Source organism: Mangifera indica, unplaced genomic scaffold (assembly GCF_011075055.1).
Source record: "Mangifera indica cultivar Alphonso unplaced genomic scaffold, CATAS_Mindica_2.1 Un_0027, whole genome shotgun sequence".
NCBI classification, from domain to species: domain Eukaryota; kingdom Viridiplantae; phylum Streptophyta; class Magnoliopsida; order Sapindales; family Anacardiaceae; genus Mangifera; species Mangifera indica.
This window is the reverse complement of record NW_025401119.1, coordinates 31,006-103,094: the sequence shown is the minus strand read 5'-3', so window position 1 is coordinate 103,094 and position 72,089 is coordinate 31,006. Positions and strand designations below refer to the sequence as shown.

At 31.0% G+C, this 72,089-nt stretch overlaps 4 protein-coding genes and 1 long non-coding RNA gene across 9 annotated transcripts; 3 read left to right on the top strand and 2 right to left on the bottom strand.

Moving 5' to 3' along the window:
• Positions 1 to 10,098: 10,098 nt before the first annotated feature.
• Positions 10,099 to 14,043, bottom strand: LOC123206202 (leucine-rich repeat receptor-like serine/threonine-protein kinase BAM1). Of its 5 annotated transcripts, none has more exons than XM_044623346.1 (3): positions 11,445 to 14,043; positions 10,512 to 11,026; positions 10,099 to 10,302 (listed from the first exon to the last, which is right to left on the bottom strand). In XM_044623346.1, the coding sequence occupies exons 1-2, from the start codon at positions 14,017 to 14,019 to the stop codon at positions 10,560 to 10,562; spliced, it is 3,042 nt and encodes a 1,013-aa protein (XP_044479281.1). In that variant the 5' UTR covers positions 14,020 to 14,043; the 3' UTR covers positions 10,099 to 10,302; positions 10,512 to 10,559. The 5 variants fall into 5 exon arrangements, with proteins under 5 accessions (XP_044479281.1, XP_044479283.1, XP_044479280.1 ...); XM_044623348.1 differs by having other exon boundaries at positions 10,099 to 10,279; XM_044623345.1 differs by having other exon boundaries at positions 10,538 to 11,026.
• Positions 14,044 to 39,182: 25,139 nt separating this feature from the next.
• LOC123206184 lies at positions 39,183 to 40,414 on the top strand. Its single transcript, XR_006499954.1, has 3 exons — positions 39,183 to 39,288; positions 39,393 to 39,428; positions 39,744 to 40,414. It is a non-coding gene; the product is annotated as an uncharacterized LOC123206184 (long non-coding RNA).
• A 152-nt stretch (positions 40,415 to 40,566) lies between these two features.
• Positions 40,567 to 41,448, top strand: LOC123206185 (neutral ceramidase 3-like). The gene is made up of 3 exons (XM_044623321.1): positions 40,567 to 40,747; positions 40,836 to 40,961; positions 41,257 to 41,448. The coding sequence occupies exons 1-3, from the start codon at positions 40,595 to 40,597 to the stop codon at positions 41,383 to 41,385; spliced, it is 408 nt and encodes a 135-aa protein (XP_044479256.1). The 5' UTR covers positions 40,567 to 40,594; the 3' UTR covers positions 41,386 to 41,448.
• A 3,502-nt stretch (positions 41,449 to 44,950) lies between these two features.
• LOC123206194 (probable hexokinase-like 2 protein) lies at positions 44,951 to 47,533 on the bottom strand. Its single transcript, XM_044623332.1, has 9 exons — positions 47,259 to 47,533; positions 47,033 to 47,183; positions 46,766 to 46,942; positions 46,463 to 46,537; positions 46,175 to 46,330; positions 45,824 to 45,922; positions 45,612 to 45,742; positions 45,378 to 45,459; positions 44,951 to 45,259 (listed from the first exon to the last, which is right to left on the bottom strand). Exons 1-9 carry the CDS (start codon positions 47,531 to 47,533, stop codon positions 44,951 to 44,953), a joined length of 1,455 nt encoding a protein of 484 aa, XP_044479267.1.
• An 8,861-nt stretch (positions 47,534 to 56,394) lies between these two features.
• LOC123206182 (transcription factor NAI1-like) lies at positions 56,395 to 57,676 on the top strand. The gene is made up of 3 exons (XM_044623318.1): positions 56,395 to 56,792; positions 56,941 to 57,315; positions 57,407 to 57,676. Exons 1-3 carry the CDS (start codon positions 56,400 to 56,402, stop codon positions 57,497 to 57,499), a joined length of 861 nt encoding a protein of 286 aa, XP_044479253.1. The 5' UTR covers positions 56,395 to 56,399; the 3' UTR covers positions 57,500 to 57,676.
• Positions 57,677 to 72,089: the final 14,413 nt, after the last annotated feature.

The following is a 72,089-nucleotide window of genomic DNA, read 5'->3' as shown; positions in this document are numbered from 1 at the left end:
ATCAAATTCAGTTCAAGGGAAATAAATCGATCTTATTTTGAGGCAGTAGCATCTATTGTCTCAAACATCTCGAAGTGATAAATCTTCAAATCACTTAGGGGGCGTTTGGTTTGGGTAATGTTTTATTATCAAAATAAAAATATTATCTTGAAAGATAGATTACTTAAAAGATTATCAGGTATAAAATAATTATTATGTTTGATAAAATTTGGTAGATATAAATAATTATTGTGTTTGGTTAAAAGTAATAAAAGATCACTAGTAAATTATTTTACTTAAATACCCTTAAATATAATTATTTTTAAATATTTTTTATATTATTTATCATATTAATTAATAATAAATTTATTTTTATTTTAAAAAATTAATAAATAATAATATAATTATAATAAAGTCAAGATTATCTTGATAATCTTTAAATACCTAAGGTGAATGTGGTAATCAGATTATCACCTATATTACTTGTCACGTCAGCATTGGTAATAAAAGATTAGAATAAAAGATGGATTATTAAGGTAATATTTAAATACGGAACCAAATGCCTCTTAATGTCTTTAATTAGATAAATACAAAGATTGAAATCAGAATATTTGGACGGGAGGGCCTTGTCAGGTAATACATAGGGATCGTATAGAACTAATATATTACAAAATGTTTTCTCTTATGGCCCTTAATTTGAACTTGATCACGGTCTCGCGGTACTTACAATTTTTTATTGGGCCTTGCTGATCCAACCACTTTATTCAGAATTTCTATTAACATGTTTAAAACAAGGTCGGAAGACTTATTCTCACTTAAGGTTAGATTCAAATTGAATTTTTTTGAACTTGGTTAGAATGAATTCAAAGCAAGTTATATATAAACAAGTTTGACCTTGAGCCGAGCAAAGCCGAGGCAGGGTGTTAGCAAGCAAACGAAAATTTTAAACTTGGGCGCCAAACAAGTTGAACCTATGATCTTCTTTTTAAGGTCTTAGGGCTTCCTTGGCAGCTTCTTAGTAGCTGGGAAAGAGATAGAAATTTGATAACTTTTTGCAGGTATGTTTTGTAGCTTACTATATAATATTTAGCTCAAGTTCAGTTGATACTTGAGATAGTTAATTAGCCACTTGCCATTATAACTTGATTTGATCCACGCTGTTTCAATATACAAGTTAGGTTTATTTTAAAAACCGGGTGTTTGAGTTAATTAAAATATTTGAATTTAAACTTATTTAAATTAAATTCAAAATTAAATTATTTTTAAATTGAAATTGAGTCTTAATTCCTTGATCTTGAACTAAGTTTTTAATTTCAAACTAAACCTTTTGTCGGCTTCTTTTGGACAATCTCAATTGGTAGATACAAAATTTATTGAAAAATTTGAATATGAATAAAGCAAGTCATGGGATTTTACAAATAAATTTGCATTGGTGGCTTAGATGCCAAAAGACAGTATTCTTTTTCTGGCTATTTCTTAAAGTACTTTTTAAAGAATACTATTCATCTTTGTTTGTTGTATTTAATAGAATTGAAGTTTATTATTTATATAGTGTTATTGTTAATTTGTTACATATTGATTTTTTAGTTTATAAGATTTCTTTTCATAATAGAATTAAGTAACTTTGCCCTTAATTATATAAATTTCATATTTTGAATGATGAGGAATTCTATACTTTTTGTTGTTTTATTTTTTTTGGTTGCTTAATGAATTTGGATTGAAATAATAATATTTATGTAGTTTGATTTTATTAGATGAGTTATTATAATTCAATTTAGTTTCAGATTATTAAAAAGAAAGCAGAAACATATGGGCTTTGAACAAGCTCCTTTTGAGCTTGTCGAGCTTAGCTCATGATCAGGCTCGTTGAGCCTACTTGAGTCAAGCTCGCGAGCAGCTCGACTTGTGAGCGAGCCAAATTCGAGTAATGAATTTTTTGGCTCGTCGAGCTTGAGCTCGGCTAGACTTGAATCCAACCCTAATCCCACCCAAGGGTCATTGAATCTTTAAAGAAATATTTGTTAAATATTGAAAATTCAAATTCTCACTCATAGATTGTTAAAATTAACATAATCAATTAGTTTCAGGGATAAAATCATTATTTAACTAATAACATATTAACAATAATAGAACTTATCTCATTTCTTCTTTTGGGTTAGAAAATTGACAATTTCTTCTCATAATTAAATTTTAAAAAGTTACATTTCCCCCTCTGCTAAATTTTCATTTCTCTAGTTTTTCTCTAGCACTCTCTCCCTCCGGCGACCGTCTCCCCCTTCTCCTTCTCCTTCTCCTTCTCCTTCTCCTTCTCTAGCGTCATCATCTTTGGAGGGATGAAGCTCATCTCTAGCACGAAGGGATCACTGGACGAATCTCGTCTTTGGAGCATCGATTCAACTAGATGAAGGTACAAAACAATTGACAAGACGAGTCCCTTCGTCCAAACAAAGGCGTTCATTATAAATACCTAGAACACATCTTCATTATTCTTTCATGCCAGAGACGAGATTCGTCTAGTTGATTCAAAATGAATTGATGAAGATGAATCTCATCTTCGTCAATTCTAGATTTGGACTAATTGTGTTGGAGTGAGTGTCCAAAGCAATGTTAGAGAGAGAAAGACATCATCTAGAGGGAGAGAGAGTGTTTGAGTAGTCGATTGTTCGTTGAAAAATTGTTCTTGAAAAATTAAAACCCTAAGAGAAAAATATAACTTTTTAGAACTTAATTCTAGGAATAAATTGTTAATTTTCTAAACTAAAAGGGAAAATAAAATAAGTTTTATTATTTGTAATATGTTATTAGTTAAATGATAATTTTGCTCTTAAAATTAATTAATAGCTTATGGGTTGACGTTTGAATTTTTAATACTTAGTATATACCAATTTAAGGATTCAACAAACCTTAGGCCGCAACAACTCTTTTGGCCTTAAAACAAATCAATTTCTTACTGAACTTTAATGGGACTTCATTCTTTGGGAAGTGATACTCAGCCTTATTCAATGTATAATTATTCACATTAGGCAGAACACAATTTCCGAATGATAATTAAAATAGACACTAATTTTTTTACCTAAACTTTTTTAGGTAAATTTATAGTGATTTTATTTTTCTAAGTAAATTTAATTTTGTTTTCAATAATACCTCTCTTGGCTAATTACGTTAGATTCGGTATAATTTTTTTTTTACTACCTTTGAGCATACTATATTTGGTAAGTTATGATTTGAAGATTCAAAAACTTATTCAAACACTAATAATTTTTTGTTTTAATACAGATCGAAATGAAAACGGAATGAAAAGATAAATAAAATTGCAAAGAATGGTACGAGTGCAAGCGGGTGTGCATGGGTGTGTACGGATACTTCTTCACACCTGCACACACTCATTATATTATATTATATTATATATATATAATGAGTGCTTGTGGGTGCGCGCACTTCTTGGCACCCACACGCAATCGTACCCATTCTTTGTACTTATGTTTATTTTTTTGTTTCGATCTGTATTACACCAAAAATTGATTTGTTTTTGAATAAGTTTTTGAATCTTCAAATCATAACTTATAAAACATAGAGTATACTCTAAAAGAAAAGGTTGTTGAAAAAATATATGTCGAATCTAACATGATTAGTCGAGAAGGGTATTATTGAAAACAAAATTAAATTTACTTAGAAAAGTAAAATCACTCAAAGTTTACCTAACAAAGTTTAGACAAAAACTTTTGTGTCTATTTTAATTAATATCCTTAAAATTTCCCACCTAAGGTTTATATTGTTGGTACATTTCCACTTAAGTTCCAAACAAAATTTGTTTCCCTTGTTTAATTTTAAAATATCATAGAATATTTTTGTTATTTTGTAGAATATATATTATAATAATAAATAGATTATGATATGATACTGTATATATTATATAATATGATATATATTATTGATTGAATAATATTATATTAAAAATTTTAAATTTTTAAAAATATATAATATTTTTAAAATTGATGATATATTAGTTATAATTTTTTATAATTTTATTTTTTTAAAAATATTTTATAAAACGATATGTAATAAATAATATAAAAAATTATAAACTCAATATACGAAATATGTGATTCAATTGCAATGTTTGAACCCGCGTAGCCTTTGAGTCAGTCCTGAAACAAAGGTGAGCCCTGTATCAATAACAAGGCCATTATTATGGGCTGATTTGTTGCTTTCAGATTCATCGTTTTGACTTGCACGCCGTTGCTGAAGAAAGTGCAGTTGCGTTGAAGGAAGGAAGCCCCAAATTAATAGCTCTTGTTATTCTGGGTAGATGTGTAGTAGCCTTCTTAATACGTAAAGTATAAAATGCTGAGTGAGTATTCGAACACCACCTTCAATTTTTTGCGGTTTCACTCATCAATGAAGATGAACAATCATGGCCTTTAATGGGTACTTTGAGTGGTAATGAATGACTTTCATACAGAAGAGAAAACGGAGTTCAAATCTTTTTCACGGATATTTTAAAATTAAACACTTAACTTATCTAATACAATAGTTACGAGATTGGGCATTATATATAATGGTTTATTCGACCCTAAGAGATAGTCAGATTGGGATGAGGTTTTGAAACTTCAAATTATTATGGAAGCTGCCCCCCATCTTCATTTCACAACCCACTCACCTTGCCTACCCTTTCTTTTCGAAGACCCCACTCCCTTCTTTTTCATGTTTCTTCCGCAATAATTCATTTATTTTAGCTCTCCTGATAAGCCACGCAAACTTCCATTTCGCTTAAAATTATGATAATACTAATAATAATAATAAGAAGCGTGGAAGATTATTGTGGATATGCTATAGCGTGTTTTCTTTTCACCCCATTACATCAACTTGTATATTGGCAATGCAATGGAAATTTTTGCGAGTAAAAATATTGGCAAGGACTTATTCCCACCTAAGGTTTAGTGCTTTCCCAAAGTGATAATTGTTAATTTTCAAAAACCTAAATATTCATCCCCTTATTCAACTTCTATTAATTCTTCAGTTAGTTTTACCCCCAATGGTGGCACATCCTCTACGGTGACCAACTTCTTTCATCTTCAGCTATCTTTTTTATTTGAGACTAAGTCGACATCAATCCCGTTTTCTCTTCAACGATTGGGCTCAGTCTCCAACCAAAGATGTGACGCAACGAATCTGTTGTTTTGTAGTGACTTTTCAAGATCCATTTCGTAGGGTTGATGCAAGCTAAGGAGATGCTGAAAACGTGTGGGAGAAAGGCTGAAGACACGAACAACAAAGAGAGATGCGAAGATGATGACGAAAAGACATCCTTGTCGCGGTGTAAAACGGATGACGAAGAGAGGCTTAATGACAACAAAACGACATCTCTTTTACATCTCGAATTGTGTCGAAGACAAAGCCCAATCATCAAAGAGAAAGAGGGATGGATGTTTGCTAGATCTCGGGCAGAGAGGGTTGGTTGCCAAAAGAGAATGTGCCACCGTTGGGAGTGAAACAAAATTTTCAAAAAATTTGGGGGTGGCACAAAAATAGAAAACTAAAATATATAAAACCCTATAGTATGGAGGAAAAAATCATTTTTTAAAACTAGAAAATATGAGGTTAAAAGGAAAATTGTTTGTTTTTAAAATTAATATAGAAAAAAAGGATAAAATTTTATTTTTTTTATATTATTAGTTAAATAACATTTGTTCTATTGTAATTAGCTAAAAATTTTAATAGAAATTGGATGATGAATGAATATTTATGTTTTTAAAAGTTAATAGATATTATTTTAAGGAATAAAGTAGACCTTGGGTGGGAATCAGTCCTTTGGCCTAAAAATATTTTGGAATTATCCTGCCTCTCTTGCTTTACTATCTTTTGCCAGCAGTTTACCTCTACAAACATTGTGAAGGTTACATCATACCATGAGTTGGATCCAACTTAAGTTAAAAAAAAAAAAAGCAGCTAAGGGACCACCAAGAAAACAAAAACTATGATAATAAACAGAAAAAGATAAAAAAAAAATAATTAATTTTCTCTATTATTTTAATGTGTGAATGTGATATATTTTTTAATGTTTTCTGAAATAAAATCTTGGAAGTACTTTTAGGTGTTAAAAAAAGGCTGATTGCTTAGAAAAAAACAGTTTTTTCCTCTCTTAGTCTCCATTGTTTGTTTTATGCATTTTCCCTGTAAAGTTGTTTGTCATTTATCTCTTTTTATTTATTTTCTACATAAAATATTCTCAACTTTATTTTTACCCAATTATTTTTTTCTGTTTTTATTCCTAATTTTTGCCCTTCCCATTTGGTGTTGTCTTGAGTTCTCACATCTCAACTTCCATTCAACCAATTGTGCCATGATCCATATATAACTTCAAGGTTTTACTTGCATAGAATTCAGATTTAGTCTTAATTTTGCATCAAATAATGTCTACTTTTGAACTACCAAAAGACTTATTCCCACCCAAGGTTTAATCTATTCTCAAATTTTCACTCATAAAATTTCAAAAATTCAAATACTTATTCGTTATTCAACTTCTATTAAAACTCTCTGTTAATGATAAATGTAAAACTATTATTTAATTAGTAATATTAAAAAAATAAAATTTTATTTCATTTTCACCTCTTAGTTTTTAAAAAATAACAATTTCTTCTAAAATCTAAGTTTTGAAAAATTATCATTTCTCTCTGTTAAGGTTAACTCAAAAACCAACCCATATTTTAGTAATAAAATCCACGTCAACTATCTTCTTTGAGACCAGTGACCTTTTTCTGGTGCTCTTTGTTACTCCTGACGATAGAAGGACTGACGAAATTTATTGACTTCTTAGCCAAATCTCAACAAATTTCATTCGTCTTTGACAAACACAAACAACCAACTTCTTAACCAAATCTCATTCATCATCAACTCTTAAAATGAAATGTTCGTTGTCATTAGCTCTTGAAATAAAATGAGTGACGAACACAAACAGCTAATAGAGACAAATCTTAGCTGATTTTCAGCAGATCGAATTGGTAATGATAGAACTTGAAAGAGATGTCAATTTAGAGGGAGAGAGAGCATCGAGAGAAAGAGATGAAGCCGATCATCGCTCAAGCAACAAAGATGCCAACAGATTCCAATCGGCAACAAAGGTGAAGAAATAAAGAAAACCCTAATAAGGGAAATGATAACTTTTCAAAACTTAGGTTTTTGGATATCTAAATTGACAATAGATTTCAATCGGCAACATAGGACTTATTCCCATCTGAGGTTTAGTATAAATTCAAATTCATACCTATTAATTTTAGAATATTTAAATACCTACTTATCTATTAAATTTTGTTGTTATAATTAAAGGTAAAATTATCATTTAATAAAAATATTTAAAAAAACTATAAATTCATCACATTCTCTCCTTAAGTTTAAAAACTAACAATTTTCCTTCATCTAAAGTTTAAAAAATGACTATTTCTTTTAGGGTTTACATTTTTTCTCTTGTCGCTCCCTCGATGACTAGAGCTGCCAACCTAAATTGTTAACCAACTAGAGGTGGGCGACAATTCTTCGACACACCAAATGAATATGTTCAATGCATAAAACTATTTGATTGATCTATGCGTTGCACTGATACGTACCGACTAATTGTCGGCCAATCAAATCGTCCTTGTTTGGGGGATGGGAGGGAGAAGGTTAGCTACTTTTGATTGTTGAAAAAACGACAAGAGGGAAAATACAAAACTTTAAAGAAAAATAATAATTTTTAAAGCTTTGGGTGAGAGAATATTATTAATTTTTAAACTTAAGATGAGAATGTGATAAATTTATAATTTTTTAAATATTTTTATTAAATAATAATTTTATCTATAATAGTAATAATAAAATTTAATAAATAAATAAATATTTAAATTTTTTTAAAATTAAGGAGGATAAATTTGGGTTTGCACTGAATCTTGCGTGGGAATAAGTCTCTTTGCCTTTGTGCAACTATACAAAAGAAATACAAAACAGAAAAGTGAAAGCAGATATTCTTTTCCCATTTTGGTCTCATCCATCCATCAATCTGTGCGAAGCCAAAAATGCCACCCTAATCCCAACAATCTGCCGTGATGAGATGGAACAAGGGCATGTTGTTCTTTTTAAAATAATGTCCCATCCAAAACGCAATCGAATTTGACTCCACCTTAACAAAAAACATCAGCTTTTCAAAAATTTCACCCACACAATCCAACCAAAGACACCAAACAGGATAAAGGTTTTTTTTTTTTTTTTTTAAATAAAATTATATATAATTTTATATATAAATAATAATATATTATTATATGAGTATATTTTTAATTTTTAATTTTTAATTATCAAATTGTATGATAATAATATATTATTATAGAAACGCCCTCTTAGTCTACATTATGATCACTAATCCAACCTCATAGAACAAAAATCATTTTTCATATTGATTGACCAAACTAACCTTGCTGACTATCATAAATATTCAAGTAATAAATTCCATAATTAAGTTTGCATGAGGAAAAGGGCAATCTCATGGTCCTCAAATCATGTGCATGGCATATGGCAAACACCATAAATGGGGTCCAAAAAATTGAACCTCAAGGTGGAACTGCCAGTGATGCAGTCATAGTTATGGCGGGCATAAGGTTAGATTTTGGAAAATTTTTGAGGACACTGAATCATTAATTCTTTATACTATAAAATTATACGGAAAAAAAATTATAATTTTATATATAAATAATAATATATTATCAAGTAATTAAATATTATTTTATTTTTAATTTAAAATTATTCAATTATATAATAAAATATTATTATTTATTCATAAAACTGTACACATTGTCTATGCATAATAGTGAAATTGAGTGTTATATTGTATATTGAAAATTTAATTTTTTGTATTATGTTTTGAGTGTCATATTGTATTCTATAATACGATTTTTAAATAATAAAATAATAAAAAAATTTAATTAACACGTCATAAAAATTTGAAATTTTTTATATGCATTTTTATGATATCATTATTTTTTCTAAAAAAGTGAATTAATCCATACAAAATATATATATATATATATATATATATATATATATATATATATATATATATATATATATATATATAAAATACATCTATTATCTCATATTAATTTGATTCATTTTATAATATGTATTATTTTTTTATATATCATATCATAAAATATGTATCATGTATCATAAAATATTGATAACTATGAAAGAAACAAGCACACTCATTTGATTCATCCTATAGTTCAATTTTTTTTTATACGGATGAAACCTTATTTATAATAAACCATCTCATTAAAACTACCCCGATTAGATCAAACATATGAAACTTCGATTCTAATAATTTAGCTATAACCACTATATTAGTAAATTAAAAATTGATTTTTTTTTATAACAAAAAACAACATCTAAATTAGACTGTTATATCACATTAAAATCAATTATATTAAATAAAATAAAGCTCAAATTTAATGATGTACAGCAATATTGCATCTTTGATGTATTAAAAAGGAGGCTTAAATTTATTCTAACTCCCCGTCCCTTTCTTTTATCACTTACCAATATAGGTAGATACAAATCGAATCAAACTCAAACAAGATTAAACTCATTTTTGATTTGTTTTCAATAAACCCAAGCTCAAGCTCGGGTTCGAGTTCACTGAGCTTGCTAAACATATATTCGTGTTCGATTCGTTTCATAATTTTAGTTTTCAGACTTGGCTTGCACTTAAGTCAAGTTCGCTTTAAACTCATAGTTTAGGCTCGTATTTCGAAGAACAAACAATATTATTTGTTCAAAGTTAAATAGTTTTTCATTTGAATAAACGGCTCAAGAGCTAAACTCAGCTCGCTTAACCGATATTCAAATTCAGACTTGTCTTCATTTTTTACTTAAAATTTAGGCTAGCATTCAAACAAAACTCATTTCAAATCTAAACAAACTCATTTTGAATTCAATCCTACTCACCAATAGCTAGGCCGAAGACGCTGCGGTTCAACTTATTGCTGAAGAGGGACCCTCCTAGTAGCTGAGCGCCACGTAGTTTTCACTCTCTCCAAACAAATGAACCCTGTCTCGGAAATTGAGAAGTACTTCCGATAACTCTCTGCCCACCCCAAAGGACCACAACAATAATTAATAAATATATGTTTATAAACTTAATAACACATTTTTCAATGGACAAGTGTAACTCAAAAAAAACCCTTCTGTGAAATCCAGTGACATAAATACATCTTTTCCCTTGATGTTTACACAATTACGCCAGAGCTTGAGTTTGGCAGAGCTTTTACAGAGCCACCTTCTGTGCCATAAACAGATTGCGAACCGTAAAACAGCAAGGCATAACTGAGTATTACTACATAAATAAGAAGAGAGGTTTTTTTTTTTTTGTTCCTTAAAGAAAATATCCCCACCAATCCTACTGTACATAAGTTCTTACGTTCAAACTTTTGACACCTTAATGTTAGCAAACACCCTCCACCCCACTAGGTAAAAAATAAAGAACAGAAAAGAAAACATAGATAAAAGCCAACCTCTTGAACTAGAGAACAGACACTACCTTCCCACTCTACTGAAACACTTCAAATGCTAAGAAGATCTGTTGGTGGTAACTGAGGTGGTGCTGGCTGTTGATCTTTTGAGTCCTTGATTGATGCATTAGGAGACTCGAGACTGGCAGTGGCTACTTGTGGTGAGAGCTCAGTGAAAGTTGAGTTTCCCTGTTTTGTGGTTGGTGGCTTTGGAAGCTCCGTTAGAATTTGAACCACTTCTCGCATAGTTAGGCGTTCAACAGCCTGTTCTTCAACACAGAGCATTGCAACATAGAATACATGCATCACCTCATGGAGAGGAACTGAAGTAAGTCTTGGATCCAGAATTTTAAGAACTCCTTCCTTGTTAGAGTCTGTCAATTTTCGAACCCACTGAACTATGTCCACACCATCACCAAATTCCCCAACTGGTTTCCTTCCAATAATTAGTTCTAACAGGACTACACCAAAGCTATAGACATCACTCTTCTCATCCACCTTTAAAGTGTAGGCATATTCTGCATACATGTGAAATTAATCAGATTTAATAAAAGAGTAGAAATAGACCATATAAAACAAGAATTTAAAAAATGAATCAACTTTTTGATTCTCTCATGGTTATGTAATGTAAAACCTCACTTAATTGCCAAACAAACAATCAAACCATTGATGTACTATAAAAGATGCCTAACATTGGAATGCAAAAGTGTGAGACTGATTAAACCAGAGAATTAACATTGCCAAACCGCATATTATGTTTATGGGAATTTCTTTGTCAAACTATACCTAAACACAGAAAAGTATGGTAGGCATTAATGCAACATATCAACCAAAACAAATATTCGTCAAAGATAGGTTTGATTGGTATTCATTGATAAAATCTGTGCAGAGAAACAAATTAATTACAATTAAATAATCATTAAGATCCAATAATACCAGGAGCAATGTATCCATAAGAACCAGCAATGGCAGACATGCATTCTGATGTGCCAGAATTTTGCAAGAACTTGGCAAGCCCAAAATCAGAAATATGAGCTTCAAGGTTGGAATCAAGAAGGATGTTGTTTGACTTCACATCACGATGAACAATTAAGGGTGAACAATCATGATGAAGATAGCAAAGTCCCTTAGCAGCTTCCACGGCAATCTTATACCTTGTATCCCAGAGCAAATGTCCCCCTTTCTTGCCATGAAGGACCTCCCCCAAGCTCCCATTAGGCATGTACTCATAAACCAGAAGGTTAGTCTCATGATTTGAACAGAATCCCAATAATCTAACAATGTTTCTATGCCTAATCCTTCCCAAAGTTTGTATCTCAGCTTTAAATCCATGATCGTGGGAAGAACCCCGGCTCATTGCAGAGAGTCTCTTCACAGCAACCTGATCACCATTAGGCATAACCCCCTTGTAAACAATGCCAGCACCTCCTTTTCCAATTATGTTATCCTCCTTCAAGCTATCGAGAACATCATCACAAGTGAAGTCCAGGTGCTGGAAGGCAGTCAATTTCCAAGCACGAGAATCACTGGCCTTCTTCAAATACCTGACCTTGATGATAGCAGCAAGTGCAAACGCAATGGAGCACACAAGCAATCCAACCACCAAAAACAATTTAACAGAAGCAGATAGTGGACCTTTAACATGAGGCTGGTGAGCACCATTGGCAACACTGCCATTACAAGGTCCCAAATAAGGACCACAAAGTCCAGGATTACCCAAAAACGAAGTATAGTTGAAGTAACTAAACTGACCAGTTCCAGGAACCAAACCAGAAAGATTGTTATACGAAAAATCAACACTAGTTAAGCTCTGCATGGTAGAGATAGAAGCTGGAATGTTACCAAAAAGGTGATTTCTTGACAAATTAAGATAATTCAAGATTCTCATACCAGTAATCTCATTAGGAATCTCCCCAGAAAGTTCATTTCTACTCAGATCAACAAAAGTCAGAAGCTTACACTGGCTAATCTCCGGCGCAATCCGACCAGAAAATTGATTGTCGCTAAAATCCATCTTCGAGAGCTGTTGTAACCTCCCAATCTCGGGCGGAATTTGACCCGAGAACTTGTTACCATCAAGTAGAAGCTTCTGAACTCCAGTAAAGTTGCCAAGAGTAGCGGGTAAAGAACCAGAAAGCTGGTTATTAGATAAACTAATTTGACCAAGATTGATCGAGATGATATCGGACTCTGGGAACTCCCCGGTTAAATGATTATCTTGCAATTCAACCTGACTAAGATTCGGTAACCCAAACAGACCTTTCGGTATAGATCCGTTTAGAAAATTCTCCCCCATTCGCAGCCGGGTCAACGAGTCACATTTCCCCAACGATTCTGGAAGAGGACCAGACAAGAAATTCCCGAGAGTGATTAAAGTTTGCAGGGAGTTACCGGAACAAATGTCAGGAGGCAACGTTCCCGTTAGCTTATTGGACGAAAGATCAAGATTCCGTAATTTACCGTTGGAGCCCAATGTTTGAGGAATGCTTCCGGTAAAGTTGTTTTCCCACAGCTGTAACACCTCAAGCTGCGGTAACCCACCGATAAACTCCGGGATTGCGCCGTGAAGTTTGTTTCTGAAAAGATTTAACAGCGTCAAGTTGTTCAACTCGGCAAATGAGTCCGGTATCTCGCCGGCGAACATGTTATTGGATAAGTCCATCGACTTCAAGCTCTTTAAAGCACCTAACTCCCTCGTTAATGGTCCTGAAAGACTGTTAACTTGAAGAAACAGACTGTCCAAATTCTGCAAACGTCCTATCTCAGCTGGTATTTCACCTGACAGTCCACAGTTAGCAGCGTCAAACCGAACTAACGCCGATAAGTTTCCGATTTCTGGAGGCAAACCGCCGGTATAACCATTATAGTAACCAATGTAAAGCTCTCGTAGCTTGATTAAGTTACCGATTTCTCTCGGTATTTTTCCAATCAGCTCGTTGCCAGAAACCGCCAGATACTCGAGAAATTCCCAGCTGCCATACTCAGCGGGTATCTGACCGCCGAAATAGTTGCCTCCCAGATGCAAGTGGCGTAAGTTTCGGAGCTTCGTAACTGCAAGCGGCAAGTCACCAGTCAAGTTGTTGTTATACAAGTCAAGGACTTGTAACTTAACAAGCTGGGACAACTCATTAGGGAAGGAACCGTTAAACGCATTGTTGGAGAGGTTCAAGAAGCGGAGAGTGGAAACCACCGAGATCTCGGGCGGTATGGGGCCAGAGAACTGGTTGGTGGCCACAGAGAGGTTCTGGAGGAAGCGGAGGTGAGCCAGGTCTGGAGAGAGAGTACCGGAGAGGTTGAGACCGGAAAGGTCTATGGAAGTCACATGACGTCCAGTGTCGCAGGTTATGCCGCTCCATGTACAGTGGCTGGTGGTGTCGTTCCAAGAAGAAAGTGAGGAGTGCGGGTCGTCGGTTATGGCGGATTTCACAGAAAGAAGAGCTTCGTATTCAGGGAGGCTACTGGCGTCAGAAATGTGAAGGAGTGAGAGGATGAGGAGAGAGAGGAGTGTCATTTTTTTTGTTTATGTTTACTTCGTTTTTTTGCTTGTGTTGTGATTTCAAATTTATGTTTTTATTTTCAGAATTTATTTTTTTTACAAACATAATTTCTGAAAATGTTTTTGTCAATTTTATCTTTTACAAATAATAATTATGTCTTGAAAATTAATAACTTCGAAGAAAAAGGGATTTGGTTCTTGGTATATTTAAATAATCTTAATTTTGTTATTATTATATATTTATATTAATTTTTTAAAAATATTTTATTTTAAATTAATATAATAAAAATATGATTAAGTAAAATAATATATAAATATTTTTAATTTTAATTAAATATAATAATTATTTATATTTATTATTTTTTAAAATTTTATTAAATATAATAATAATTTATATATAATAATTTTATAAAAATAATATTTTATTTTTAATAATAAAATATTATCCGATGCTATCCTATCTGAAGGGATAAAAGTTAAGGTAAACAACAATAAAGGTATAGCTAAAGAACAATTTCCCGAACTAGAATTAGAAACCTTGTCTCTATCAGCAATGCCAGTCGACATCAAATTAATTGAAATATTAGACCCACTTTAGCCTTTAATTCTAATATAATAATAAATTACTGTATTTAATTATTTATATTATATATATAATTTTATTGTTAAATATTTAACATCACTTCAAATGTATCTAAAATAATATTGAGATAAGATCAATAATTACTTATTTTTTATAGGCTAGAGGATTATCTAAGTTTAACGTAATTTTAAGAGCACGTTCTTGATAAATAAAAAATGAAAATATTTATTTATAGTGTAACTTTGTTATAGTTAGAAGTAAAACCGTTATTTTATTAATATTATTAAAAAGATATATAATTAATTATATTTTTCCTTTTAAGTTTTAAAAACCAATAACCTTATTTTTATCTAAAGTCTTCGAACTTTGAAAAATTATATTTTTTCCTCTAAACCAAAGGTTTTTTTACCTTCCCCTCTTCGGCCACTGATAATGACACTATCAACCAGGGCTGAATTTGAACGAGCTCGAAACGAGTTAATCCTATAACAGTTTGGTAGAACTCGAGTTACTTGTCAAATATTTCAATTAATAATTTTGATACAAAAAGATATCGTAGATAAAACTTTGACCACTATCTTGAGTACAAACTTCATCGATGAAGATATGTTGATTCATTTGAATCGACGAAAAGGAGCATCTTTGTTGATGGCTGAAGTTTTGTCTAAGATTTAGAGTTGATAGCATGGTCGCTGGTAGTTAAAAAGGGGAAGAAAAAACTGTACTTTTGGAGTGAGAGGAAAATATTACTTTTTAAAGTTTAAAAACTTTAGATAAAAGTAAAATTATTAGTTTTTAAAATCTAAAAGAAAATATAATAAATTATATATATTTTTAATTTATTAAAATAACAATTTTACTCTCATATATAATTAAAAATTTTAACAGAACTTAATGTATAAATAGATATTTTAGTTTTTTATTTATTATAAATATATTTTTAAGATTAGAATAAATTTTGTACGAAACATAGTTCTTTAGCCTTCTTTCTATCAGTATCCTTGGATGCTCCCATGAAATAATAAATAAAAATTTAATCAGTTCTATAAATCATTGATGTCTATTATAGTTTTTTTTTTTTCTCCCCTGTGTAAGCAATGTCTCTTAATTCTAAATATCATTTCATCTGTCTCTTTAATCTTATAATTTATATAATAAATACACTTATTGACAGAGGGTGTCTTGATTTTGTGCATTAACCCATAAAATATATCTAGTTTATCGGGAAACTCATATTAAAATTATGGCAAAAACACCATTACCACCCAAAGTTTAGTTGCATTTCTGAAGTCATATCTATGAGATTCGAAAAACTCAAATTTCCACATGTTAACCAATCAGGGTTAAAATTTTTTTTAGAGACAAAGATAAAATCATTATATTACTGATAATATTAAAAAAATATAAAATTCATTAAATTATTTCTCTTAAGTTTTAAAAACTAATATTTTCTCATACCTAAAGTTTTCTAATTTTGAAAAGTAATATTTTCCTCTCAAACCTTTGAGTTTTTTTTTTCTCCCCTCTGACCATCATATCCGGTGCTGACAACCTCTCATCTCTGCCCTAAACCATTGTCGATGCACGAGAAGCAACTTAGAACATATCTCTTCATTGGAAATGAAGAGACTTGATGATAAAGAGATCTAGAGATATCTTCATCATCGAATCTCTTCCTCTTCAACAAAGAAATCCATTTGAGATTGCTTCCCATACATTGACCAACAGTTTTGGATGGAGAAGGGAGGTCGTCGACGCCAGAGATGGTGGCCGGAGGGGTGAAGAAAAAATTTAGGAGGAAAATGTGACTTTTTAAAGTTAGAAAACTTTAAACAAAAATGAAATTATTAGATTTTAAAACTTAAGAGAAACTAAATGAGTTTTATAGTTTTTTAATATTATTACTAAAATGATAATTTTACCCTTGTTTCCACCAAAAAAATTTAACAATAATTATATTATAGGTGAAACTTTAGATTTTTCAAACTTTATTGATGTTACTTTGAGAACACAACTAAACTTGGATAGGAAATAGTCCTTTCCCTAATATTATCTAGAAGCTAAATTGTACAGTCCCATGTATTGGCTGGATCCCTATTGGAAAAAGAAAACGAAAATATCCTTTATAAATGGTCTTTTTCTTTGCTCCTTTGGTACAGCTGTAAATTCTAATAATCCAGTTATGATCTTTGAAAACTAAAACAGAAACAGGAGATATGTGGGTTTGGGTTGGTAGGAAATGTACTACTGAGAAGAAGATCTACCACTCTATCAAATACCAAAGTGTGGTATTTCCCTTTACTTTTTCACCAAACTAAAGGAAAAGGCGAATTGGAAGCAAGAACAAATGAGATTTTCCTAAATCTTTATATTGAAGAAATGGATATAAATTTCGGTTCAATAATCACTTGGATCAACTTAAACTTAATGAGAACTTTAACAATTTCAATTATTTGAGAACTAAAGTAACTAGAGCAAGATGGAATTCAGAGAGTGGAACAATCACAACATCAGATGAATAAAGGCAAAAGACCTTACGAGTAATTTTCTCTGCATGTGTTTGTATTTGTGTAACTCTAAGCAAATCTTTTAGCGTCGTACTTTTAAAGACAACCTTATGTTACTCATTCATCAAGTATGAAAAGTTTCAAAAACATTCAAATTCTTCTATTTTCAAGTTTAAAATTTATTTATTTAAAGAGAAATTCTTACCCCATCATGCCAAATTTATAGAAAAAAAAATTGCCAAATTATACATAGAAAAGTTATAAGTCATACCTACACTTTGTGACATTCTTTATTTATAATGTTTTGAATAGATAAAAACACTTAAAATAATAGAATTCTAATGAAGAGATCAATACATGCCAACTGATTATGAAGACATTATAATTACATAAGGTGGTTATTTTAGAATTATTCGTAGTTTTGATATTACCTAAATTCGGGTATAAGTAATATAGTTAGGACTATCATAATGTTAAATGCTCTTACCAAAAAATGGTGTTTAATCTCACATATCAAAGTTGTTCATACAATTGGGGGTGGGTTAGTTTTTGTACAATAAAACTCCTTTTTGAGCAAACCCACATAACAATACCTAATAAAATGATAGACTACAAGTTTATTGCTAGGCACATCCTTAATGGAGCTTGACATGTAGGTAGAAGTCTCTCGTTTAAAGATAATGACTTTTTAAATTACATTACATCCTTATCTTGCATTCCTAGTTAGTAAAAACGCGTATTATTCACGTTTTAAATATGTCATTTTGAATTTTTGAACTAAAAAAATATAAAACGTGCATTTTATGTCTTTTCCATATTAAAAGCATATTTTTGTCCTTTTTTACTTTTTTCATTTTTTATGAATTTTTGGAGAATTTCAAAACGATATTGTTTTAATGGCAAATCTAAAGTACAAAAATGTCTTTGACATTTTCAGTTAATTATTATAATGCCACGACTATATAAAACAGAAAACTCCAATTTTTATTTTACTCAAATCTCTAATCTCTTCTCTTCTACTGTATTTGGCGGTGTTGTTTTTTACATTTCATAGCAATAACAACCTAGCAGCGATAACTAGGTTTGAGCTTGCAATCTGAATATCAATTTGAAGGTGGCATATGTTGATGATTGAAAAAACAATTTTTTTTCTCTTTTCTCTAAACATTGATATTGTTTTTTAGTGTTACAAATGTGGAGGCTCAAAATTACTATCTTCAAACTTGCATTTGAATTATTATATTAAGTTTTATAGTAAATTTGATACTTTACATTTGAATTATTATATGAATTTTAATTCAGAAATCTATGAGAAATGTTAAAATTATGATTAATATTGTCGTAATTTATAAACATATTATTGATGATATGTCGTACTAAACTCGTATATATATGTTTTGCATCTTTACTGTATTAGAATTTTATGTCCATTTTTTACGAACTTATTTTTCACTATTTACCATATTATACCTGTATAATTTTCATACCATATTTTTCTCATTCTTGTATTTACTACCTAGGCTTGTGTTTATGTAGGAAAGCAATAATTTCTTACAAAATCAAAATTGAATAATTATTCTATCTCCATATGAAACAAAATAGGAGATTGATTTTGAATAGATCAGTCAAGCACTAACCTTGCTTGTTCCTCCTATAAATAAAGAATTAAACAAAGGTGAAGAGGGGAATCTAGGTTATCACTAGAGATCCAAGGCGTTCTTAGTAAATCAAGCTCTGAAACCTTATTGGAGATCGTTCAAGTTAAGTTTATAGGAGATTTTCATTTACAAACACTATTAACACTTTATCAAAATATTTTCCCAACGATAAATGCAATAACAATAAATTTAGACTTCTGAGTAGCAAACTAAACCATGTTAAAAATCCTTTCATATCTAATCCATTTATCTTATTCTCGTTTGATACACACAACTCATGCTAACCCATATGGACAAATATAATATAAAATATTCTATGTATATTTCAGTATATCACATACAACTCATACATTTGCCATATCTGATACTCATCAAATCCAACCATATGTAACCTTTGTGCATACTATTTATCCAAGAAGCAAATATTAATAAAATAAAATTGCAACCCCAGTATTGTTTCCATTGTTTCATCGTTCACCTATATCTATTGCAACAATGATTCCATTCTAAAATATATGTAGTTGGCTAAAAAAATCTTCGATTAGCTATGTGCGCTTCATTATCCCATCGATAACAAAGATTTTGTTGATGTAATCCCCTTAGGCCTTGGACTAGCATATCTCTCATTTGTTCAAAGTATCAAATCACACCTTATTGTTGTGTCCTTCAATTATCTCTATAGTTTGTAGTTGAGTGAAGAATCTGAATTAGCGTAAGACTCATATTGCTCATTTGTTCAAAGTATCAAATCACACCTTATTGTTGTGTCCTTCAATTATCTTTATAGCTTGTTACTGAGTGAAGAATTTGAATTAGTGTAAGAGACTCTACACTTTGAAGTCATCATCCCTTTAGCACATTACAATGCCCGCTATTCGTACAATAGGGTTAGAGACTGTGGATGCAATATACAAGGATAATTGGGTTGTTTCTCTTCTGGATCACCTTCCAGTGGTAATGCTTCCCTTGATTCTCTGCTCACTTGCTTCAACTGTCATAGTGTTAACCATGTTTCAAAATAGTGTCCTTCTCCCCGGATGCAAGATAGTCAAGCCATTAATATATCTCAAATTCCAGTTCAGCCCTGCAGCGATCTAGCTTCCTCTTCCAACACTTCCAAACCTTGGGTTATTAATTTCGGCACCACTCATCACTTAATCAATGACATGGAAAACTTAGCTATTCATTCTGAATATACTAGACCAGAAGAGCTTGTTATTAGTGATGGTAAGACACTTCCCATTACTCAAATTGGTTTGAATACATTCTATCTTAATTCCAAGACATATTTTTTAAAAGATCCAATGGGGGAAATTAGATAATCTAAAACAATCTTTAACAAATTAAAGAATTAAACCAATTTATTCAATTTAACGAATGTTGACTATTTTTAATGCAATTTATGAGAATGACAAAATATTTTTCAATAATCAACACAATCAAAATAACATAACACAAAATATAAGTTTAAGGGATAAAAAAATCAAATACGCAATTTGTCGTGATTCGACATAACTCGAGCTACGTCTGCTCCTTTAAGTTATCTCATTTGGAGTATTTCACTAATCCTTAGTTGACAAAATCTCAACCAAACTTTTCTTTACAACAAAAATAGCTTCCAAGGTGCTATTAACCTTTACAAGTGATAGAACTTAATTTTTATCGTTAAAAATTTTCTAATCTCTTCAAAAGTAAACCTTACTATTTTGTAATGCAAATTTTTGTATGAATTCAAAACATAATCTCTCTCAAAGAGTGTGTATGAGAATTTAAGCCTATTACAACCCAATACAAATGAAATCAAAAAGTATATAAGGAAGAGTTTTAAATAAAGAAAAGAATTTGTAAGTGAATAGTTTAAAATTGATTTACTCTCAAAATATATGAAAGTTCTTGGTGGCAAAAGTCCATTCAAAGTGAATTTGATTGAGTTTATATAAGGAAAATGAGGAAAGTTACTGTTGTGCACAAAACTAGCCATTTTAATTTTTCAAAAAACATAAAATTCGATCAATCGGATGTGACATGATACTTCCGTGTGTCTATGTGGTACTAATCGTTAGAAAATTCATAACACAATTTGGTCAATCAAAAGAAATTTGATCAACCAAATTTTTTAAAGCCAAAATACATAACTTCTGGATAATTTGAAAGTTACCATTGAAAAATTTGACTTTTTAAATTTAGTCAACCAAATTTTATTATTTTTTACCACTGAATTTTTAAAAATTTGTAATTTTTTGTTGAAACTTTGAAAAGTGACAATTTAACCCATTTTGGAAAACTCTTTCAACAATAACTTTGAGATATAAAATTTTAGTCCATAAAACTTCATAATTTCAAATGAGTTATTGAAATTTGATAAAAATTTGGCTTAACTCAATAAGTTTGAAATAATGACATTTTAACCCAAAATTATGAAAGATATGAAAAATATCAATTTAACCTATTTTTAGAAAACTTATTCAAACCCTAAATTGAAATATGACATTTTAGTTTACAAAACTTCATAATTTCAAGTAGGGTATTGGAATTTAATAAAAAATGGTTTAACTCATTAAGTTTGAAAAATGACACTTTAACCCCAAGGTATGAAAGATATGAAACAAATTTTTGTGAGAGTTTTCACATAAAAATAAATATTCTAATAAAAACAAATGCTTTAAGATTAGAAACATATCTACCTAAACTTAAGTTTTTCTTCAAATCTTCAAAAATTATTCATTTAAGTCTTGTCTTTGATTTCTACTTTGATTTCCTTCAAATAAATTTTATGAATTCTAGTAATCTAAACTCACATTCAAGTAAAGTTACTAGTCAGTTTGATTTAGGATATATTAGTTTGTCATCATTAAAATAAGAGTATAATGACTCTTTGAGTTAACATTTTTTCAAGATATTTTACATGTTTCATTTGCTTGTCATAATTTGTTTTTTGTCAATTCCTTTACTTGCACAAATAATGTTTCTCTTGAATTTTTTTTTTTTTGACTATTCTTTTCAAGGTATTGACAACTCGAGCGATCCTGTACAAATATCTTAGTGACAAAAGATTATATTCTCTTTTATTAGAGCCCTCTCAATCCTTGTCTAGTGGTTACACAACTTTATCGTCTGTATTGTTAATCTGACATATGCGCCTTGGGCATGCTTTCATACCAACTATTAAACATGTCTTGCTATAATTTAATATTAATTTTGTTAATGACATTAGTACTCATTGTCATGCTTGTAGCGTCAATAAATGTTCTAAGTTACCTTTTCCATCCTCTAATTTTAATGCTTCAGCTCTATTATAATTAGTTTGTTCAAATATTTGGGGGCTTGCCCTGGTTTCTTCAATGATGTTAGATATTATGTTCTTTTTTATGATCACTTTAGCAAATATTCTTGGTTATTTTTTCTTAAGTACAAGTGAGAGTTTCTTAATTATTTTATTAAATTTTGTTGCATTGTGGAAAAATATTTTGGTCATCTTATTAAGAGTTTTCAATCTGATTGGCATGGTGAGTTTCAAGCCATACAAACTTATCTTGCAAAAAATGGTATTTCTCAGTGATGTTCCTATCTCTATACAACCGAACAAAATAGCTGTGTTGAAATAAAGCATCACCATATTGTTGAAACCGGACTTGCCTTATTAAACCATGCTAACTTGCCAATAAATTTTTGGGAACATGCCTTGTTGCTACTATTTACACTATAAATTGTTTTCCCACTCTACATCTTGATCAATTTTCTAAATGCCAAAAACTATTTCTTGAAACAAAAACTATGCATATATAAAAATCTTAGGTTTTGCTTGCTACTTTGGCTGCATCCATATGCCAAAACTGAATTATCTCCTCATTCCAAACAATGTGTTTTCCTTGGTTATAGTAAGTTCATAAGGGTTATTTTTGCTTTGACAATTCTGATAACAAAATCTATTACTCACGACATGTTCTCTTTGATGAGTAGGTATTTCCTTTCAGAGGTTCGAATGTGAGTGGCAATAGAATCAACAACTTAGTGCCTACCCGTTACATCAGTTCACCTGTATTTAGTCCTTTTATCTCGCCTCTAGCACCCATAGATGCTCCTATCGATAAGTCATTTCAGTCTACTTTGTCGATGGCTTTACAACCCTTACCCTCTGACAACAGTAATCTAGGCCCCTTGGATTGAATTTAGTTGTGGATCTCCTCACTTTTGGCCTTAACCAATGCCCACCTCATCTCTAACTCCTCTGTCGTCTGAGCAGAACATTCATTCTATGATGATGAGGTGAAATTAGGGCATTTGAAGCTTAAGTCATTCAACACTGGTTTGGTTATACTTTAATCACCTACTTCTTTTATTGAAACATTCAACCACAAAGTGTGACGTGATGCCATGAGTAAATAAATTGATGCACTCTTATCACAAGGCACATGAGACTTGGTCCCTTGAGAGGAAACATCTTATATTGTTGGTAATAAGTAGGTGTTTCAAGATAAGAAAAATCTTGATGGTATTATCAACTGTTATAAGGCTTACCTTGTTACAAAAGGGTTTTATCAACGTCTGAGTATCGATTTGAAACCTTTAGTTTGGTAATTAAACCACTCACAATCAGGTGTATTCTCTCTCTTGACATGTCCTTTAGTTGGAAAAAAAAATAGTCTGATGTCTTTAATGCCTTCTTTCATGGCCACTTTAATGAAGCTGTATATATGGTGTAGCCATAAGGCTATGTCAATCCATTTAAACTTGATCATGTTTGTCGTCTTTGGAAGTCCTTATATAGGGCACCCCAGGCTTAGTTCTCTCATCTCACCAATCTCTTACGTCAACTAGTCTTTATTGGCTCTAAGTTCGACATCTCCTTCTAGTACTACAGAAATGGGCGCACTATAGCATATTGTTTGATTTATGTTGATGATCTTATCCTCACAAGAAGCGATTTTACTTTTTTGTCTAATGTCATACAACAGCTTCAACAAGACATAACTTTTAAGGAACTCGGCTCACTACACGACTTTCTTGGCGTAGAGGCTTATTGGTTAACCATTGTTATTTTATTAGGCTAAACGACTATTTCCCACCCAAGGTATGCTGTAATGACAAGTTTCCATTATTTAACTATGGAAACACCAAATACCCACCCATGACCAGTTAAAAATAACGGTAGTAAGGGTAAAATAGTTATTTTCTCTATAATATTAAAAAATAAACTAAAATGTAATCTATTTTTACCCTCTTAAACTTTGAAAACTAAAAATTTTTTCCAGCCTAAGTTTTAAAAAATGACAGTTTCACCCTAGGGTTTGGTTTTGAAATCTCTGATGATATTGTTAACGACCTCTCCCTCCCGAGACATCCTCTCCTTCCAATGATCTCTTTCCTCCCATTTGGAGGGTCAATCGACGTTAAAGACACTTTGAGAGATGAAAAACTTTGTCGAAAAAGACGGTCGTCTTCCCAGAGGTCTTCTTTTAGGAAGACGATCATCTTTTCAAACGAAGACGACGACTTCGTCTTTGTCTGGGAAGACAAAGTTCGTCTTCCCCGATGAAGTTCTTCGTCTCTCAAGGTGTCTCTGATGTCGATCAACCCTTCAAATGGGAGGAAACAGATCGTCGAAAGGAGAGGATGCTTCGGGAGGGAGAAACCATCGACAATGGAGCTAGAGAGGTTGCCAGAGATTTCAAAACCAAACCCTAAGGTGAAATTGCCATTTTTTAAAACTTAGGATGAGGGAAAATTTTAGTTTTTAAAGTTTAAGGAGGCAAAAAGAGATAAAATTTTCAAGCGTTAGGGTTCTATTAAATTTAACCGGTCATGGGTGGGTATTTGGTGTTAGGGCTGGACTTGAGTCGAGCCGAGCTCAGGCTCGGCTCGGTTTATTTATGGATGGCTTGAGTTCAGCTCGAGCTCGACTCGAGCCAAACTCAGCTCGACTCGAGTTTGGCTTGACTCTTTTTTGGCTCTGCTCGACTCATTTTTCATATCAAAACGACATCGTTTTGTATATATATGGATCAAAACGACGTCATTTTGTATAAAAAATTTTAAAAAAATCTACCGAGCCAACCTAAGCCAGCTCGAGCTCGACTCGAGCTCAATCGAGCTAAGCAGAGCTCGACCCATTTCAAGCCCGAATCGAGCCAAGCCGAGCTCGAGCTCGAGCTGGCTCAGCTCGAGTCCAGCCCTATTTGGTGTTTCCATAGTTAAAGGGTGAAAACTTGTCATTACAGCATACCTTGGGTAGGAAATAGTCGTTTGGCCATTTTATTATCACAGTAGAAATTCATTACAAATCTTCTTCGAAAAACTAACATGACTAATGCCAAGTCAGTTTCCACTCCCTCGTGTCCTACCATTAAATTCGCCTATAAAGATTCTGAAGCATTTGATGATCCCACACTATATTGACAAATCGTTAGGAGCTTGCAATTCTTGTGTATCACTAGATCGAAAATTGCCCTTTTTGTTAATCAAGTGGCTCAATACATGCATTAGCCTTGTAAAACTCATTAGAAAGGTATAAAACAGATTCTTCATCATCTTCATGGTACTCTTGGTCATGGCTTGCTTTTGTGGAAATCAAGCTCTTTGGAGCTTGTCGGTTACTATGAAGTCAATTGGGGTGACAGTCTAGATGACAAGAAAAAACCATGAGCTTGCAATTTTCTTCAGCTCTAATATAATTTCTTGGAGTTCTTAGAAACAATGGATAGTAGCTCGTTCCTCCACTGTAGCTGAGTATAGGGCGATTCCTACGTGTGCCTCGGAACTTATGTGGCTTAAATCTTTGCTCTGTGAACTCAACTTTCCTCTTTCATCGCCCCTTAATATTTGGTGTGATAATTTATGGGCCACCTACCTCACTATGAATCTTATTTTTCATTCACGGTCTAAACACTTGGAGATTGATTTCCATTTTGCTCGTGATCAAGTTAAACAAGAACTCCTCAACGTTCGTTATGGACAAATATAACAAAAAATATTTTGTATATATTTCACTACTTCACATACAACTCATACTTTTGACCATATATGATATTGTATCAAATCCAACCATATATAGCCTTTGTATGCACTATTCAACCCAAAAAAATATTAATAAAAGAAGTATTGCAACCCCAATACTGTTTCCATCATTTCATTGTTCACCTATATCAATAATTAATATAGTAGATTATGGAGTTATCTTGCAATTCTAGCATCGTTATCACAATATTTCTTGTGCAATGCTTGATATTGAAATTGAACTTTTGATAATAATGGTGCTCAATGGTGGTTATACAACAAAATGCTAAGCTCAAAGCACTTCTGACCCAGAAAACACATTGTATCAAACACTCATATTTGTCTTAAATACTGCTCCTTTTGTCCCCTCTTCCTTTCCTCGCTTAACAATCATTCAAGACAATGATCCTTTTCATTAATCTTTTGGCTTTGTCTGGTCTTCTACATTGATTATTAGAATCAAACTGTACAAAATTAATATTCATTTTTAACTTTATATAACTGCGATGCATTCATTCATTTGTTTAACATCTCAATTTCAATTGCGCCTTTCATTCTTATTCTTACTAAAATAAATTAAAGCATATTCTGTCACATAAATTGATTGGTCCATATATTTCATAAATATAATATAGGTATTCACTTTAAATATATAAATAAGTATATATAATTAAGTGATTAATAATATTAAACACTTAATAAAATAACATATAATTATATAATAAAATATTATAAATATATATTTATTTATGTATTTAAAATAGATAAACATAATATTATTCATATTTTATTCATACTTTCTTCATTCAAAATTCTTAACATAATTTACAAAAATTGTTTCATAACTGAGTTAGACCGAGGAATTTGACCATTTTTATGCATATTAATTAGGGCAAAGTTGGCCTTAATTAATCACAAATCTCATCAAGTAAAATATTTGTGCTTCTTCATGACTGTCACACTCACACATTTTTAGCTACTTATTATTGTTTTTGTAAATATATAACAAATGGGAAAATCATCAATAAGACTAATTCTTTTTGCATCTTAATTTTTTCATTTTGAGTGAGGTCTTCACTTCTTTAACATTAACGTGGATAATGAAATCATAAAAAAAAAAAAAAAAATCCATTCACACCTTTCAACATTTATAAAATTAAAAATTACAAAACCCCTTAAAATGAGTTTTCATTTTACCACCCACTTTCAAATGGAAACCTACATGCTTGCATCCACATAAAATACCAGAAAATAATAATAATAATAATAATAATAATAATAATAATAATAATAATAATAATTATCCTTCTCATTTATTGTAAACATGTTTCATAGTTTTCTTTTTTTGTCCACATAAAATTAAAAAATAATAATTATAATTTCCTTCTCATTTATTGAAACATGTTTATGGTTGACATGATTTAATTTTAATTATAATTTCCTTCTCAAGTAAGCATGAATGTGAGCCTAGGTTTTAAGCAAAAAATAATCACGAATCCAAACTCAAATACAGGCTAAGCGAGCCTTGGCTTGCTTAAATGAAAAAAATAAATTAAGCAAATTGCATATGATACAGATAATTATATATTTGAATGATCCATAATTTGAAATGAGCCTGAAATATGAGCTTAAAGTCGGGCTTGATAATTGAGTCGAGACGAATATCTCATGTGAATGCAAGCTATGCATATGAACCCGAATAAATACGAGTTGATCATAAATAATAAATTTATCAAGTGAGTCAAACATAAACATCTGATTGAGCGACCCTAAACCTCAACTAATCTAAAAGGGGCTGAGCTCCTCTTTGGACTCATCTTAACTCGTTTCTAGCCCTTCGGTGGGATATGCCCTAGACACTCTACTATGCCAGAAGCTTTAAAGTAGCGTGTGACTTCAGAATAAATCAATACATATAAAAAAGTTACCATGAAAGAGCAACTAAGTAGTAACTGCAGATGACTTGACCTTTGCCTGACTTTACGTTGTAGGCTCCAGAATTTGTACTCCCTACAATCTACTCTGCGTTAGCTAGGGCTGCTATACAATTCATTGTTATGTGTCCTAGCTGTCTTAACTGGAAGCAGACTCCTTTTAGGCACTCTCCCATGTGCTAGACCCATCTTTTGACTTTTCCTCTTAACCAATGCCTCGTCCTCAAGACTTTGCTCAATGCCTTACTATACTTGGGAATCATCACTTGATTGAGTGTTTTTACCACTCCCAAATCACTCATCCATGTTAATTTGGTTATTCACAATTGTTTTTATGGACAATCTTATGTCAATAAAATATATTAGTAATGCTTTGGTCCATGATTAATATTATGTTTAATGGATTGCTGATTGTAATATTACATATCTTTGGACTACCTCACTTTATGAATATATTGGCCAATTTAATGTTAAAATGTTGGTTATCCAACAATCAAAATTGTTTTATTTTTCTTAAAATAAAAAAAAATTGATATTGCTCAAATGAGAATATGTTAGTAGTTTTTCTGATGATAGTTAATATTAATTATTTCAATAAATTGAGTAATTAAATAGTTTAATTAATAATTTATGAATGAGTTTAAAATAATCAATAAAGATAAACTCAATAAACTTTATAGTTTATGATTTGAGTATGCAATTTAGTGTGAACTTTTATATTATTAAATCTTTAATAAGAGTCTATTAATCTCTTATAAATTTGTTAACTCTTCTTTTTAAAATCCTAAAATAACAATTTTATTCATTAAAAATCTTTGTTCAAAAAAGTTTTAATAGAGGAAGACCAATCATTGCACATATGCAATTTTCAGGGTTCTACAAATTTAGAAACACAACTCATTCATGTTTTCTATAACCCCATTTTAATTATGTATTCAAATTAATCAATAATTCAATATTTTATACTCTATGCATGATTATAGTTTACTCTAGTTTAAGCATTACATCCTGCTGAAAATTAAAAAAAAAAATCAATTCTTCTCAATGATTTTGAGTTACAAAAAACCTAATCTTATATTATATACATATATTTTTTAGTATATATTTGATATATAAATAACGTATTATTATTTCATTAAATAATTTTAAATTAATAATTAATTAATATTCAATCATATAATAATATATTAATTATATTTTCAATTATATTTTCAAAAATAGACACAAAATATTATCACAGAATAACCCAGTTGTATATAAAAAATAGGTCCCCCTAATATTGCATAATTCTGATTTGTACGGTGAGATTGCCCAATGCAAATATTAAGTTGTAATGAGATAGGTTAGGCATTACATGTGCTCTGGTAACGAATCTACGAATAATAATTCTCAATATGACAAAGTAACTCTGAATTGAATCATCAACAAACTTTTATTTATGCCGAAAGATCAAAATAACTCTATTTATACTACATAAAAAAAAATGAAAGAAGGAATTATAAAATAATAAAATATTAATTAAAACGAATCTTCATAATTAAAATGAAAAAATAAATAAGAAAATGAAATTATAATTAAGGAAAATTTGTCCAACAACATAATCTATATACCTGAGGATGATGCACAAAGTTGCTTTCAAGGGTGTCAAGAGAATAAGAGATTATTTCAATAATTTATCTTTTATAAAGTACTAAAATATTACAGTAATATTATTAATTTGACATGATGAATAATATATTAAATATTTTGATTACCATATATACTTTATGTATTAAAAAATTGTCAAAATAATTTTAATTTCATTATAAATTTTTATTTTTAACATATTAGAGACATTTAAGTAAAATTATATCTCAACATTAATTTATCACTAGCTACTCACATGTTAATAATTATTTATAAATACCAATTTTTTTACCAAACAAGTGCAATCTATATAGTTATGATATTTAAGCATTACAATGGTTAAATAGATTAATCGTCCAGACAAAGATGATTTGTTTGGATGATTTGTTTGTTGTCTAAACAAATGATTTAACGCTAGATGAATCGTTCTTCTGGCAAGAAAGGCCGACATCGGGAGAGATGGGTGGCAAGGGTTGATTGTTGATCGGAATGGAGGTGGTCGGAGAAGAGTAAAAACCCTATGAGAGAAATGACCACTTTTCAAACTTTGAGTAGAGAAAAATTGTTAGATTTTTAAACTTAGGGAAGAAATGTGATAAATTTTTAGTTTTTTCTAATAGTTTTAGTAAAATGACATTTTTATCATTAACTCTAACAGTGAATTTAATAGAAGAATGAATATTTAAGTTTTTGAAAGTTAACAAATATACGTTTGAGATTTCACCAAATCTTAGACAAGAATAAATCTTTTGACCTAAATATAATGAAACAATAAAGAAAAATTTAGTAAGTATTAAATCCTCCACGTCTATCATAATATAACATTATTATTTTTTAATGTATAAATAATATTTCTTAATTCTAAAAGTTCATTCGACACTGTCTCTTTAATCTTATAATTTTGATAATAAATATACTCATTGAAGAAGGATGTCTTGATTTTGTGCATTAAACCATAAAATAGTTTTAGTTTATAGAGAAGGCCATATTAAAATGAGAAACCACAAATATTGAATGAGGGGAATTCTACTGACCTTAATTTTGATTATTTATTTTTTTATCTTATTTAAAAATTATCCAATTAAATATAATTATATCATATTATAATACTCTATATATATATATATATATATATATATATATATATATATATATATATATATATATATATATGTATGTATGTATGTATGTATAGTATTACTTGAATGTTAAAGATCTTGTTACCAATTTTCAGAAGTCTATGATTAGTTTAAATGTGAATAATTATCCAGAAACCATCGAAATTGTACAATCCCATGCACTGGTTGGATGGATATTTATTGGAAAGAAAAAAAAAAAGGAAAATATCTTTTTTAAATGCACTGGTCCCTCCATCATTGAGTACCATGCTAGTTAATCACCTATTATATTATATATCAAAAATATAATTTTTTATATTATATATCATATTATATTATTTAATATCTTTTTAAAAAAATAAAATAATAAAAAATTTTAATTAACATATTATCATTTTAAAAAATATTATAAATACCTTTGAAAATTTAACATTTCTTATATATATATTTATTATTTTATTATTTTTTTTAAAAAGTGTATCGATAATATGTCTTATATTATATGATATATTCACTATATTATATTAGTTTAATGTATTTTATGATATATATTATTTTTTACTTATGTCATATTATAATGTAGAATTCTGATAACTATTTTAAGTAGAATTGTAAATTCCAATAATTCAATTGTGACCTTTGAAAACTAAAACACAAATAAGAGATGTGGGTTTGCGTTGTGTTGGTGGGTCAGTTCCACAATCAAATTTCAAATGTACAATTGAGCTACTACTTTCTAGACACAAAAAAGATCTACTACTCTATTAAATACCAAATTGTGATAGTTTCTTTTACTTTTTCACTGAACTTTAGGAAAAAACAAGTCGGACGCAAGAACAAACGAGATTTTCTTAAATCTTTATATTAAAGAAATGAAAAAAAGAAATGATGCTTGAAGGAATCTTAGTTTAACATAATATCCAAGTTTAGAGGTGTTATTGTTAAAACTTATGATAAACTTTAGTTTAAGGATCATTTGGATCTTGAATGGTAGGACCTATAAAAGGAGTGTTACAATTTGGTATTAGTGTAAGATTTTGGGAGTCTAACATGTCTAAGTGATTGTGTGTACTCAGATAGAAGTTGAGTCTCTCATGTTATGTTGACGACCCTTGCATGACAATCACTGTAAGTGATTTTTAATACCTACAACAATAGATTGATTATGACATGATTGAACCATGAGTTTTACAATATTGAGATAAGGTGATCCAAAAGATTAATTAGGAATGCTTCAATAGTAGACCCACCTAAGGCATAGGATGTAGGGACCTCGACCCTATCATCATAAAATGGATTGAATGCCATTAACATAAAAAATTTAATGAAAGAGGTGTTAAAGGAGTAGTGTGGTGTTTTAGGTAGTTTGAGTAAGCTAATAGTGGCATCACCAGTAAAGGTGATTCCAAAAGTCAAATGAAGCTACATTTACTATATAGGTTGTTGAGCATGCAACAACCCTTTAGGTTCTCATGTACTAATGATCTCGTAGTGGCAGAGGAGTGCCTCGAAATAGTGGAAAGTGTTATGCCCCTCTTTGTGACGTCAGATGCAAATTGTTATAGTGTAATAACCTATTCCTCATTTTTTAATCTAAACCCCATAATATAATCAATTTTAGTATCTCTGCCATCTTTAGCAATATCCAAAGAGCTATAAAATTCATCTTTTAGCTTAGATGGTCTCTCAGTCTCACCCTGGGTTGGTGGTGCCTGAACTGACTTACTCTCATATCTAGAACATCTCTTTGCTACCTCAACACTTTACAAAAATTATTTTGGATTTCCTTAGCACTTAGCACTTATCATGGCCATGGTTGTCCTTGAATTTTGTGTCTTAGGTGGGTTACTCTCGAGAAGGTATTTAGTAACTCTTTTGATCCTTAGTTTTTAAACTCAATCTATGAAACCCATAACACAATAATCATTTAATATCAATCTACTTTACAAGAATATAAAATCTTTCTTACAATGACAAGTCAACAAGGGCAATCAGTGTGGTATATGAGACTCATTTTTATTTCTAAAACACAAACAATCATATTCTGAATACTTGGGTTACCAAATTCTACCGCTCTGATACTGATTGTAACACCCCAATTCGAAAGTCTTGTCTTACAAGGTAAAGTGCTATTGAATCTAGGTCATGTATATTAAAATTTTACAAATTAACTTATGCACAAGTATCAAATATATGAAAAACCTCACTTTATTAATCATAATAAATATATCTAACATCTATCGCAAGCATCAAAATATAATTGAATATCAACAAGTATTTATGAAATAAAAATCCATAACAATATCTCCAATCATATCATAATTATAAAATAAATAGAAATTCTATGAGTCTATTCGTCGCATGCCACTTCATCATTGACCAACCGTCTCATTGTCGTTACCTCTATGTTTCTCGCTTGCAAAATCAAAAGGAATGAAGTGAGTTAAACACACTCAGTAAGTAGGAATGATCTATTATAAAACCAATCAATAAAAAATTATCCTTCGAGCTATTATGGTAGGATATACCCTAATTTCTCTACTATGCCACAAGCTTTAAAATAGTGTGGCTTCATAATAAATCAAGACACATATAAAGGATTATCATGAAAGGGCAACTGACTAGTAACTATGGATGAGCGGACCTTATGCTATAGTATAGACTTTAGAATTTGTACTTCTTACTATCTGCACTACTTTAGCCCGGGTTGATATACAATTTATTGTTATTTGTCCTAGCTATATAAACTTGAAACATTCTCCTTTTACACGCTTTCCCCTATGTTAGACCCATTTTTGACTGATCATCTTAACAAATACCTTGAACCTCAAGATTCTGCTCAATGCCTTACTATATGCTAAACCTATCACTTGATTGAGTGTTTTTGCCATACTCCCAATCCCAAATCACTTATCTATGTTAATTTGGTTATTTGTAATTATGATCATAAGTAATCTTATGTCAATAGCAGACATTAGTAATATTTTGGTTTGTTATTAGTATCATGTTAATTAGATTGGTAATTGTAATATTACATATTTTTGGACTACTTTATTTCATGAAAAAATAAGCCAATTTAATGTCAAAATGTTGGTTATTCAATAGTCAAAATTGTTTTGTTTTTCTTAAAATAAAAAAAAAATTAATATTGCCCAAGTGAGAGTATGTTTGCAAATTTTCTGATGTGAGTTAATATTAATTATTTTAATAAAATCAGATAATTAAATGATTTAATAACAATTTAAGAATGAGTTTAAAATGATCAATAAAGATTAATCTAATAAACTTCACAATTTATGATTTGGATATACTGTTTAGTATGCGCTTTTGTACTATTAGACCTTTGACAAGGGATCCAATAATCTCTTATAAATTTGTTAAGTTTTCTTTGAAACTCGAATACAGTAATTTTATTCGTTAAAAATCATAATTCAAAGAAGGTTTAGAAAAAGAAGACCAATTATTATATATATACAATTTTCAGGTGATTTTCAAGGGTTCTACGAATTTAGAGACACGGCTTATTCATGTTTTTCTATATCTCTATTTTAATTATGTTTTCAAGTCAATCAACAATTCAATATTCCATACTCTATGCGTGATTATGGTTAACTATAGTTTAAGTATTACATCCTGCTGGAAAAAAATAACAATTCTTCTCAATGATTTTGAGTTTTAAAAAACTTATGTGTGCATGGTATTGCATAAAATATCTTCATAATTTAATTAGAATCTCAAAACAACTAAATTTTAATATGAAAAATCCTGATTAAAATTAAAAAAATAAATGAGAAAATAAAATAATAATTAAGGAAAATCTGTCAAACATCATAATGTGCATACCTAAGGATGGTGCACAAAGTTGTTTTGAAAGGTGTTGGTAGAATAAAAGATTACTTCAATAATATGTTCTAAAAGATTGTAGTAATATTATTGATCTAATCATCTAAAATAATAAGTAATATATGAAATATTTTAATTATCATATATATTTTAGGTATTAAAAAAATTAATAAACTAATATTAATTTTGTTATAAATTTATTCTTAATAAATTTTGTTTAATATATAAGAGATATTTAAATAAAATTATATCTCAACATTTATTTATTACCAATTTATTATTAATTAAACATAATAATTATTTATATAAACTAATTTTTAGAACAAACCAACTGCAATTTAAATGGTAACAATGTTTAAGCGTTGCAGTGGTTCACTAGACGCCCTTAAAAATTATGAGGACCATAGATAGAGTTATGATAAAGAACCTGGAATGTTACCGCGAAGGTGGTTTCTTGACAAATTCAGATAAGTCAAGAATGTCAAACCTATAAACTCATAAGGAATCTCCCCAGAAAGTTCATTTCCACTTAGATCAAGATCACTTAAAAGTTTACACTGGCTAATCTCGGGAGGGATTTGACCAGAGAACTTGTTCCCATCAAGTAGAAGCTTCTTAAGTCCAACGAAGTTACCAATGGTAGCGGGTAAAGAACCAGAAAGCTTGTTGTTAGATAATCTAATTAGACCAAGATTGATCGAGATGGAATCGGACTCTGGGAACTCCTCGGTTAAATAATTATTTTCCAACTCAACCTCAGTAAGATTCGGTAACCCAAACAGACCTTTCGATATAGATCCGTTTAGAAAATTCTCTCCCATTACCACCCGGGTCAGCGATTTACGTTTCCCCAACGATTTTGGAATGGGACCTGACAAGACATTCTCGAAAGTGATTAAAATTTGCAAGGAGTTACCGGAACACATGTCAGGAGGCAACGAACCCGTTAGGTTATTCGAGGAAAGATCTAGAAGCTTAAATTTGCCGTTGGAGCCCAATTTTTTAGGAATGCTTCCGGTAAAGTTGTTTTCCCACAGCTGTTACACCTCGAGCTGCGGTAACTCGCCGATAAACTCCGGGATTGCACCGCGAAGTTCGTTTCTGTAAAGATTTAACAGCCCCAAGTTGTTCAATTCAGCAAATGAGTCCGGTATTTCGCCGGTCAACAGGTTGCTGGATAAGTCCATCAACTTCAAGCTCTTTAAGGTACCTAACTCCGCGGTTAACGGTCCTGAAAGACTGTTTACTTGAAGAAACATAGTGTCCAAATTCTGCAAACGTCCTATCTCAGCTGGTATTTCACCTGACAGTCCACAGTTAGCAGCATCAAACTGAACTAATGCCGATAAGTTTCCGATTTCTGGAGGCAATCCACCGGTATAATTATTAAAGTAACCAACGTATAGATATCTTAACTTGGCTCCGCTTTCGGGCATGCTTTCTGTGATAAATGTCACTAATTGTTTCTTGAGTTAAACCGATGAATTTGATCATTTTTACGGTTATTAATTAGCTAGGCCAAAGTTGATCTTAATTAATTTAATAAAATTATATATATATCTATTGTATATATATATATTTGATGTGTGTTAATATATTATTAAATAATTTTGAATTAAGAATAAAGTAATACTTAATCATAGGGTAATATATATAAACATGTATTATTTTTTATACTTAAAGTAGATATATATAATATTACTCTAATTAATTACTAATGCCATTGAATGAAATATTTGTGTTTCTCCATAACTGTCATACTCAACGCATGCTTAGCTACTTATTATGCGTTTTTGCAAATATATAACAAATGGAAAAATCATCAATAAGACTAATTCTTTTTATTTTTGTATGATACGACTTGTATCTTAATTTTTTCATTTTGAGTGAGGTCTTCACTTATTTAACATTAGCATGAATAATGAAATCATGCAAAAAAAAAAAAAAAAAAAAAAAAAAAAGAAAATAAAAGAAAATCCATTCACACCTTTTAAAATTAATAAAATTACAAACGCCTTGAAGAGAGTTTTCGTACTCGAAATATTCAATTAGTTGATTTACAATCCTCCACATTAATTCTTCATTTTACCACTCACTTTCAAAAGGAAACCTACTTGCATGCAACCACATAAAATACCAAAAAAATAAAATGAAACAATAATAATAATCCTTCTCATTTATTGTAAACATGTTTCATAGTTTTTTCGTCCACATAAAATTGCAAAATAATAATTATAATTTCCCTCTCATTTATTGAAACATGTTTGTTGGTTGACATGATTTAATTTTATTCATTAAAGAAATTCTTGCGTAAGGATTACATAGAGGAAATACATTTAATCCATGTTAGATAATCAAGCCATTTTAAATATGTCTTAATTGTGAGGACCCAATATATATTAAATGGTCATTTTAGACACGTCTGTACTCAGTATTATAGTGATCAAGAACACAAATAATACAATAAAATTACATAGTGTTAAACAATTTTATTGAAAGATAGTGACAAATCTCATATGTCATGGTTATTTGGTAACAACCTAATGCAACACATGTATGCATTTTCATTATACTAACTTGCTAGAGAAACTCATATAGATGATAACTCCGGTATCTATAGAAAAAAGTCTTTTAATAAACCGTGGTGCATGTGATTTTTAGATTTCATATCATTGGAGCACTTTTTACACTAATCAGCTTAGGTTGACATTGGCCTAATGTAGTCTTTTTATCAAAGCTATCAATATGGCAGTTGTGAACTATGTCAAAAAGTGTATTAAGGTTATGAGTAATCGTCATTATCACTTTTTGCAACGAGAGAATTTGTCTCAAAGCTCTTCTTGATAGGTGACTTTGATGTTTTAAATTTGTGACTACAATGAGATTGAATTGTTACTTAATTCTAGTTGTATCAAGTCAATACTTTGAGTATCAAATTATTTTCTCAAGAGTTGATTTGAGGTAAATACTATTTTTATGCCTCAACCTTGATGAGATATTAGATGATAAAAGAATTTTATCACACGATAAGTATATTATTGATAAGTTTACATATTCCATTGACTTTCTATCATTTGGGTGGTTATGATATTTTGGTAGAAGAGTCAATATCGATATATAATTAGAGGGTTGACCTAATCGTAGGTTGATAAAGATTTTGTTTACTATCAATACGAGAAAAAACTATAGATCACAAATAATAGGGTTTGACTATTTAGATCTAAATTGTAATAGGACATAGATTAATTTATGAGAGAGAATGTATGTTCCATATTACAATTTGAGCATCCTTGGTCCCCGTTAACAAACACTGGTTCTACACATTGGGCAAAATATTGACTAGGGCTTTGTATTGATGATCACTTGTTTTGTGTGAAAAATAAATTGAAACTTTATTTTGCCTTGGCCAACATAATATTTATTACTATTTATTTTACATAGAATTACAATATAAAATTCTCAACTCTTTCTACCAATCCACTCTAAAAGATTGCTAGCGCCATCTTTATGTCCTCTACCACTTCTTTGCTTTCCATGGTGATCTTACTGCCCCGTGTGGACAAGTTGTGACCTTGCTTTATGCTTTGATTCATATCCCTGATATAGGGTTAAGATTTTGTGCTTTTGAATGAAAATTTTTGAATTTTCACTGCATACTTGTTCATTTTATGCATAAAAATCCCAATGGATTAACCATAAATTAAGTCTTTTTCCATTGACCTTCTACCATCCATAAGGATGATATCTGTTGCTCTCTACTATCTAGGAAGGAACCCCTGCCACTATTTCCACGTTCATGTCATAGCAGCTTGGGCCACTTCCATAGCCACTACCACTACTACCACCACCACCACCACCATACCTTCGTAACTCTCACCAAGGCCACCATAATCACCTACTAGAATACATCCTATACAACCATAACACGACCGTATCCTTCATATCAACTAATTTCACTTGCAACATGTCCTCAATAGGAACTGACTCTGACTTTATATGACTCACCTAACCTATAACCACCACTCGCGCCACCACTGAAGGCTCTACCTCCGAATCTACCATAAGCATCCCCCAAAACCACTTCCACATGTTGGCTTAGAATTATCATAACATCTGCAAAAGCGTTTCAGTGGGTTTGGTTTCTTTGGTTTTTCCTTGATCTCTACCTATAATAGAAGCGGAATGTGTACACACATTATTAGGCTTTTATCATATTAGACAAATAAATTGTAATGCTTCTTAATCATGCGAAGTTATAATCAATAGACAAAGAAGTAGATTTACATATTAAACCTTCATATTGCGTTATAAACATTATCGAAATCGTGATTCTTATATGGAAGATGAAGTTGATGATTTATCAACCAAACAATCCAATCAATTATGTTGTTGGATTTGATGATTGGTTTTTGTGAGATTGCCACATATTAGGCTTTAGGCAACACTTAACTCGATTACGTTTTCTAAACTGTTGCCTAAAATGATATAAACAACAATTTTAATAATATTGCATTAGAAAATTAACAATAAGCTCCAATTAAAAAAAAGAAAACCGTAGCATCATAAGATATAAAGTAATGGATTTAATAATCATTGTAATAAACTAGATTTTTTGGGATATAAAACAACAATAACACCTCCACCAAATTGAATTATGAATGGTATTATGTAATGTTAGAGCTGAATTAAGCTAGCTCCGCTTACTTGAGCCAAAGGGTGTTTGACTTGGTTTAGTTCGAATTCGACTTAAATTTATAGTATAAATATATAGTTCGAATTAATGATTTAAATTCAACTCAAATTCATAACTTGAATACGTAGTTTGAAATGGGGCCATATCATAGTTCAATTGTAGAAAACTAGTGCTTATAACTTACCATCTATAAGCCCAAGCTCCTTCTATAAAATACCAAGTATAAGAAGCGAGGGTTTTAGGTACATTTCTCTCGCTCTCAGAAGTTCAGGTCACTTCTAGAGATCTATAGCCACCAAACTCAAAATGGTAAAGGGACGCCAAGGAGAGTGAGTCAAGTCTCTTGTCTAACCTTAATCCCTAGCTCTAGTTATTGATTTTTCTTTTTCCCTACCATGAATTTTGAAGCTCTTTTGTTAGTTCATTTTTGCAGACTATATGTAAGAGGAACCATCCTCGGATACAAGAGGTAAATCTTTTGATGACTTTAGATATCTCGTGCAGTTATAGATCCTTTTTATCACTTGGATTTAGACTTGCTTTTGAAAGAGTTATGAATTAGGTTGTAAACTGAATTAATTAATATTGATGAAATATTGTACAATTTATAGTATTATATTATGGTTTGAAAAGGAAATATAATCCTATGAAACATAAAAAACAATATACATCAAATCATAATAGTATCAAATCAGAATTAGATCAAATCAATCAGAATTGGATCTGATTATAATTAGACCGAATGGAAAAGTATATATTATTTAACACTTTCTTTTAATTGCAGTGAGAGCTCATAAGGCTACAATTGAAGACTCAAGGAGAGAAAATGCTCACGAGACAATCCTTTGGTAAAGATATCAACAAGCTGAGAAATAGTTGAGACATGTCGAAGTTGAATGGGCCCACGAGCAACTAACTCACAAATGAAGTGCAAATCGATATCACTATGCAGAGTGCGAGCATGAAACACTGGATTAACAGCCAAGTACAGAGCATACTAATTGTTATGAAACACAAGTGGAGATGAGTGTAGCAGAATAACAAACTCCTATAGAAGATAACAAAACCACTGAACATCAACAATTACATGTGCAAGTGCCTGATATTTGGACTCTACACTAGAGTAGGATAGAGTAGCCTGGGCATTCCAACAAACAAGGTTGAGCCTAGGAAAATACAACCACCAGTGATAGAATAGTATCAAATCATAATCAGATTGAATCAAATCAATTAGAATTGGATTCAGTCATAATCAGACAAAATGAGAAAGCATATATTATTTAACAGCCTTGCTAGCAATAAGTTTGGTTCATTTAGATTAAATAATGATAGTATGATAAATTTAGATTGATTTTTGTTTAATGAGATACTAAGAAATCGAGTGGTTACCAGTTAGCCTCTGTTTGGATATGAGATAATGTTTTTTTAGTGAGTCGTGTTATTGGTTTACATTTTCCTGAAACAGGAAAGATATGCATTTGCATTGCTTTGAATTTTTTGTGTTCTTTTATTTTTGAGTTCTCTGTGTTATTGGTTTAAAAATATTTTTTTGCGTTACTAGGAAAAATATTCAAGAGAACTAGAATTCGCACTTGTTTGGTATTCAATGTTTCATAAATTGGCTCAGTTCGCAATATGTTAGATTTCTTCCAGATTGAGGTCACACTTCCTAAACAGGGTGGAGGTTCTGAGGTAGTCAAAACATGTTTTGCAGCAAAGGGGTTTGCTTTTGCTGCTAGAACAACTGATGGTCCTGGAGAATTTGGTTTTAAGCAAAGGGATGACCAGGTAATCTGTGAGACATTATTTGTTCTCAAACATTGTTTTGCACTACCTATGAGTTCTGTCTGTAAATTTAACTGTGATGCTTTGGCAGGGAAGTCCCTTTTGGAGGCTTGTGCGCAATGTATTTAAAAAGCCTAATAAAGAACAAGTTGATTGTCAACATCCAAAGCCCATTTTGCTTGACACTGGGGAAATGAAGCAACCAAACGTTTGGGCAGTAAGTCGTAATGTTGTTTGGTATTGACTTCCAATTAATAGACTGGAATTTAGTATGCAAAGTTCCACAAAAAAAAAAATTGTTGACTCCAAATTTTAAGGCATCTAAAACTTGAGTAAATTTATATAGGAATTTCAATGTGTTTCAAAATTTGTTGATTACTTATTAGAACATATCTTTTGAATTTAGAATTGTGCAAGTCAATTTGTTGAATTTGTTGATTACTTATTAGAACATATCTTTTGAATTTGTTGAATTTCAATTGTGCAAGTCAATTTTCTTTTTCTCCTTTCAGGGCCATTCACTTGTCAACAATCTCGTTTCTATAACCTTAAGCTTCCAGAAGTCAATTGTTACAGTTTTTATAAACCAACTTCTAGATGTCTTTTTAGTCCAATGGAGTTGGTATGCCATGGAGACATGATATTTTTGGATTACTCTTAGTTGTATAAACAAACTTTAATAACATGGGGCACTTTTGCCTCTTTTCTCAAAGCTCCTCCACATTTTGTATGTATGTATATTATACTCATTTTAATCATATCGTTTATCTTCACATTTGTAAAAACTTGAAGATACAAATCAAACATGAAATACTTGATGTTGATTGTGCATAATATGTGAATTTTTATGTTACTTGTAACAATTTTTTAATTTTGATTTGTGAGAGACATTATCATAATAAAAAAACTCTAGTTTTTTTTTTTTATTTTTAATTTTCAATCATATAGATCCTAAGATAATTATAATTAGTAAATAATCAAGTAAATGGATTTTGAAAATTAAAATTTTCATTATTAATATTACTCTTACCATATATATATATATATATATATATATATATATATATATATATATATATATATATTGTTGTTATTATTTTTAGTGACCAGCAAATTTATCTTTAAAAACAAAAATATTTATCATTGATATTATATTGATATAACAATGAAAGTATTAATCATTAATATTATGTTTAGTGATCGATATATATTGTTATAATAATGAAGATATTTATCATTGTTATTATTTTTAACAACTTGATCTTCTACTCAATTTGTGTTGGATGTAATACAAGTATAATAACCTCTTGTAACCGAATGGAAATTTGTTAAAAGTAAGCAAATATAATATCAAATGATCAACTAAAAAAGTATGAATGATCCACTTACTACAGAAGTATTCAAAATTGTTGGTGCATCATCCCACGTTGGCAGGATAATGGTCCTTCACTTAAGTATATGAGAGACCCTATTGTCTACTTGGAGATGGACAAAGGGCGTTAAGTTCCTCATCGTCTCATAAATCTAATACTACATAATATACAATAATTATCGTTAGTATTTATAATTGTCTGTATTAATCTAACTAGATGGATTATATGATGCTTATGTAGAAAGCAATAGAAAATCCCATTAACGAGTAGTTAAGCAAAGGGGGTGACCTCTTTTAAGGTGGGTACTTTTATATACATTCATCTTACCTTGCATGTATGCCCCGTCGAATGGAGTCTACTATCTTAGTCCATACCACCGAACCCTAAAGGTAACAGTTGAATGCATCAAGATCATTGACTAAATATAATATGCGATCTCAAATAACATTCTTATTGTCTGTCTCTAACAATTTAACATGCAATAAATACAATACCACAAACTTGACAACATCCTCGTTACTATATCCCTATATTTGTGACTCAACTACCCTTTCGGTGTCCAAATAAGTTATTGACTAAACACTTGAAAAATATTCCTCCTTTAATTAGGGTGTTTCTAAATAATCAATGTAGGTTGACACATCTGTATTATGCTTGAAGACAAGACCTGCCACCATAGCAAACTCCACAAGACTGAAACGGACATTAACGCCACTTATTCTAAGACAAAGTTTTCTTGTTATATCCCTACGGTTAATTAAATGAAATAACATTATATGTATAAGTACGACGCTAAATCGAGTGTCCACCAATCCTAAGAACCACCCAAAACATGTTGTCTGGAACATCTTTCTTTGGGTCATCAGAAGTTTTTCATTTATTGTTTATGGTGCTCATTGTGTCCTTTTTCCTATGGGTGTCATTTGCACCGGAAATGCATGGGCCTTGTGAAACATGTATGCATCTTCGTGATAATTGATCCCAAATCCCTAACAAAATGACAAAAGCATTGATTGTATAAACCAATACTGTGAACAGAACATTTTAATGCATGTTGTGAACAATACTTCCAAGTGAGGTCGTCTAGTCTAGGCAAGATTAAGTTCTCATCAACCTGTTCATTTAGACTCCCTAATATAGCAGATAGAAATCAAACAATTTTATCATATCACAACTAACAAATCAATCACATATTCACATATAATATTCTTTTGGACACAAATCATGCATTTCTAACTTTAAAAATCATCTTTTTCCTAAATCCAAACCTTAGATCTAACATATGATAAAAAAGGGCCTATAGAATTCATAACAAGCTACAGAATGGGTCGGCTCCTAGGGCAAAATCTGAGTAAGGTTGAATGTTTTGGAAGTATACATATGTGAGCTCGTGAACTTTATGCTCACTAGACTAGGCTTGTTTAGCATAATTGAGTTGAGCTTGTTAATAGCTCGCTATGCTTGGATCATTAAGCGTATTCGAGTTTAGCTCGTGAACAACTCTCAAGTAGCTCAGCTCGTTAAGTATGCTCGAGTTGGGCTCGTTAAGAGCTTGCAAGAGCTCGAGAACGAGCTGCCTTTTTGTTTAGCTCGAGGATCTCGATCCAGGGCTCGAGCTCGCATGAACAATCACCAAACTTATTTGAGTTCAAATTCAGCTCAATTTGAATCTATCCATGCTCCAATGGCAAGACTTGAATCTATAAGGTTTATGCTTGCTCTGACTTGTTTTTTAAAGTTCAAATTGTACAAGATGGATGTAAAGAGTGTTACACTGAACAATGTTTTGACGGAGGAAGTATATATAGAACAACTTATTGGTTTTAAAGATTCTCATTTGTCTATTCATGTGTACAAGCTTAAAAAGGTGTTACACAATCCTAAATAGGCTTCAAGAGCCGGGTTTGAAAGACTAACCACCTTTTTTTTTACTGATCATGGTGTTTAATTTCACTTTAAGGTATTAAAAGTCACAATTTTCGAAACTATATGGGGCCGAATAAGATTACTTATATTTCATATAACAAAATCATAAATCCCTTCCTCAGCAAACATTTGGACATCTACAAACGATGACTCGTCAACTTCTGCTAATTGTTGTTCATCAAATACTGTTCGTAAACTTTCTTCAACCGCAATTATTCCACATATCTCGCCCAACGATTTGCCTACGCGTAAAAATACTCAATTTTCCAAGAAGTTGTTGTCATCATTGTCACTCTTTGATAATTGTTTCTCTAACAAAACAGCAACACTATACTCAATTTTCAATTTTTTGTATCGGGCAGCAAAGAATTTTTCTTTTTGATTTTTTTCTCTATGTCAACCATAGTGACCACGTGTTCGCAACTTATTAGTTGATGGTTCATGTTTTATTAAAAAAATCTTCAATATTTTTAACATGACGCAATTACTATTCTACCCTTTGCTTGTTAACGTTAACAAGAAAATTTGGATGTAAGGTGGTATCAAGTTCTTTTTAAAGTTCAAGGGTGACAACTGTTATTTTGGCCAAAAAAAAAAGAGAGGGGGACATAGTCATTCTCCCATTATTAAATGCTACAAATTAATTAGTAATTTTTTGGGTCCTTTAAATTATTTACAAATTTGACATAATAAAAATAGTACTATTAAAAGTCTTATTCAACTTGTCTTGCTTGAATTTTTGGTCTATTTTGGTTGGATGCTGCCCTTCAAATGCTGTTCAATTCAGGTTGCGTTATTGCACATTACTATTTTCTCAATTTTAGTAAGCTTTAACATATTAAATTTGTTGAAAATATTACTAAGGGAGAAGCACATATCGAGCTGCTTAAATTTAGGATGAACCAATCTACGATTGAGAAGCAGCTAGAAAAAGAGCCCCAGCTCCAGAGCCCCCATGAGAGTTTTCAAATTTTACATTTTCTGAGAGTTCAGTCCCTAGCATTTCCCATATACTGCTGTGCAAATAATTTCTGAAGAGTCTGTAGTGCTCGTAAAGTCCACCTTCAACAATTACTACACTTCTCTTATGCTCAATTCTACCAATCTTCTTTAGAATCCCCACAATGCCAGCTCCTACTAGACGTGCTCCACGTTCTGCAACAATGTCACAAACCTCCACCACAACGTCTCTTGCCATTATACTAGAATTTGTTATCTGGAATCAATCGATTTAATAGCCACGTAAGTAGGACTATTTGGTGAATTTGTTTGAAGAGTCAAATTTAACTTTCAAATTACAGTAAATGAACAAGTTCACTGTAAAGAAACCAAACCTCGAAAATTTCCTCGAGTTTTTTACCGACGACTTCATGATCTTCAGATGTGTCTTGATGCATGATAGCCATATCCGGTGAGCTAAACACGAAAACATATCAGAAATATTATAAACATGCTTTTTTTTCTTTTTTCTATTGCATACCATACTTATAAAACAACTTTTAATGTATCAACTAAATTGGGCCACTTTGTTGCAACTGATATAATACACCGGGATAAATCTTTGATACCTTAATTGGTACGGAACTCTAAGTTTTGGAGGTACAGTATCTCCAAATAAGGCAGTTTCTTGGGCGATCTTCAGTAGTACTCTTCTCACAATTTCTCCCAAATACATTCCTGAAATTAGCTTTTCAAAAATCTGGGACAAAAGAAAGATTTGAAACAAATGAATTGAACTTATGGTAATAAAGACATTTTTAACATATGTAACTTGCCATACCCGGGAACCAGGATTCAAGCTTTCAGCATCTAAATAAGCATCAAATTCAGTTCTCGGAATATGGGGGGAACTGAAGTTTCCCCATTCTGTGCTAATAACCTGCAATTCTAGACATAAAGATTACTACTATGTTATCAACTGCACATATTCAATAAAATTATGTGTACAACCTTTTAAGAATACAAATAAGTATACATATGATATATCAATAATGTGATTAGATAATTTTAAATTAAAAAAATAATATTCAGTCATATAATAACACATCATATGAGTGAGTATATATTTGTGTACTAAAAATTGGATACACACAATTTTGTTTATAGATGTTGGTTCACATTAGTTGATTACCATCTCGCCTGATTTGGGTGATGGGCCTTCCCAACTAGGGACTGCTTGTGGTGATTCAATATAGGCAGCATTTGTGCCCATCCCAAGAGTAACAGCAGTAATAGTTTCTCGGTCATAGTATCTACCTCCAGCTAGATTTCCAATTGTATCATCAACCTGCTCAAGATCTTAGCCAAGATAAGCAAGAGAAACTCCTCATTTGTAATGCGGAACAATGCTATTACTAGACAAAACAGACCACTATATATGAGTTAAAAAGAATCAAATGGGCAGAAGTTTTTTTGTTACCAATGCATGAACACGAATGTTCATGTTAAGTTTCCCCAGAGCTTGATTGACTTCAGCCACGAGTGTTTCTCCAACCTGATTTCATTATGTCAAGTTTCAGTTTAAGAGAACAGAAGCTTCAAATTTTGCTGTGTTCAAATGGGAAAATAAAGTACTTTAAAGTTTTCAAATGTGCAATATTTGCACCTTCTTTTCATACAAAGTGCTGGCCACCTCTAGGTTATTGTAACTAGAACACTTCGAAGCAATAAAAATGGCAAATTCCTTATTACCAACACTTAAATAAAGATAAGCAAACTTAACTGCATCATTAACCGCAAAACGCTTCCACTTTATAGCAGAGCCAGAGGTTGATGCAACTTGCTCCACTGGATATGACAAGATAAAACCCAATTTCTTTTCTTTTTGTGGAGCATCATCGTCCTCTGGATGTGCAGAGACAAATTTTTCTATCTCTACAGCCATGAATTTGTATAATTCCTGAAGACACCAGGAATTCAACAAAATCAAACAAGACGTCCAGCATAATTTTTTGTAATCACTATATCTAAGATACCAATAAAATCAAACCTGTGAAGTTCCAAAATTCACATTAGGAGGAATATGAATCTCCTCCCTGTGTAAATCAGTAATAGGGTTATCGTTTCCTCCAAGTCTCGCACACAATATCAAAATATTGGTTCCTCTCAAATTTATTCCATAGAATAACCCCTTCTCATCCCTGCGATAAATGTTATATCAAGTAAACTTAAATGGCTTGACAAGAAACAAAATTCATGAATTTCCATGTGTCTACCCATTTGGAAGTGAATCAACGTAAGAAACAAGCATATTAAGGTTTTTGTTTGAGTGATTTGATGACAATGAAGCGTGCATATCAGACACCAATGCGTCTGCTATCTGCCATAGCTTGGAGACGGGAGTGGCGCATTCCGTGGCAAATTTGTGTATAATTCTTTGAGTTTGGTTACACTGTTGCTCTTTTCGTTTCCATTGCCTTAAAACTGCTGCTACCACCACAACTGTTGCCGCTGTGCTCACTGCCGCCAATCCTACCACTTCCTTCTTCATTTCCGATCAATATTTCCTTTTCTACCTGAGGGTGTTTCATTTCATGAAATTTTATGAATCAGGAATAACAACAGTCCGCTTTTCAAGCGTGGAGGAACGGGTATCATGCTTAATGGATAGGCGTAAGACAAAATCAAGACATGAGTCCGAATAAGCCCACTAACGAGATTGAATTACAAACCTGGCCCAAAAAATATTCTAGTTTACCTATACAGAGAATTGAAGGGACAATAAGGAAACACATTTTTTCATTGTTTAAATTCATATTGTTGATATAAATATTTGTATTAATGAAAAGCACGCAAGAATATGATCTCACACAAGAGGATGAAAAATGAGTGGGATTAACTACATGATTGTGTGTAAACAATGATAAGTAAGTTAAAATAGTTTGATCTACTATTGACGATTCTATATCTACTATTATTTTATTAAGTGTTTTTTACTGAGTTTGACAAAATATAAAATGTCACTAATGGAGCTCTTGAAAGAATTATCCATAAAAAATTGTAACATTCACAAGTAATAAGATTATTTTTAGTCATTTTGATTCATTAATAAGTTAATATAAAATTTGAATTGTCGAATTTGGCTAAGTGTTGAAAGATTTGAGTTTTAGTCCGTTTGAACAATTTTGTGTGAAAGGTACACCTCTGTTTCAATCATGTTAAGTAAACGATATAGATATTGTGCCACATTAAATATTCAAAAGGTTGGATGACTATTCATCAAAGATACACAGACGATTTCAATGGTTATCTTATTTGAATTTTCTGTTTAAGGAACGCATTTCACAAAATGTAATCTCACCCAATTTTTTGATAACATTTTCTTTTTAAGTATATCTAATATTTTTCAACAATCTAGTGAAAATTTCAACAACTTGAGAGGGAAATTCTGCATCAATCTATTATTTTCGTTGTTATTCAATTATAACATATTATAGAATCTAGTTTGATGAATGTAGGAGATAGAATCATGTTAAGATTGAAGTTGGATGGATATTAATGTGTTATGTATAGAGGTGTCAATGGGTCGCATCGAGCTGTCTCTAGTGCAGGTCATTGGGCCTAGGGGCTTAGCCAGGCCTAAAGCCCACACAATTGTAGGCCTTTGGGTCAAGTCAACTAAAAAAATATATGATGTCCACGACTTGTATATAGATTCAAGTCGTGCAAGGCCTTAAACTGGCTAGCCCATTAATTTTAATAAAAAATATTTTTTATATTATAATTATTATTATTATTATTATTTTTAAGATTATGTGAACAGTAGTGAGCTTGATGCCTAAGCCCAAGGCTTGATCTTAAAAGCCCACAAGACTAGCACAACCTATGATAATATTGGATTGTACCCTTCCTAGTTATACTATTTTTTCGTGCTTCGACCTAGACTGTGGGTCAGCTCAACCCATTTGCCATGTTTAGTTATATACGATTCTTATTTGTGGAAACGTGATATTTAGATGATGAAATATGTTTGACTAAAGGTGTTGAATGACAAATTTTTTGTGATGGTAGATTAAGGAAAACACTAATGGAACCAAAACACAAGAGGTCGTGCTTTGATGAGCCCTCTATTATAGACCTTGAGGGTAGTCTCATGCAATCTAGTTGCACTTGAAGAGAGTGTGTGTTCCTCCTTATTCCTCTACTCGACCTTAGGAGGCTGAAGCGACCAATAAACCATACTTAGGCTATTTCTTTATAATTGCATTGGTAAATGAGAATGTCTTGCATGATTTTGGGACCTTGCCATGTCAATGAAGCTTAAGTAAGTTTACAAAGTGTGGCACAGAGGTAAACTGCTTTATTTTTATTCCGTAATCTTTGTTTAATTTGCTTCATATACTAATCTGATTGTGGTTATTTTATATATCCATAATTTTTGGGAATGTTTTTGCTCCTCTACAATAAGACTTATCCTGTCCTATTGGGTAGTGATTAGAGTGGGCAAGAAAATAACTAGCTCAAAGGAGAGCAAGTGAAACTTCTTGCACATAAGAACCCCGGTGACAGTCACCCGAGCTCTCCTTTACACATACGAATTTTCTTTACACGTCCATGGTCTAACTACACGTTGGACCATCTCGATCTTCATCCAACCGAAAAAAAAAAACACTAGCAACCTGCAAATACAAAAAACAAGAATTCAAGAAAAGTTACACAAGTAGAAAAATTCCTTACGAAAAATAACTGATACTAACTGTTGGGGTATCTTACAAGAGAAACACAAAGTCAAAGAAAAGTCAAACTCCCATAAAAAGCCCCAAAAGCCACCTCGTATGAATTTTTCACCTTTAGTCTGACTTTAGATTCAATGAGGCAAAGCACACTTCTTGTGTTGCTACTCATGGAAAAGAAGTTGACATAGAAACCTACACCAAGACTATGAAGGTTCATGGAGGATCAATGACACACTCTTATAAGGAAAGTCATGATGGTGAACGACATTCGATACAACTGAGGAAGACACATGATAACATTTGGTAAGGAGTAGATAGACAAAAGTCGACTGCCAGTAAGCATGAAAAGCCATTGTAAAGGTTGCTTTCCATTACCTCTTCTTCAATGGAGAATTCAAACTCTGAACTTTCCTATTCCATTAGACTTAAAAAGGAGACCTCAACTCTCCTTTGTATAAAGGTAAGCCCTAAAGAGAACATGTAGAGCATATACAAGAGAAATCAAGAAGAAAGATTTTATGGGAGGTTCACAATTTTGGTCATTTCGTCTCTCTTTTATAGTCAAAAGGTAAGGGAGCAACAATCCGGGGAAGTAAAAAGTGCACAACCAATTGTATTATACAAGAAAGTGAAATGATAACACGGATATTCTGCTCTAAGTGTATGAAATCATAGTATCGCCAACTTGCACAAGCTAAAAAATACAATGAATTTTTTATGTGACAAAAGATTTTCAAACTTCTTGAAGTGCTCTTTGCACTCCAAGAATTAAGGGCATTTTTTGTGTAGCAGTTCACAACCTATTAAAATCCTACTCAAGGAATAAATGTCTCGACTAGTGATAAGTGATTAGACAGTTTCTATTCAACATTCAACAAAAAGAAAGAAATCACTTTGAGTCGAGACTACAATTACGCTTCAACCTAATGAAAGAATCCGTCATATATTTTCTAAAAAAACATCCTCATAATGTTAATCCATCAAGTAATTAATGTCTCATCTAAAGTAAAAAATGCGCGTATATTTGATATATATCATTATGTGATTAAATATTATTTTATTATTAATTCAAAAATATTTAATCACATGATATTTTTGAATTAATAATAAAATAATACATAATCATCTAATAATACATATAAGTATATACCCATTTATGTACTTAAAATGGATTTATATAGTATATTATTCTACTATAAATAAATGTAAGATTCCAATTTATTTAAATTTAAATTATGAATATAATTTATGATTATCCTAATTTAGTCAAATTTGATGTAATTTCCTTCAAATTATTCTTGCCCATATGTAAGTGAAAATTAGGGGAAAAAGAAGAAGCACATATACTACGCAATAAAATATTGTATCATCATTCTCTTGTAATACATTCATATCAATAACAATCCCATAGATGTAAACATTTTGATTATTAGGTCAAACCATGTAAAAAATCATTGTCTCATTTATTCTTTTTCTCCTTTCCATTTATCGATATAATCATGTAAGATATACTTAAGTCTTTTTAGATTCTAGTCATTGCTATTATTGTATCTTTTGTGTAAATCGTATCAATTGCTACTATAATTTATTTTGCACAAGATTTGAAATTATGTGTATCAATTAATGAGGAAAATTCACATCAACACTAATTTATAAAATATATTATCAATATCACATACTGTATTGACACAAGCTGTCAAGTTGTATATTATACGAAGGTCATGACTATATATTAAAAACTTTTATCATGTGATTATGCTGCGGTTTGAAGACAAAATAAAAGTATGAACTTTTACTTTTACATCTTGATTTGCACATACTGAGAGCAGATATTACGTTGGATTCGCTTTAGATAGCAGAAACCCATTATTTATAATAATCTGTCTATATTTGGAAGATTGCTCAATCAAATAGAGTATATTTCAAGTCGCATTTTTTATTGGGTCCCATCGTTTCAGAGAAATCCCAAAAATTATTGTTGCTCTAACTAAGATTATATTAATTACTGGGCATTAATGACATCTTTAAAATTAAAACTGGTTACTCGATTCTCATTTTCCTCACGTTAATCATCTTGTTATTGTTGAAAGCTACAACTACCTTCAAAATTAAGTCAAAAATTGATAAATAATTTTAAATCTTGGAAGCTATAAATGAATTAATGTAGAGAGTAAACTTTAATTACGCCACAAATTGACTTAATATTTATTACAGATCATGATTTAGGGTAAAACTTCCCTTTACCCAAATTCACATTGATACTTATAAAATGTCTATGTAGCGACAAACTATGGGGTCAACTACTAATACTTCATACACCTATAAGTAAAAGTGAAACGTTAATAGGTGTTTCGCCGCTAAAAAATAAAGAAGAATTTCACTTTGCATAATGTACAAGATTATTTTTCAGTATTATCCCATGTCGGTTAGGAAAAGCAATCGTCCCTCATCAAAGAAAGGTCATACCATCAATGTAATTGTCTTGCTATTATATAATTGGAATATGAATAAACATCTACAATCATATGTGTATATATTAGGAATTTTTCGATATATAAAATATATCAATAAAATTATATACATAAATAATGATACGTCATTATATCATTAGATATTATTTTATATTTAATTTAAAACTAATCACTCATATAGTAAAATATCATTATTTATATATAAAATTATATGTACATATTTTTAATATATAATTTAAGTATATAGATAATATATTATCATATGATTTAATTATTTTGAATGAACAATATTATGTGTATCAACTTTAAATATACAAATGAGTACATATTTATATATATTATCATATGATTGAATGTTATTTTATCTTTAATTTAAAATCACTCAATCACATAATTATATATATTAAGTGTATTTATTTGTGTATTCAAAATAGGTATGTATAGTTTTATTATTTTGAATTAAAGATAAAATAATAACTAATTAAATGATAATACATAATTTATATATCTAAATTGTATAAAAAAAGTACGCACGTAACATTACTCTAACATAATTATTTCACAATTTCAATTGTCATTATTATTATTATAACATCTTTTGTACATGACTTGATATTACATACCTGTAATTGGTGTTTTAAAAAAAGAAAAAAATTGGCATCAACAAATCATAACAATCAAGTTAATTCCAGAAAATTTTTCTATTCCAAAGCTTTTTTTATTAGTAATACCATATTAAAAAAATAATTGTCTCAGTCTGGTTCTCCTAGTTTCTCCAGATTCTTCAGTCTTAACATTTTTTTTATAAATAAAATCTTATTTTTAAATTTAAAAAAAGAACAACAGTGTATTTTATAGGTGTTAGAATAAAATTAAGACATTATTTTCACGCTATATTATAATTAATCGATTTCTATGTTTATTCACTTTCGATACATCCATTACACAACAAAAGGGGGCAGCAGTGGTGCAGCTTCTAGTAAAGTTCATAAAATCCAAACATGCCGCCTGCCATTGTTGCCCACACGTTTGCCCTAAATTCTCAGAAATCTTCTTAATATCCCACAAGATTATCGCAGCGACCAGACACACGGAGTCCGCCGGCCTCAATTCTTTCTGGAGATTGCCGAAACCGAGAAATCTACCATAATTAAGCACACCATAAGTATATATCAATTAAATACTGATTTAGGTAATCCAGTAAGATCCATTTGTTAGAAATATATATGGAATAATCCTGGACTACTTAAATGAACCAATCAACTTAAAAAGAAGCATGTTGAAGGTATAGAAATAATAATAATTTTAAAAACTCTATATTCAGTACAAATCTACAATAAAGGCGATTTCGGTAGGATTTGAGCTTTTTAAATTTTATTTTAATGTGTTCTTTTGCACAATGGAGTACACTGAATCTGTAAATACAATTGTTAAAAATTCCCGTTTGATCACTACACGCCTTCCACATAAAATTTAATTACATTGCAAATGATGTGATTATTTTAAAAATATTATCATGAATCACATAATCACATAGTTCATATATAGCATTAATAAAACGTCACTTTCAAATGCATAGAAAATGTTTTAGAGTGATAGCAACTAGTGGCTTCTAGATTTAATTGCAACAATCATAACCCGTTTTATTATTTCCAACTACTTTTGGAGTTTTCATAGTTTGTACTTAATTGAAAGTGAAAGAATAGAAAAGTGCTCGAGAAGAATAGATGAATGATTACCAGCTTTATTGAGAAGAACTTTGAATAGCAAAGGACAAAGGACTTATTCCCACCTAAATATTATTCTTTTCTCACGTTTTTACTTATTATCTTTCAAAAATCTAAATATTCATTTATGAATTATTAAATATATTAGTTTTAAAGGTAAAATTATTATTTTATCAGTAATATTAAAAATAAACTAAAATTTTATCTTTTTTATCTTCTAAACTCTAAAAATTAACAATTTCTCTCTATACTAAATTTTAAAAAGTAACATTTCTCCCCTAAAATTTTTTCATTCTCCGACACCCTCTTCATTCTCTTCCTCTGGTGGTCACACTCTCCCCATCTCTCTCTCTAATCGGCTGTCGAAAAGCTAGGAAGATGAGGCTTTTGGATGTTTTGTTTTCCCAACTTTTGGATCGGAGGGATAGATGGAGAGAGAGCGATGCTAGAGGAAGAGAAAGGAGAAGCTGCCAAAGATAGTGTCGAAGAATGAAAAAAAAAACCTAAGGAAAAATGCTACTTTTCAAAATTTTGTTTAGAGAAAAATTATTATTTTTTAAAATTTAAAGGGAGAAGGGATAAAATTTAAAACTAACAGATTTGATTAACTTTAACCATTTATGATAGGGCTGGATTCGAGCCGAGCCGAGCTCGGCTCGCTTTATTTAGGGGCGGCTCGAGTTCGGCTCAAGCTCGACTCGAGCTGAACTCGGCTCGGCTCGCTTTATTTAGGGGCGGCTCGAGTTCGGCTCGAGCTGAACTCGGCTCGGCTCGAGTTCGGCTCGAGCTGAACTCGGCTCGGCTTGAGTTTGGCTCGGCTCGTTTTTAGCTCGGCTCGGCTCGTTTTTCATATCAAAAAGACATCGTTTTGTGTATATATAAATGGATCAAAACGACGTCATTTTATATAAAAAAAATTTAAAAAAGTTTTAAAAAAATATGCCCTGCCAAGCTGAGCCAGCTCGAGCTCGGCTCGAGCTTGATCGAGCCGAGTAGAGCCTGGCTCGTTTTGGGCTCGAACCGAGCTGAGCCGAGCCCGAGCTCAAACTGATTCGGCTCGAATCCAGCCCTAATTTATAGGTAGAAATTTGAGTTCTTAAAAGATAATAAATAAGTACTTGGGAAAGAGTAATTTTTTAATGAGAATAAGTCCTCTGGCCAATAGGAAATATAAGAAAACGTGATGATCGATGCTATGTCTTTGAATACAAAATGTAGTTGGATTATTAATAAACAATCAGCTATTTGACCCTTCATGTGAAAGCAAATAAATGAAGTTGTACATGTTGGGTGGGGTGACCACAACATTTCGTAACATTAAACAGCTGAATCTTGAATTTTAATTACGGTATGAATTTTTGAAAAGTAAAAATAAGGAAACTGGTCTCACACGGAGCCCCATCCTGAAGCAAGCCCCTTTCTTTTTCATAATGAAGTTACCTTGTGAGCATTGGGTTTTGTATACAATAATAAATGTTTATTATTCATTTATTACTTAATGTTGAAATACATATATAATCCACATTACTTGGTAAAAGAAATATAAAAAAGAAAAAAAAATAAACATATTCATTTTTAGGTAGATTTAGAAATAAAAATATAACACGAGGCCCTAATAAATTATAATAATAAGAGTATATAATTATAAGTTGAATGGCAATATTATATTGGCAAAGAGGAATAACGTGGGGCAAGGACCAATGCGGCAGAGACTTTCGTCCTAGACCTAGAAAAAGACAAAGACGCCGCCTACAAAATGAACAGATATAATCGAGAAGGGAGACTCATTTTCACACACGCATGCCACTTCAACTTTTATGTTAAACGCTATATAAAATTTCTCCTTCCTGTCACTGGAAAAAGAAAGCTTTAATTCTCTCTAAATATTCAGGTAAACAAATTCCAAAATGCATGCTATGCATAGTACTGTGTCTCCTAATTAATTCTCAACATCTGAGAATTCTGTGAAATATTCCTGCATTGTTTTTTCATTTTTGGGTGCAATAAAAAAGATCTAGGCCTTGTCTTGGAGATGTTTATTAAGCATTGTTGTTTTCATAATTGCTTCTTAAGGTCTTCATAATTTGATGTTCTTTGGTTGTGTGAGTTGGGATCGATCTTAATTTGATTTTTCCTCATTTTCCTTTGAATTTCGAATCAAGTTTTGATCACCATCACATGCAGTTACATATATGTATATTTGACTTCACTGAAATGCAAAGCAATACTATAAATATCAGGAGTTGCTTGAGATCAAATCAAGGTTTAATTACTAGTTCTTCGTTTACTCTTTCAGGTTCAATTTATAAGATCCAATTCTTATGGAAATCGCATCAGCTAAATGGTTATCTGAACTGGTAAGACAATTTAACACACGTTTTCGTTGTATGGGTTTGAATTTCTTCATTTGGTTGATTGTTTGATGGTAATTCTGATATGATTCTTAGGGAATGGAGGATTCTGTCTTTTTCCATCAAGAGCAAATGGACTCTCTTGATAACCAGCTATATGGAGTCAATTTTTCGCAAATCACACACAGCAATCACGGTTTTCACCCTGAAGCGCCTTCTCGTCATGCCCTTGTTGAGATGTCTACAAAACAAGCGGATAGCTTGAACTCTTTCACGGCTGAACACATTTCTTCTAATGCTTCTCCTTCTTTCATCTCCTCCCAAATTATTTCTTTTGGGAACTCCTCCGCCGCATCTCCGCCTATTTCTGATCTAGTCTCCAGTAGCAAAGAAGCCATGATTCCTAAGACTGAGCCTAGGACTTCTTTATATGCTCAAGAGCATTTAGTTGCAGAAAGAAAACGCCGCGAAAAGCTTAGCCAACGGTTGATAGCTCTTTCAGCTCTTGTTCCTGGACTAAAGAAGGTATAACAAATATCTTTTGACAACTATTTCAACGATTCTTAATTTATCTAATTATTCAGTCTCTTAAACTCTTGTTTCCAAAGCCAAAAAGGGAATGACATTCCTGTGACTGCAGTTGGATTAAATTATATCTTGTGTTTATTTGCAGACAGATAAGGCTTCTGTCCTTGGAGACGCTGTCAAGTACTTGAAACAACTTCAGGAGCGTGTGAAAAAGCTTGAAGAACTGGCAGCAAAGAAAGCAATGGAATCAAAGGTTGTGGTGAAGAAATCTCGTCTCTTTATTGAAGAAGATGAAACTTCTCCATCTGATGAGAAGTCTTGTGACCAGTCCAACCAATATCTCCCTGAAATCGAAGCCAGAGTTTCAGATAGGGACGTGCTTGTTAGAATCCAATGTGAGAAGAACGAAGACTGCCTTGTAAACATACTTAAAGAAATTGAGAAGCATAATTTAACTGTTGCCAAAAGCAATGTTTTATCATTTGGGAACTCTACTCTTGATATAACTGTTGTCGCACGGGTAAATTCTACCTCTAACCTCTTTGTTTATTTTAATTTTTTTTTATGTAGATTAAAGAGATTAACGACCAGCTTCCATTTATGTGTTGCAGATGGACAGTGAATTCTCACTTACAGCGAAAGATCTTGCGAAAAATCTTCGACTAGCTCTATTGCATCCATCTGCCAAAAGAAAGCTGTGCTGATATTGTGACTCTGAAGATTACATATGTATACAAGTAATTCTGAAACGACGTGTTAAAGAAGACTGTGTGGAAGAGACTCTAATTTAACCATAATTAGCTCTTAATTAGAGAACATCATTATCTGCTTTGCCTTTGTGGATTTATTGAGTGGAGTTAGGTGCTATATGTACAAACTATGTTTACAAACAGACACAATATAACTTTTTTTCTTATGAATAATATTGCGTATACAATTAATAAATATAAATTTATATACAAATAATTTTATGTATTATTTTAGTTTTAATTCTATATGATTTAATATTATGTTTATTTTTAATTTAAAATTATTAACAATTTTTTAATAATTTTATTGAATAGGCAGACCCACCATTGTAGCGGGCAAAATTAAAATTAAAAAAATAAATTATTCGTGTGTAGAACTGCAGGGATCCATTCTGCAGACCAATGGCCACTGGTCTTTTTCTTTTTACTCAGTACTCCTACTCCCGCATAAAGCCCACCACCCTTTCCTACTCCAATGGCCAAAAGACTTATTCTGAGCCATGATTTTTGGTGAATTCCAAAACTCTTATTTGTTAATTTTTAAAAATTTAAATATTCATACTTTTATTAAAATTTATAATTAAGATTAATAATAAAAATGTTATTTAACTAAAAATATTTAAAAAAAAAACTAAAAATATATCACATTTGTCTTCTTTAATTTAAAATTTTAATAATTTTTCTTCACCCAAAATTTAAAAAGTGATTATATCTTCCTTAAAGTTTTTTAACTTGTCGGAGATGACAAAGTTTATCAGAAAATGGTGACAAAAAAAAACTTTAAAAAAAAATTATCACCCTTTAAACTTTAAACAAGAAAAAATTATTAGATTTTTATATTAATAAAAAAATATAATAAATTTTTAGTTTTTTTTTATATTTTTAACTAAATAATATTCTTATTTTTAATTTTAATTACAAATTTTAATAAAAGAGTAAGAATTTCAATTTTTAAAAGCGGATGAAAGTTTAAGAATTCACCGAAGCTTGGTTGGGAGTAAGTCTTTCGGCCATTTTTATTTCGCAAGGTCTCCACTAACTTGTAATTACACGAGCCATCTGCCCATGTTTTTCACTTTCCTCCTTTTTCTACCCCTTGACTTGGGAATATTTTAGAAAGGCCAAACAACTCTTTCCCACCCAAGGTTTGATGTTTTCTTAAATGTCCCCCTTTTAACTATAGAAACACCAAACACCCACCCATGGCTAGTTAGATTTAATAAAACCTTAACGTCTACAAATTTTATCTCTTTTTGCCCTCCTAAACTTTAAAAACTAAAATTTTCCCTCAGCCTAAGTTTTAAAAAATGGCAGTTTCACCCTAGGGTTTGGTTTTGAAATCTTCAGCGACCGTTCTGACTCCATTGTCGACGACCTCTCCTTCCGACGAATGCTTTCCTCCTATTTGGAGGCTCGATCGGCTTCGTCTTCACCTTGGGAGACGAAGAACTTCGTCGGGGAAGGCGAAGACGAAGCCGATCGAGCCTCCAAATGGGAGGAAAGCATTCGCCAGAAGGAGAGGCTGCTTCAGGAGGGAGAGGTGGTCGGCAATGGAGTCGGAACAGTCGCCGAAGATTTCAAAACCAAACCCTAGGGTGAAACTGCTATTTTTTATAACTTAGGCTAGGGAAAAATTTTAGTTTTTAAAGTTTTGGGGGGCAAAATTAGATTCTATTTTAGTTTATTTTTAATATTATAGTGAAAATATCGATTTTACCCTTATCACCACCGTTAGAGTTTTGTTAAATCTAACCGACTATAGATGGGTGTTTAATGCTTTCATAGTTAAAAGGTGGAAACTCGAGAAAACATTAAACCTTGGGTGGGAAATAGTCGTTTGGCCTTTTAGAAATTGTAAATGAAACATGTCACTGCTTTTTAAATCAAAAATCAAGTGTAAAACGTAACTTTGCTTGGAAAACAACATGTGCCTCCTGATAATAAGTCGTAAGTGCTCTCGGTAAGTCAATTTTGTGGTGCTATAAACTCAAGGTTTGAAAGGCCAAAATACATATTCCCACTTATCATCTTTCAAAATTTGAAAGGTCAAAATACATATTGCCACCCTAGGTTTGATGCAAACCTAACCTCCTACCTATTAATCATTAAAAATCTAAATTCTCACTTATAAACTGTTAAAATTAATAGAAATAGTTAACTTTAAGGATAAAATCTTTATTTAACTAATAATATATTAAAAATAATAAAATACTATTCATTTTCCCCTTAAGTTTAGAAAACTAATAATTTTTTTCAAGATAAAACTTTGAAACTTAAATTTTTCCCCCTAGGATTTAGAGTTTTTCTCCCTTCCCTTTTTTAGTGTCGAAACTAATAAGTTTCTCTCTCCCTTCCTTTTCCGGTGCCTCTCCAACGTTTTCCTCCTATGAATAGTCTTCGTCCATCGTCTTCATCATCAGACGAAGATGATTAAACCCTGAGGGGAATGTAAAATTTTAAAGTTTAATATTGGGAGAAAATTATTAGTTTTCTAAATTTAGGGAAAAAATGGATAATATTTTATTATTTTTAATATATTACTAGTTAAATGATAATTTTACTCTGTAGTTAATTATTTATGTTAATTTTAATAATTTATAAGTGATAGTTTGAATTTTTAATAATTAATGGGTGGGAGGTTGTTTTTGCATCAAACCTTGGGTGGGAAATAGTCATTTGGCCATTTTGAAACAATAATGAAAAAGTTTTCAAGATATCACATCAAGTAGAAAACTATAAGGTCAATTAGCTTGCAAAGGTTACATTCATGCTGTTTCCGCAAAAATGACAAATAGTCTTACGCTCAGCCCTCGTGGTTGAAATGTCCACGTCTCTCTATTTCGAAAGAAAGATTGTGTCTATGGTCACCCATTTACCTAATTGTTCATTATTAATCAAAATAAACTTTGTTAATCAAATGTTGGAATCTTTAATAATAAATTTCAAAAGGTAAATTAAGTCAAGAAAAAAATTATTAGTATAATCCATTGCTTTTCTACTAATTTGATTCTGATGTAGCTACAAAGATGACATACTTACTCAGATATGTCCGAACCGACTAATAGAGGATATTGATAGTTTGTTACAAAATCAATAATTTTGACCCATAAATCAATAAAATTGGTAAAACATTAGAATTTTACCTTACCCAAAGTTTACCTATCTGATCAAACAAGGCAGACTACCCTGGTTACCAAAAAATAATTAATAATTTTAATTTTGAGAATTATAGCATTTAAGTTTAATTAATGGTTAAGAAGCCTGCTTTTATAGTTCGAAGCTATCTATACTTTTTTTTTAATAGTAGTTAGTGTGCAGGGATAGAGGTGTTAAAGGTGTTATTGTGCAAGGTTAAAGGAAACGGTGCGTTTTGACAAATTGTAAATTGCACACGTTTTATTAGTGGCGAAAATAATAAGGGAGGTAAAATGCTGTTCGCTGATTTCTCTCTTCAGCTCAAAATCGAGGGTTTTTCAGAGGCTTCCATCAGACATTGAAGCTATTCAGATCAATGAATATGATGGTCTGATTTGGAGACCATATTTTATACGGATAGTTCCAACTTTTAGTTAAGTTTTTCTTGTATAAAAACCAATGTATTCTCTTTTTCTGTGTAACAAGAAAAGTCCTTAAGAAGTTATGAAACATTTTTTTGAACATTTTTCTTTGTTCAAATCTTGGTGCTTGTTAGTTTCTTGAGTCTCAAAAATGAAATTTTGAGAAGGTTGGATATATAAAAACAATAAAACTATGTGCACAACTCATATACACAATTTTATACATAAACAATAATATATCACCACGTGATCAGATAGTTTTAAATTAAAAAATAAACAATACATAATCATGTAATAACATATCATTGTTTGTATATAAAATCATGCACATAGTTTTATACGTACAAAAACTTGAAAATTTTAACTTTTTTAATTGTTCTTTCTATACCCACAAATAAACAAACTAAAATCTTGTTGATCAAAATTTTAAATGTATGTATTACCGTGTTATACATCAACACTTCTATATAGACATGTTAAACTAAAGCCCGCCTGATACTGTAGGCCCATAGGCCTTCTGAGTTGAGTTGTGGGTTGTAATATTAGGCCCATGGGTTGGTCTAGTCTGATACTGTTTACAAATTTAAAAAAAAAAAAGGGCAAAAGAAGGATTGCTTCTGCCACATGCAGATGATAGAAGCAAAACCTTTATTTATTTTTTATATAAACCAATCCAAATCTTTTTTATTTTCAATTTTATTTACAAATATCTCAATCTTAATTCTTTCATTATATTCTCAATTTCATTTTCTCTCATCAACTCTCTTTCAGAAACTGTCTAAATTTATAAATAATAATTCATTGTGTCTATAATTTTATTTTTATTTCGGTTTTATCATTACAAAATATTACAAATTGATTCAATGTTAAATAAATCCAATGTCAAATAAATTCAGAAGTTTGGATGTTAAGGACAAATAGATAAATGATATGGTATATATATTTTATTTATATTTGTAATTATACAGCATGTAAATTAATTTATTTGTACTATGTTATAAACTTATAATATTTTTGATTATATAACCCCGGTATTTCTCTATCACAAGTAAAAGATTATAAATAAAATGTTTGAAATGTTGTCATCGATTTTAATAATTGTGTTAAACACTCTCATAATAGTTAATATGAACCTAGAAGAGGGTGAATAAGTTGTTAACAATAAATTAAATAATACACTGTAATAAATTACAGAATAAACTTTACAAACCACACAACTAAAACACCAACAATAAATTCAACAATAATAAACTTTAAAGCAGAAATAAACAATAATAGCAACAGAGACAAATAACAAACTGAAATAAATAATAACAATAACAATAAATGACAATATTAACTACAACAATAAATAATAATAAATATCAATAATAACAGATAATATTTAAGGAGATAGAGTTATGGAAATGCTTATTTAGAGTGGTTCAAAACTTTTTCTTGCAAGCCTCCTACATCCACTTCTCTAAGCAAACCGTCTTGGAGTTTTACTATCTCCTGAAGAATTTTCTACAGGTAATATATCTGAGATTTTGCCCACTACACTAATTGATACGGGATTGCATCAACAATATTTGATTACAAGATATGAAGAAGTTTAAGTGAATATAACTCTCAAAGAATAAAAGTTTGAAGCTCATGAAAAGTTATAGAGAAATCAAAGTAATGATATTTTTAGTTTTTTTTTTTTTTTTGGCTTCTTTTGATTTTTCTTCTTACTTTTTTTAATCATCCTGCTCTTCAATTTGAAACCAAATTTATAGAGATGTTTGATTGTCCTTGAGTTGAGTTTCTGTCGATAGTCTTCTGAAAAAATTCAACGAAGAAAAAGGACCTCGATCAGAGTTGCAATGGATAGGTTTAAATGTTTCAACGGATAATTTTCAACACGGGTGGCAAAATCGTATCACGACGGCTTAATTTATTTTTGCATTTAAAAAATAATCCAAAAGCTTGAATGGGTATATATCGGGTTGCACAAGGTTGAAATACGGGTTTAATTTTAAGAATGGCATGGCTGAAAAGCTTTGAAAAAATTGCACGGGAGGGACAAACTTTACACGCGTTGCACTTATACTGGATTTTATGTCACAACTGGGACAATAAATATTTTGACACATGGTAGTGACGCATTGAACAAATCTGACAACAATTCAGATGAAAATGTCATGGTTAGGATAATTTCCAAAATGATCTGACTGGGATAATAAATATTTTGACACATGACAATGACGCATTGGACAAATATGACAGTGATTCAGATGAAAATATCACGACTAGGAAGGTTTTCAAATGTCCCAACTGGGACATTTAATGGAATTGGACACATGACAATAAACAATGAATTTGAAGCTTTCTTGGACACATGGCAACAAACAATTGGTTAGAGATAACACTTGAAAAGAATATGTGAGGATAGATGTCATGGGTAGGACAATTTTCAAATGTCCCCCTGAGACATTTATTGCTTATGGTTTAAAAAAAAATTAATTTAGTTGATTTAGGTCAACTAAATTTATATTTAAAAGCATGAATATTTATTTTGAGTCATGGCTAGGCGATATCATTTTATTTCCAAAAGGTTGAACGATTGATGCACAATTTGATCACAACTTGGTCACAGGCGACCAATTTTCACCAATATTTTCTTCTTCCAGATTTATTTACAAATTTCTTATTTTGTCCATTTTGTAATGCATTTCAGCATTTTTTGGACATATTAATAAATTAAACTTGGATTTTTATCATCACCAAAACATTAAAATTCAACAATCTCCTCCTTTTTTATTGATGACAAAAATCTAGTTTAAAAAAAAAATATAATACACAGTAAAAAAAATTTAAATATAAATTACAGTTTACTCCTCCTCACTTTAAGCCATAAAAATATTTCTTTTACTAATTTTTCCCTCTTTTTGTTAGCAATCGAAAAAAAATGGCATCAAAATTAACAGCAAGCAATAAACTCATATAATAATCAAGTAGAAGTATGAGTAGGCAATACCAAATGGATAAATTTCTTGCAAATTCAATAAGTTATTAGCCCAATCTCTCCCCCTTTTTGTTATAAAAAAAAAAAATTTGATAGAATTTTATGGATTTTTTGAATAGCTCAAAATGACTGATAGAAGAAACACACTTCTAATATCAATCGACATCAATCAACCAACGACATAATATCAACATCAATAACAAAGCTAATCCATGTCATCCATAATATCATTACAAGAAATTAGATCATAAAAGCATAAACAACAGCATGCAATAACAATATCAATATCAATATATGAGAAATGAGTGTCACCATCAAAACATAGCAAAAATAAAGTAAAATAAGAAACTAAGATTATAAAATGCAAAAATATGAAATGCATGATCACGGATAACGATGCATCCAATCACGAACTTCTTGTTGAAAATTCTCATGATATTCTCTTAAGCATTGTTGTTCAAGCATGATATGATCTTGTCTTTCATGTATGCTATCCAGACAAAGATGGAAAGCTTGAAATCCTTTGTTCATGAAGTTCATCATATTAGCATACTGAGTTTGGAATGAGTTCATCATTTCTTCACCTCTCATTTTGGGTCGTCTTTCAATCTGATAACTAGATCTTGGAAGATTACAAGGGAGTAGAAAAACTTAATTTCAGGAGGAATTTGTTCTTCTTCACCATCAATAATTCTTTGATGCCTTAGACGATAAGCTCTAAATCGATAGCCTCTTTGATCAGTTCATTCGATCAATTTCATTTTTATCAAGGATTAAGCTGAAAGGAGATCTAGATCTCTAAATTGTATAAGGTACTTTGGATCTTCTTCTGCTAGGTTTAATCTAAGTTTAGTTGCAATGAAGGATACAATCATGTCAAACTGAATTGCATGATCATCATGTTTGATAAGGTACAATCAATGGATAAGCCAACGAACAATATCAACTCGAATTCCATGTTGAGTAGCAAACATCAATTGTAAGTCACGAATTGATACAAATCTATTGGAGTCTGTTCGGGCATTTAGAGTATAGATAATTATCTTATGAAGTACCCTATAAACTAGATTATCCAACTTTCTGGACTTAGACAGATGTGAATCATAAACTTCTCGACCTCCTAACTTATTTCAAGCTACAGAATGATTAAAGTTTTCTGGAGCACCTATTATTCCATTACAATCACATTCCAACCATTCAGCAAATATTTCTAGAGTAACAGTAAAATCATAATATGAATTTCATAGTGTACTTTACAATGTGATGTTCAACATTCATGCCTACAATGTGAATTTCATAGTTGTCCTTATGAGAAATTTTTTTTGAAAAAAAAATATAGAGCAAAATGGTGCAAACTGGAGCCAAATGAAGCACATTGGAGTAAAATGAAGCAAGGAAAGAAAATGAAGAAATTGTATGTCGGCAAGGCAAATGAATAGAAGGAAATAGGTGAAAGTAATAAAGCATGTGGTGACAAGGCCAATGAATATTAAAAAATTAGGTGAAGGTAATAAAACATGTGACGGAGGCAAAAAATAAATGAGGTAGAGGTAATAAAGCATATAACACTAAAAGACAAAAAAAATTAGATATATAAAACATATATACACATATTTTTTTTTAATTGTATGAATATATGGTCACGGGTGGCATGATTTCCATGCTCACTATGACACATGTGATATCTGCATTTTTTTTTTTAATGAGTATAAATAATTTTTGTTAGTGTAAAAAAAAAAATTAGAGCCTTTCCAGATTAAAGTCTTCAGATAATTACAACAGAAACAGTTAAATATATACATTATATTTAGTAAAATGTAGACTGGTTAAAAAATATATATTTTTCAAAATATTGCAAAATATATAAAATTTAAATATTTTGATCGAATCAAGGACATTTGATATAATTCGAGATTCGATCAACTTTGAACACAGGTTCAAATTGATTCGATTCGAATTTACACTATGCGTTTATGCTATGTGAATGGAAAAAACATTTTCAAATGATCACAAATCATCCACATTCATCTTAACAAGCATAGACATCACATAGTTAATATCATACTCAAACAAGATATCATAGTCACAAATTTATATGAATAAGGTCATTAAACACTTACTTGATTTGCATTAATCATACCAAACTCTCTTTGAATAAAGCAAAAGTGATCCTTATTAAGAGGCTTAGTAAAAATATCAACAAGTTGATTGTTAATATCAATAAATTCAATTCGAATATCACTCTTACTAACATGATCACATAAAAAATGATGTCTAATATTTATGTGTTTTGTCCTAGAATGCAAGATAAGATTTTTGGAAAATTGAATAGCACTTGTATTATCACAAAATATTGGAATGTTTTTTATTTCAAAACCAAAATCCATAAGTTGTTGTTTCATCCATAAGAGTTGTGCACAACAACTAGCTACGGAAATGTATTCGACTTCCATAGTAAATATTGCCACTGAATTTTGTTTATTTGAAAACCAAGAGACAAGCATATTACCTAAAAAATGACAAGTGCCATTTGAGCTTTTTTTATCTATTCAACATCCTTCAAAATCAATATCTGAAAATACTCATAATTCGAATGAGGATCCCTTAGAGTACCATAAACCAACATTTTGGGTTCCCTTAAGGTATCTCATGATTCGTTTCACAACATTTAGATGTGATTCCTTAGGATTCGCTTGAAAACGTGCACACATGCATACACTAAACATGATATCGAGTCTAAATGCGGTTAAATATAACAATACACCTATCATGCTTCTATATGTTTTGATTTCAATACTTTTTACCTTCTTCATTCATATCTAATTTTAAAGAAGTGCTCATGGGAATGGGTTGCTCTTTGGCATCTTGCATGTTAAACCTTTTAAGAAGGTTTTTGACATATTTGGCTTGGTTAAGCAAAATCCCTTCCTTTGTTTGTTTGATTTGAAGTTCTAAGAAGTAATAAAGTTCTCTCATCATGCTCATTTCAAACTCACCCTGCATCATCTTAGAAAATTCTCTACAAAGAGACTCATTAGTAGTACCGAAGATGATATCGTCAACATAAATTTGAACAATCAAAATGTCTTGTATATGTATTTTTGTAAATAAAGTCGTATCCACTTTTCTTTTCAAAAAACCATTTTCAATTAAGAAAAGACTTAATATTTCATACTAAGCTCTTAGAGCTTGCTTTAAACCATATAAAACTTTTTTTAATCTAAACACATAATTTGGAAATTCATGATTTTCGAAACGGAAGGTTGTTCAACATAAACCTTTTCTTGAATAAAACCATTTAAAAAAGCATTTTTAACATCTATTTGAAATAATTTGAAATCAAAATGACATGTGTATGCAAGCAACATCCTAATTGCTTCTAGTCTAGCTACGAGTGCATAAGTTTCATCAAAGTCAATACCTTCCTCTTGAAAATACCCTTGAGCGACTAGTCTTGCCTTGTTTCGAATAACAATGTCAGACTCATCTACCTTATTTTGGTATACCTATTTTGTGTTGATGGTAAGGTGATTTATTGGCCTTGGAACTAGTTCCCAAACATTGTTTCTCTCAAATTAGTCTAACTCTTCTTGCATTGCAAGAACCCAACTTTCATCTTTAAGAGTTTCTTCTACCTTATTGGGCTCTATTTGTGACAAGAATGTCACAAATTGGCATGCGTTTCTCAATAAAGTTTTGGTTTTTACTCTTTGGGTAGGGTCTCCAATAATATTTTCTTCTTTCATTTCACTCTTCACCCTTGAATATGAGATCTCTCTTTGTGGTTCTTGAGGTTGCATGAGTTCATCCTTTTGGTCTTCAACCTCAACTTGATGATCTTCTTTCTCTTCTTTTGGTTGAGAAGAATCCTTGATTTGTAGATCTTCCATGAGTTTAATGACTTCATCTTTATCTCTATTCTCTACACACTTAGGAGATTCATCAAATACCACATGGATAGATTCTTCAACTAAGAAAGTTCTCTTGTTAAAGACTCTATATGTTTTGGATGAGGAAGAGTAATCCAGGAAAATTGTTTCATCCAACTTTGTATCAAATTTTCCTAAGTTATCCTTACCATTAGTTAATACAAAACATTTACACCCAAAGGGATGAAAATATGCAATATTAGGCTTTCTTCCTTTGAATAACTCATAAGGAGTTTTCTTAAGAATTGGCCTAATCATTGCCCTGTTTATAATGTAACATGAAGTATTAATGGCTTCACCCCATAATTACTTTAGCAAATAATTTTCACATAACATTATCCTAGTCATTTTTACAAAAGACCTATTTCTTCTCTCAACAACTTCATTTTGTTGAGGGATCCTAGGTGCTGAAAAGTTGTGTTCAATGTCATATTCATTACAAAACATTTCAAAATCCAAATTCTTAAACTCTTTTCCATGATCACTTATAATGCATTCGATTGTATAACCTACTTGATTTTGTAATTTCCTAACAAATGATACAAATGCATGGAATGCATCACTTTTATTTGCAAGAAACAAGACCTAAGTAAATCTTGAAAAATCATCAACAAGTACAAAACAGTAATGCTTTCCACTTAGGCTTGTAGTTTTAGATAGTCCACACAAATTTATATATAAAAGTTGAAGAGGTCTTGAAGTTGAAACACAATCTTTAGACTTAAAACAAATTCTTGTTTGTTTTCCTTTCATGCAAGCATCACACATAGGATTCTTTTTGAAAACTAATTTTGGCAAACCTTTTACTAAGTTTCTTTTTGAAAGCTTTTGAAAAACGTTAATGCTTACATGGCCTAACCTTCTATGCATAACCACATGTCCTCCTCCTTAGTTGACATGAGACATAAGTCTCTAGATCCAATGTCATGCAAGTCTATAACATACACATTTGAATGTCTATGCCTAATGAATGCAATTGCATTTGTGCTAGCATTAATAGTTTCACAATATAAAGAGTAAAAATTAATCTTGTAGCTTTTGTCACACAATTGACTTATGCTAAGTAAATTATGCCTAAGACCTTCAATAAGTAGAACATCATTTATTGAAAAAGATAAGTTATCTATGATATCGATGCCAATAACTTTTCCTTTGGCGTTATCTCCAAAGTTGATATTACCTCCATTTTTAACCTTTAAAGAAGAGAATAAACTCCTATCTCCTGTCAAATGTCTTGAGCATCCACTATCTAAATACCACTTGCTAGAGGACCTCAAAGAAGATTGTAAGCAAGCCTACAAGATAAATTTATCAATTTACTTTTTGGTACTTAAATAGTTTTGGGTCCAACAATGTTAGTTTTAAGTGTCCTTTTAGGAACTTAAAACTTCTTTACTTTGAAAGGTTTACCATTCCTTATTGGACAATGTCTAATAGTATACCCAATGAATAAACAAAATTTGTATTTCATATGTAATTCATAAGGTTTCTTTAAAAGCCTACATGTGTTTGAAAAATGGTTACTTCCATTATACCCTAATCCTTTCTTATTAAGACCACTTCTTTGAGATGCAAGCATCTCATCCAACCTCTTAGTACTTATTTAAAATTTTTCAAATAATTCATTCGAACTAGATACCTTTTTCTTTAATTTTTCATATTCCTCTTTCATGCATGTTAATTGTTTTTTGCATGAATCCTTTTCATTTTGAACAATATTATATTTCTTAGTCAACTCATCATGATCATGTAGAAGTATATCATGTTCCTTTTTAATGCAAATTAATTGTTTCTTTAATGATTTATAATTTGCTTCTATGTTTTCATACTCATCTATCAAGTTTTCAAATGCATCTTGTAATTCATGCAAAAAGTATGAGTTTGAATCACTTTTGGCCATGAAACATATGTTGGCCTTTTCTTCCTTTGACTCACTTTCATCACTTGAGTTGTCGCTTCCATTCCAAGTGGCGGCAAACACTTTCTTCTTGAATCTCATTTCTTTTTTATCCTTCTTCTTCTTTTCAGAGGACAATCTTGGTGAATATGGCCCAGTTTCTTGCATTCATAACATATTATCTCATTGTTGCTCTTTTCGCCCTCTTCCTTTGTTTCCTTTTTTATCTTGATAGAAATTTGCTAAACTTTCTAGCTAAGAGACTCACATCATCCTCATCCATGGAAGAATTTTCTTCCTCTTCCTTTTCATCCACAACCTTCAATGTAATATCTCTTTTAGCCTTAACTTTTTTTTCCTTTGGTTTTCTCTTTATTTCCTATGTAAGAAGACTTCCTATGAGTTCATCCATTCCCATCTTGCTAAGATCCTTGGACTTTTGAATAGTCATTACCTTCATATCCACAAATCTAGTAATGATCTCAAAATCTTCTTTACTAATTCGATCGTCTCAAACCTCTTTCCAAGCCCTTTAAGATCGTTCACTAAGTTAGAGAATCGTTCGTATATGTCCATTATATTTTCTCTGGACTTCATTTCAAATAATTCATATTCCCAAAAGAGAAGCTCGATCTTTGACTCTTTAACTTGGTTTGTTCCTTCATGTGTGGTTTAGAGTATAGTCCAAACTTTTTTAGTAGACTCACACACCGATATCCTATTAAATTTTGTACTATCAAAAGCACAAAACAAGATATTAATGGCATTAGCATTTAAGCTAATCATCTTTTCATCCTCATCATTATAATCCATTTCATTTTTAGGTTTATTAGTTCTAGGGTCTATTGGCACTAAATCACCATGTTCAATAATTCTCCATAATTTAAAGTTAATAGACCTAACATGAAGTCTCATTCTAATTTTCCCTTGGGTATAATTTGTTCCATAAAATAAGAGAGGCTTAGTGGTGCATTGCCCTTTAGCAAAAATAGGAGTAGGAGTATTAGCCATTAAGAAATTGGATCGTATCTCTAAAAATCATTAGATTTTAATAAAACTAGAGTCCAAGTCTGGTACTAATTGTTAAACATTCTTGTAATGGCTAATATAAACCTAGAGGGAGGTAAATAGGTTTTTAACAATAAATTAAATGATACACTATAATAAATTCCAAAATAAACTTCACAAACCACACAACTGAAACACCAACAATAAATTCAATAGCAATAAACTTTAAAGCAGAAATAAACCATAACATCAGCGGAGACAAATAAAAAGTTGAAATAAATAATAACTGTAACAATAAATGACAATATTAACTACAACAATAAATAACAATATATATTGATAATAACAAATAATATTTAAAGAGATAGAGTTATGGAAATGCTCATTTAGAGTGATTCAGAGCTTTCTCTTGCAAGCCTCCTACTTCCACTTCTTCAAGCAAATTGCCTTGGAGTTTCACTATCTCTTGAAGAATTTTTTACAGGTAGTATATCCGGGATTTTGCCCACTACACTAGTTGATATGGGATTGCACCCATAATATTTGATTACAAGATATGAAGAAGTTTAAGTAAATAAAACTCTCAAAGAATAAAAGTTTGAAGCTCACAGAGAGTTACAGAGAAATCAAAGTACTGATATTTTTAGTTTTTTTCTTTTTTTGGCTTTTTTTTATTTTTCTTCTCACTTTTTTTCATCAACCTGCTCTTCTATTTGAAACCAAATTTATAAAGATGTTTGATTGCCATTGAGTTGAGTTTCCGTCAACAGTCTTTTAAAAAAATTCAACGAAGAAAAATGATCTCGATCAGAGTTGCAATGAATAGATTTAAATGCTTCAACGGATAATTTTCAGCACAGGCAACAAAATCGTATCACGGGCGGCTTGCTATATTTCTGCATTTAAAAAACAATCCAAAAGCTTGAACGGGTATATGTTGGGTTACGTACGATTGAAGTACGGGTTTAATTTTAAGAATGGCACGACTGGAAAGCTTTGAAAAAACTGCACGGGAGGGACAAACTTTATACATGTTGCATTTATACTGGATTTTGTGTTACGGCTGGGATAATTTTTAGAATGGTCTAACTGGGACTATAAATATTTTGACATATGACAGTGATACATTAGACAAATCTGACAGCAATTCAAATGAAAATGTCAC

What these genes read in the sequence shown, in the direction of transcription:
- LOC123206202 (XM_044623344.1), bottom strand. Translation starts at nt 14,019, where the DNA reads ATGACACTCCTCTCTCTCCTCATCCTCTCACTCCTTCACATTTCTGAC. An exon ending in TTATGGATACATTGCTCCTG is followed by an intron (nt 11,027 to 11,444) that starts GTATTATTGGAT and finishes ACATGTATGCAG; the next exon opens with AATATGCCTACACTTTAAAG.
- LOC123206185 (XM_044623321.1), top strand. Translation starts at nt 40,595, where the DNA reads ATGTTAGATTTCTTCCAGATTGAGGTCACACTTCCTAAACAGGGTGGA. An exon ending in TTAAGCAAAGGGATGACCAG is followed by an intron (nt 40,748 to 40,835) that starts GTAATCTGTGAG and finishes ATGCTTTGGCAG; the next exon opens with GGAAGTCCCTTTTGGAGGCT. An exon ending in AGCAACCAAACGTTTGGGCA is followed by an intron (nt 40,962 to 41,256) that starts GTAAGTCGTAAT and finishes TTCTCCTTTCAG; the next exon opens with GGCCATTCACTTGTCAACAA.
- LOC123206194 (XM_044623332.1), bottom strand. Translation starts at nt 47,533, where the DNA reads ATGAAGAAGGAAGTGGTAGGATTGGCGGCAGTGAGCACAGCGGCAACA. An exon ending in GTTTTGCGGTTAATGATGCA is followed by an intron (nt 46,538 to 46,765) that starts GTTAAGTTTGCT and finishes TAATGAAATCAG; the next exon opens with GTTGGAGAAACACTCGTGGC. An exon ending in AACTCGAGGAAATTTTCGAG is followed by an intron (nt 45,260 to 45,377) that starts GTTTGGTTTCTT and finishes GATTGATTCCAG; the next exon opens with ATAACAAATTCTAGTATAAT.
- LOC123206182 (XM_044623318.1), top strand. Translation starts at nt 56,400, where the DNA reads ATGGACTCTCTTGATAACCAGCTATATGGAGTCAATTTTTCGCAAATC. An exon ending in TTGTTCCTGGACTAAAGAAG is followed by an intron (nt 56,793 to 56,940) that starts GTATAACAAATA and finishes GTTTATTTGCAG; the next exon opens with ACAGATAAGGCTTCTGTCCT. An exon ending in ATATAACTGTTGTCGCACGG is followed by an intron (nt 57,316 to 57,406) that starts GTAAATTCTACC and finishes TATGTGTTGCAG; the next exon opens with ATGGACAGTGAATTCTCACT.